The sequence below is a fragment of the Amblyomma maculatum genome, chromosome 7, assembly GCF_055883805.1.
Source record: "Amblyomma maculatum isolate TAMU_Amacu chromosome 7, ASM5588380v1, whole genome shotgun sequence".
Classification (NCBI taxonomy): Eukaryota; Metazoa; Arthropoda; class Arachnida; order Ixodida; family Ixodidae; genus Amblyomma; species Amblyomma maculatum.
Genome location: NC_139350.1, coordinates 47,183,089 through 47,254,746, shown reverse-complemented (window position 1 = coordinate 47,254,746; position 71,658 = coordinate 47,183,089). Strand labels below are relative to the sequence as shown.

The 71,658-nt window shown below is 45.0% G+C and overlaps 2 protein-coding genes and 2 long non-coding RNA genes across 12 annotated transcripts in view; 2 read left to right on the top strand and 2 right to left on the bottom strand.

Moving 5' to 3' along the window:
- The window catches only part of LOC146183142 (uncharacterized), a 7,067-nt gene extending 2,883 nt beyond the window's left edge, over window positions 1-4,184 (bottom strand). Inside the window, exons 1-3 of one of the 2 annotated variants that reach the window (XR_014708730.1) lie at window positions 4,052-4,184; window positions 2,532-2,657; window positions 1,882-2,048 (exon numbers count right to left, since the gene is read on the bottom strand). This is a non-coding gene — a long non-coding RNA (uncharacterized LOC146183142). The remainder of the gene's footprint in view (window positions 1-1,881; window positions 2,049-2,531; window positions 2,658-4,051) is intronic. The other variant, XR_014708731.1, reaches the window with a different exon arrangement.
- Window positions 4,185-15,490: 11,306 nt separating this feature from the next.
- Window positions 15,491-46,391, bottom strand: LOC146183140 (uncharacterized). 8 transcript variants are annotated; one of them, XM_084609045.1, is made up of 5 exons: window positions 46,240-46,391; window positions 44,380-44,666; window positions 30,468-30,543; window positions 27,860-27,992; window positions 15,491-15,972 (listed from the first exon to the last, which is right to left on the bottom strand). In XM_084609045.1, the coding sequence occupies exons 4-5, from the start codon at window positions 27,970-27,972 to the stop codon at window positions 15,777-15,779; spliced, it is 309 nt and encodes a 102-aa protein (XP_084465171.1). In that variant the 5' UTR covers window positions 27,973-27,992; window positions 30,468-30,543; window positions 44,380-44,666; window positions 46,240-46,391; the 3' UTR covers window positions 15,491-15,776. The 8 variants fall into 8 exon arrangements, with proteins under 8 accessions (XP_084465171.1, XP_084465172.1, XP_084465174.1 ...); XM_084609046.1 differs by lacking the exon at window positions 46,240-46,391 and adding an exon at window positions 46,042-46,198; XM_084609048.1 differs by lacking the exon at window positions 30,468-30,543.
- LOC146183141 (uncharacterized) lies at window positions 37,576-39,002 on the top strand. The gene has a single exon (XM_084609043.1). The coding sequence runs from the start codon at window positions 37,787-37,789 to the stop codon at window positions 38,984-38,986; it is 1,200 nt and encodes a 399-aa protein (XP_084465169.1). The 5' UTR covers window positions 37,576-37,786; the 3' UTR covers window positions 38,987-39,002.
- A 9,921-nt stretch (window positions 46,392-56,312) lies between the features above and the next one.
- LOC146183139 (uncharacterized) lies at window positions 56,313-65,666 on the top strand. Its single transcript, XR_014708728.1, has 3 exons — window positions 56,313-56,691; window positions 57,120-57,184; window positions 58,082-65,666. It is a non-coding gene; the product is annotated as an uncharacterized LOC146183139 (long non-coding RNA).
- The last annotated feature ends 5,992 nt before the right edge of the window (window positions 65,667-71,658 follow it).

The window sequence follows — 71,658 nt, the reverse complement described above, 5'->3', positions numbered from 1 at the left end:
ACAAATTCGTTTCACAACAAACGGAATTTAGAGAATGGACCTCGAAATGATTGGCTCACTAGGTCACATGCCAAACTCTCTCCCCTAGGAAAAAAAAAGAAAAAAAAAATTAGAACCCATCAAAACGGTGTCCCACGTGCGCAACCATTGTTGCCCACAGCTTGCATCCTTGGCGGCTCCTTTTACAGGGCAATTATTGCAATTATTGGCGTCCGAGTCAGCACCATTGCGGACCACATCAGAAGAGCCAACCCACATCCTCCCGCTCCGCATCATACCGTCACTTTTACACACTTGCCCTTTTTCAACGCCGCCATCTCCCACCATTGTTGACATCCAGGGTTGGAATCCTCAACGAGACCCCACTCGGCGCGCCTGCACTGAATAATTGTCACTTTTATGGGCTCCCCAACAAGGAAGAGGGCCTTACACACTTCAAGCTGACAGTGTTTTTTCTTTGAACGATAAGCAGTTCTTCCAAAAGGGGTGCTCGTTTCAAAGCTGTGCTGCCTCCGGGTGATGGGTCCAGTCAGCGTACTAAGGACCCGTTAGTTGTATACTGTTTGTAAAGCTCCTTAAATAAAAATGAGCCCCCTACATGACACAGCACCGAGAACAAACTGCCTGTCCCCGCGTCTTCGAGTGCGACAGCAAAGTCCTCGGAAGAGGGGACTTCTTTCCCTCTCTGCCTTTGTTTCCGTTAAGCTCTGTAGCTGCCTCTCTGTGCGCGTCTCTCCGCCTCCTGTTCGAGGGCAAGTGGGAGACGGCCGCAGCTGGGCATTGAACAGGTGACCCAAAAAGAGCAGACTAATAATGGTGCCTAGCATACCCACCGATCCCTTACAGAAATCATTAAAGAAATGAAAGCAACACATCAGATAACGCTACAATGTTTCTAAGTGCAAAGTCGACAACTCCAAGTCATATAAATATATGTACATCTCCGCACATTAACTAGACAGAAACAGTGCAGAGTAAACTAATAATTCAGTGTCTAGCAACACTATTAAAAGGGGATAAAGGCCACGGGGGGCTGCGATTATTAGTACCGTTTTGCCTTTAAACTACAATAACATACTTGTTGCAAGCTTAAAATCAAAGATTCACACCTGTCCCACCCACAACAATGGAACACACATCTGACTCAAGTCTGCAGAGAAAGAGCGAGCTAGACTATTGCAGACGCACCCTTGGTTATTTTTCTGGCATTTCTGAGGGTGAAGAATCTGACTTGTCAGTAGCATGCATATGAATAAGAATCCTATGACAGTAAATGCATCAGATTTTCTGGAGTGGCTTTTCTTTCCTGACCACATGAGGTGAGCTATAATTTATCCAACTTGGCCTAGGTGTATTCTATGAATAACAAAGCTATAGCAGGTACACAGTCGTCCACTCAGGCTGAACATGCGAGTGCGTGGCATGCACTTTTTGAGATGCCACTGCATCCATCGCAGCTGCACACCGTAGCGAAGAGGCAGACAGCGTGAAGTACCAGCCTCTAGTCCCTCTACCACCACTGGGGTCCCAAACTAGGGCCCCCTTGTTTTTGTCAGGACAGGCCCCCTCAGGGTCAGCTAGTGAGTAACCTCCTGTATTTGTATCTGATGGCAATGTTTTCCACCACCACCCACAATACGCAGCTGCGCATCATAGCAGATGTGCAACAACAGCTCCTGGTCCTTCTATGCATAAGCCACTTTGCCTTGATGCATGCCTGCGCACCATAGTAAAGAGGCAGACGACATGACGCAGCAGCTCATGGTACCTTTACACAAGCCCCCCATTGTACTTCGATATGCACCATAGCAAATATACAGACTATGCCACACAGCAGCTCCTGGTCCCTCTATGCATAAGCCATTTTGCCTCAATACGTACCTGTGTACCTGAGCGAAGAGGCAGACGTGAAGCTGCAGCTCCTGGGCCCTCCATGCCCAAGCCACTTAGCATCAATGCACGGCTGTGCACTGTAGTAAAGAGTAGAAGGACGTTAAGCAGCAGCTCCTGGTCCCTCTACACATCAGCCATTTTGCCTCGATGAGCATCTGCACACCGTAACAAACAGCCCGATGTGACAAAGAAGCTCCTGGTTTCTCTACACATAAGCCACTTTGCCTCAATGCACGTCTGCACACCGAAGCAACGAGGCAGATGACGTGAAGCTGGAGTGGCTGGTCCCTCTACGCACAAGCCACTTAGCCTTGATGCATGGCTGTGACGGATGAATTGCTATTTTGCAAACTGCATGCCACGCATTCCCATTCAAGCTAAGAGTGGACGACTGTGTAAACGTAAAATACTGGTTATTTACTTCAATGGACAATGACAAAAAGTAACATGGTGGACAATGTAAAAAGAATTTGCTGCATAAAGTTTGTTGAAACCAGCTCTACATCCTACATGTAAACAAGCTAAAACCTTAATGTCGAAGGGATGTCCTGCATGTTTAAAATCATCACGCTCAAACAACTTCAACACTGACAATCATGATTCAATATTAATAATATAGATAATGATACAATACTCACTTTTAGCCATACCAAAGAAATGAGAATGCAAAGTGATGTTGCAGTTTTTCCCCCGTGGATGACAGTTTTCCATGTTCAAAGTGCTGCTTCCTGTTGGCCTACGAAATCGGCTACAGCAAATGGCATCTGAAAAATTTTTGGAAGCCTCATGCTAGTCTTCAACGAGAAAAGCACTGCCATACAGAATCGGAACACAAATACTTTTACAACACACTAAAAGCACTAACTGCGGTGCTGTTTTTAGGATGACTAGGTAGAGGTTTTGCTGTAGCAAGCCAAATGTTAGCCTTCAATAAGGAAAGCATTCCCATACAGAAACAGAACACAAAAGCTTTTACAACACATTAAAAGCATCAATTGCACAAATGCTTGTAAGATGACCAGGTACAGGTTTCTGCTATAGCCCACATCATGTGACCAGCAGTTATCAGAAGCCTTGTATGTGAGCATGATGCCCTAGATTCAATTTATGGCTATCACTGTATTAACAAGCATGGGTTTAAAGCTACTTTAATATGATAATCTAAGAACATGGTAAGAGCTTTCAGTGCGAGACATAAGCTCAGTATCATGCACTATAAGGTGCTGCATGGCTCTAGTGTAGCTTTAGCATTATCTCGCTGTCAATAATGCAGTGAAGTTCTGAGGAGCCTTTGAATATCTGTAAGGACAAAGCAACAACAATTTTGTTTTCATCTCACTTTTGCTCAACTCGTGCTCTTTTTTCTTTTTTTCTTTTTTTTTTTTTTGAGCCCGCGGCTTGCATGGCCTCCCAGTATGCCTGTTTTGCATAAAAGAAGGCGTTGCAGGCACTAGAGCTTACAGCCCAACTGTATCGCGGCGGCGGTATGTCAAATTCGTGCCAGAACAGCGCAGAACAACGGGTCAAGAAAAAGACAAGTGCTGACTTTTCTTGTCCGGTTGTTCTGCGCGGTTCGGTCCCACATGCATAACCAACATGCGCAAGGTGCTGTCCTGGTTTGTCAAAGCTGAAGGAGAGTACTAAACCTTTAGTTATTTAGTAGCTACAGCCGTTCCTTCTAGAAACTGTAGTTGCCGTAAAGCTCGAGAGAGAAAGATCAGCGGCTGTTCATTAAAAAAAAAAAAAAAAAAAAAAAAAAAAAAAAAAAAAAAAAAAAAAAAGTAGCGACGTTTCACAAGTGTAGGCATGTCGCACGATAGGCTCGAGGAGTGCAAAAGTTTTCTCGTATAGTTTTTACAACTCAGTACGTTGCGCATGGTTAACAAATTAACTCCTTTAAAGCTCGGGCAGGCACTCCTTTATCAGAGACAGAGAAGTTGCGCGGCTTACTGGCGCAGCGTCCAGTAATGCCGAGAAAGATGGCCCTCAGACTTGAGGCTGCACTTTAGTTAGTCGGCGCGGAGCCATCCTGTCAGTCTCGCCTAAAACACTCGACCGTTCGGCTGCTGTACAGAGCTGTTTCCTTACCCAAAAGCTCACCACTATCGGTGCATCGAAAAGTTCCACTAAAGAAACCAAAGTTCGGTGAAATACTTACTTTGGAATCGGCGGGTGAACAAAGTGTGCCAGCCGCACCAAGCCACAGCAAAAACAATGCTAGCAGTGCATTACAGCCGTAGGTATTTGTAACTGCGCAGAAAATGCAGAACACGTAAACGTGAAGCCATCTTCCATGACTAAACTTCAACTTGTCAGGTGGATTGGATTGGCTCAGTTTAGATTTTTTTGACGATAGGTTCGGTTTCGTTCTTTTTGAGCTTGCTGCTTGCTGCGTCTATTCAGCTACTGATTAAAATTTTACCGAAGCATCATGATAGAAAAATGTTTAATGGTCATTTAACTTTTAATCAAAAATTTTTGATGGAAGAATTCAACGATGAAACATGCAGAAAATAAAAAAAAAACTGTTTAATGGAAACGCTTTCTATCGCATCGATTCGCTCTGGCATCATATAATGCAGACTTGACGGTATTACTGATTTATACGCAGTTCAGACGAGCACGACGACTACAAAATATATCATAGCTGTGTAAAAGCAAATCCAGTGGCGGACGTACGGCGGCTGTCCGCTGGGCGAACGGATTCGACCATCCGCTTTCGTACGTACGCCGGAATACCGGCGGACGTCCGAAATCGGCCGCCGAGTTGCGGCCGAGTTCGGTTGTCCGTCGGACGTCAGTGGCCGTCTGGGTGCGTTCGTGCAGCGATTGCTAACGTCGCAAGCCGCCTCCTCTCCATCAGCTGGCTCCACTACAGCACCTTCCGTGCCCATACCGACCATTCGATCGTGTTGGCATCGATTTGTATGGACCTCTGCCGTACACACCTGCAGGAAATCGTTGGATAATCGTGGCAGTCGATCACCTCACTCGCTATGCGGAGACAGCAGCACTTCAGGATGCCACCGGACCACTATCGTGTCTTTTCTTCTTCATAATTTCATTCTGCGGCACGGGGCCCCCCGTGAACTTCTAAGTGATCGAGGCAAATCTTTCCTATCCGAGGTTGTCAAAGCGCTCCTACGCGAATGTCAAACCATCCAACGGACAGCCAGCGCGTACCACCCTCAAACCAACGGACTGACAGAGCACCTCAATCACACACTAGGTGACATGATGTCCAAGTACATCGCCTCCGATCACTCCGATTGGTACAAGATTCTCCCATTTATAACCTACGCCTACAACACCGCCGTTCAAGCAACTACCGGATTCTCGCCATTTTTTCTGCTGTACGGGCGTGAACCTTCGTCTCCACTCGACACCATCCTTCCCTACCGTCCTGATATCTGAGTATACATCGCTTTCAGCAGCTGCCAGGCACGCTGAAGAATGTCGCAAACTGGCTCGCTCACTCACTTTGGATGAGCAAGCCCAAAAACAAGCGCACAGTAACAGCAGCCACTCTGTCCACCAATTTTCTCCCGGTGCTCACGTGTGGCTCTGGGTCCCATCGACACCACCCAGTCTGACCAGCAAGTTTATTTCCAAGTACCACGGACCCTACCTAGTGCTCCAACAGACTTCTTCCATCAATTTACCTAGTTGAGAACTGCTAGCCGCTTCCACCGACCTTCGCCGCCGTGGGCGTGAGACTGTTCACGTCGACCGTTTGAAGCCTTACTACGATCCCGCATTCCTTTCGTCTCCTTGAGTCGCCAGGATGGCTACTCTTTTCTGCGGGGGCGAGATTGTAAAGAAGTTCCGATTAGGTGGGAAGATTGCAGAGGAAGAGGAAGTGATTTTGCGGACCAGCTGACTGCAAGCTAGGCAACCCCCACTCCGGTCCTGCTAGCAGTGTTGCCAAATGTCGACGAGCAAAAGTAGCTAGATGGCAGCGTGAAAGTAGCTAAAAAATCAAGCAAGGAGCTAAAAGTAGCTAGATGTTTTCTTAAGAAATTTTATTTTATATTTTGCATATATAACGCATTTATAGGCAGCTCTATTATTGTAAAAATTAAACACAGCTATCAAGATATGGCAGGCGACTACGCCTGACAAGTGCTAACTAACGAATAACGAATGATGAATGTGCTCAGGTTTCGATTCCGATAATTTAGGCAGACGATTTCGCAAAGCGTTAAGGCTTGCGCGCTAAGAAAAGTCGAGGTGCGAATGCATCACTGCTCTGTAAACATGTAAAGAATGGTCGTTTATCTACTTTTTTGCACGTACACAGAAGCCTATGAACGGAGAGCTATGAAAGGTGTAATGACTGTCTAGGCGATATCTTCAGTCCGCGACTCGGCGTAACTCGGACCGGTGGGCCTCTTGGCCTCTTTTATCCGCTCGGTGCTGACCGCGCATGATCCGCAGAGAGAGTCGAATCAGACAGTCGATTCCAGGCGCCTTATGGTAGCCGTGCAAAGAACGTTAAGAGTTTAAATAATAGGAATGCGTACACACATGCACAATAGTGTACCGCGAGCACGACTTCGATGCTCATTGGAGCCCCAGCGCTGCGCATAGGCGACAACCGTCAGAAGCTGCGCCGCCGCATCAGCCGCATCGCCTCGCCTCTTTACTTTGTGAGCTATTTTTTTCTTTTTCCCATTGAGGCGGACATGAAGGAAGCTCATGGAGGCAGAGGCGGCGAGGCATACCAACACCCTTTAAGTGGCGCCTTGTATTGCATCCTCCTCTCTCTTTTCAAGTGTTTCCTTCTTTCTCGCAAGATATCTTTGTCTGGTTTGCGTCTTGTTTAAAAACTACCAGATGACGCTATGTGCCTGACGTCAGTTTCATCATGTGTAGCATGATGTGTACCGTCTGTGGGAAGATTTTTCACGCCAGAATAGTAATTTTCCGAAATGTAGCCAGCTTTAAGCTAGATTTCACCAAAATAGCTAGATTTGTAGCTAGATTTTGAAGAAAAGAGCTAGAACAGCTACTCGTAGCTAAACTACCTTTCTTGGTAGCTAGTTGAGTCCAAAAGTAGCTAAATCTAGCTACAAAGTAGCTAAATTGGCAACACTGCCTGCTAGCTACCAGTGCCTGGATCCCTACTTAACAGTACTTCTGGATTCCTAATCATTGCATAAGAAAAAAGGTACCAAATATGTGATATAGAATGACAATAGAAAAAAAAAAGAAGTTTGTTTTCAAAGTGCTCAGATTTTAACAAAAATGTCATAAAGAACCCGCATTTGGCCTTATCCTGCACAATAAACTACCTGGAAGTTATCTAAGTACAAACAATTAGTAAATCTTCAGAATTTTTGAAATGATAGTTTTCCTAAGCTTGCACACTTAATTACTCATAATGACAGCCATAACATTTTTTCTATTTGCAGGGATGCAATAGCTGAAGTAAGATTTGTAGCAATTTTTGGAGCAGAAACATCTTTGAGCATAGAACCGAGGAGGCTAAGTTTTCAAACTTCAGTGACTGCATACAAATGGAAAAAGCTAGAGAATATGCATTTCTTCGTTTTTTCATGTAGTGCGGTTTGACAATTTTGATCAGGGGATCTTATCTTGCTTGTGAGACTCATAAGACAATGTTTTACTGTCTGTGAAACTTGTGCCGTGCGTGGGAAGCTCCAGAGGAACCAGTCACTGCGATCAGCCTGTGCCCAAAAGCGAGTGCAGTACAGAAACAAAACAAGATGGTTATTTAGAAGCAAACACACACAAAAATAAGAAAAAAAGCTACCGAAAAGCAAATCCCGAAAGCAGATAAGAAAGCAAAGCAAAGAAAGAAAACTGACCAGCGAACGCATCTTCGTCCTGTGATTTATCCTTTCTGGGGGCTGGCAGTGACTTTGTGGTTTTGACTCGATATTTCGATTAAGGGAAGGAAAGCGATATGGGATATTACGATATATATTTCGAGCACAGAGCAGACTATCTTCCAGCATCCGTAAATGTTAGTTTTGGCACTCTTGGGCCCTACTGAAACGTATAATACATGGAATTCAAAATCTAAGGCTGCTGCGTTTCCTAACCTGCTTCACATGCAACACCTCAAGCTGCATCAGCACAAGCACAGCGACCATACCTGAAGCACCTCCTACACTATTTGATGACGGAAAAGGGAGTCTACCAGCAGGACAGCATAAAAACAATTTTGCCGTGCATGAATAGCCCAGCAAAATACCAAAACTTTCCCAGAGCGTCATAAAAGACTGCAGATACATCCATTAAAAGCATGCAGTGGTTAAAACACAGTGTTGAAGTATTGCCCCAAAATCACAAATACTACCACAGCCCTTTTCACAGTGCGATGCAGTAGCAGTGGTGCCTTGTTACAAACGGCCCCTTTGTAATTGTGGATACTTTATCGCACGGACTGTTACCCATGAGATGAAGCATCCTCGAACCACAACGGTTCAGCATACTCAGACAAGCGGAGGAAGCACGTGGATGCAAGAGAGAATATGAGTAGACGTTAAAAGCGGAGTGACGGCATCTCAAAATAAACCGAAAAGGCCAGTGACGCACGCTGCAGTGTCTGAAACGTTGTGACTGCCCATATCACGGCTGCAGAAAGTTGTCCCTGTGTAGAGGCAAATATTTGTGGCTAGTCGGGGCATTTTGACGCAGCGTAGTGCAAATTTAACAAGGTGAAGAAACAAAATATATTCCAATAAGAGAAAAAACAAGCCATCCCTGGAAATTTTGCCGACGTTGGTCCGACAGCTCAAAATTTAGGTGTCCCTTTTGCCCGCATCCCCCCTTAAATTGAGATTAACCGACTGTTACAGGTGGATGCGATACCATGAGCTGATATAGCCACAACTGCCCTTGCAGAGGGAGATGGAGAGCACTCAGCAAGCCTTGGCAAAACTAGCTTTCCCCTACATTCTCTTGTATGTCGAGTAGTGAGGTGCTGTCGATAGCCACTGCTCTGTAGTCGTAACTGGAGGCAGTGCAGATGTAGCTGTTTCAACAAATTTCATGCCATTCATTTCAGCACAACTTAGTGCTGTCCGGTGAGCAGATTTGTTCAAACTCCGTTTGCTGGATGTTCTCTTGAGACTGAGGATTGCATAAAATAAGAATGTGCCCGGCTTTCATAGAATCCTTCATGCTACCCTTGACACCCAGTTTTCTCCGATCCCTCACCCTGCTGAAGAGGTTGAATGCCGGTGTTAAGCCTTCTGTGGCACACATCTAAACCCCCTCCCTCCTGTAGCATTGCGATTCCATTAGATTTTTCTCGTTGAAAAAGGTTTCCTTGGGAGATGTTGCCACAGTCATTTCCTTGCTGTAGTGATAGTTATGTAGCCTATGTGGCAAACCAAAGATGTATAGGAAGGGGCGCCTAATATATTAGGGGCATGTGACGTGGTTGGGAGGCGACGCCAGACCAAATGTTTTTTGAGGAGCTCATTTTCTGCATCACATTGTGCTGCATGGCTAGCCTTGTACTGAAATGTTTCGCTAAACTTTTTATACCCACCCAAGCCGTTGTTATAATCTGTCAGTAGCATAAAATCGGCAGAAAGCTGGCTTTTCTTTTTTACCTCCCCATGCATATTTTCTTTTATTGCTTGAATGTTAGGTGCAGGGGACCATAAGTCCTTCCACACTACCTTTGTAAGGATAAGTTTGGTTGCTTTCGAGGCCGTTTCTGCTCTTTGTGCGAGTGGTGAGATGAATAAATTGAAAGAATGCAGAATGTTGCACATGTCTGGTGTAGTTATTTTTATTAAATGAATACAGCCAATGGCTGCCACAGGAAAAACCACATGTGACTAACTACAAGGATGAGGTGCCATTTGCACTGCTGTCACGCTTGTCTAGATTGGATGCTTCTTCACAGGTTTCCCCCTGCTCGTCAGTGGAGACCTTTGGCTTTGCCAGCAAGTCGGCAATGGGGTGGGCCTTGGACAGTAAGGAATCCCACTGTTGGCTCTGACTGGAGTTGGAAAACAGCCAACTGTGCTCTGGATATTTGCTGTTAAAGGTTTGGCTTCCATAGCTACCAACTGTGTGGTGTAACACTACACAGTTGGTGTTACACCAATGATATGTTAATTACTTAGGGCATGTTGGTCCTCAAAGTCCGAGCTGGACAGGGCAACCTCCCGAGCTGGCTTACCACCATAGTTAGGCTTTCAGTTGGCCATATCTCTGCCCGGCCAACCAAACAATTATAGCAAAGGTGTGGCCTCTGCCTGCATTGCATGCGTCTGCGATTATAACAAATGATCACATCTGGCTTTTGCATCCTACAAGCAGTATTTCTTATAGAACTTTTCTTTGCGTGTGATGCCACAATGTGGTTTAGTAGCTCAGACATTTGGCTACAGAGCCCTAGGGTCCAGAGATCTAATCCCAGCCACAGTGGTTCGTGGATGCCCGCATCAAATTAGACATACCAAAATACTATTACAGCACAGTTTTCAAAACATCTATGCAAAGTGCATGTAGTTTGCACTTACACACAATCACCACGGTAACTCAACCATGCAAGGTGATTTTTACACATATAATGTGCACTGCGATCAATGCAAGTTTCAGGAGGTCGAAATTTCTAGGGCCCTCCAATACGGGTACTCGTAGCTCGACTCGCTTTAGGAGGTTAAATCCTACAAAACCAACCAAGCGTTTTTAGCTGCTCAATAGTTAATTTGTTCAATACAGATTGTTTTGCAATTGTACGAAAAAAATCTTCTGAAAGTAATGTGCACTGGTGCACAACTGCTGCCAGCCACGAACCTGCAGGCTCTATTTTGGCTACTTGGGGAATAGCTGAAGAGGGCTTCTGAGGAGCCCTAATCTGCTTGGCAATGTTTTCCACATTAAATCACTGGACTAGGACCTTGGCACTTTTTGTGTGCTGGCAAAAATCTCATTTACACTGCCCCCTTTACCTCTACTGTAGTGTGTCATCAGTGTTTCGATACTTCCTCAAACTGAGCGTACCTAAATATCCTGATAGCAGAGAGGCCAGCTGAGCACTTTACAATTGTGCACTATAGAGGCAGTTTCTCATCAATTCTGGCTACGAAAAAAAGATTGGTTTTTAAAAATTAAATATACAGATGGGGCATCACTGTTTTGCACAGTGTGCTCAGGAACTGCCACTGGTGCTGCAACTTTTATTTTTTCCAACTTTGATAGGAGCCACTGCAGCCTTTCTTTTTTAAACAGGGCTGCAGTTTTGCGAGTGTGGAAGTGTGCAGTGCACGAGTCCATAAAGTTGAGCCATTCATTTTATTTTTATGAAATGATGGTCCCAGATAACCAAACATTTCTTTATTTCCTTCAAATGGAAATACTGAAATGCCTGAAAGGCATAAACTGAACAGATTCTTTCAATTTATGTGTCCAAGTCTGCTGACCTGCAAAATATCCCGATGTGGAAGGCTCCATTTGCAATTTTCGGTCGTGTGACCTACTGCAGTTAGCGGCTGCCTAGGATCACTTCCTCCACAACCCCTGTCGCTCTCTGAATAGTGAGCGGTGCATTGGTGGGTATGTTCTCCCTAACCCATATCTAATTTACAGATAACCTTTCACTTCTGTGAAGAAACAGCAAGATTCGGTGACATAACATGGGACTGTGGGGCCCATCTAACCCAGAACTCGTGCCTGATCCCTCAATTGATGTATGGAATAGAGTAAAGGCCAGTGACAAGATGGATACCAAAACCGGGCCATGGCATGAGCTTGTGTCACCCAGAATCTTCCAATGTCTCTGATGCACTGCTCCCTACCTTGCCTATCCCTATCTGTTCTTTTCCCAATAAAATTGCCCTTGACGATATGTGTAGCACCTCGATGCACCTTGTGAGCGTAACTCACAGGCCAAAGGGTGTACGACAAAGTTATAGTAAGCTCTACTATCAGGGTGCAACTTCGACATTAGCCTCGTTAGGTCCGACTGATCTTGACCTAATTAAGTGTAGGTGCCCACCGAAAAGTGACAGATAACTGCGCCTTCCTTCTCCAAAAAGGTGACAAAAAAAAAAGATAAACAGAGTGGAAGTCAGTGTTAAGGAAAAGCATTATCCCATCTGCTCAAAGCCAAAGCTTCAGCATCTACATAAACCTTGTACAACCGTACTAAACCATAGTGGTTGCAAACAGTGGTGAGACACTCTATGGGTGCACTTCAGACTGACCCTGCCACAACTGCAGTGACTTTTTTTTTTGGCCACACCTTTAGCTCTTTGGAGCTGAGCCAGCGACATGCTACTACAGGTCGGCCACCATCACCATGCTTAAGTGGGGGTGGCTATGTTGCTGTTTATCGACAACTGTAAAAATAGTGGGTGTTTAGCATGGCTTGAATACAGTTATATGAGCGAAAGCTTTTAAATAAAGCTATGCTTAAAACTCTACCATTTTTACTGCTGTCGACAATCGCAATGCAGCGATTCCCATGTAAATTAACCCAATATTCTTTTCAGCTGAATTTTCTTCGGTTACAGGCTCCTCCCCGATAAATTTGGCGTCAACCCAAAGATTTCTGACCTGTTCCTAATTTTTTTTTTCTACCATCAAGACTTTGCACTCATAGTCAAAGTCAATGGATTTTGACAGCTTTGCAGCCACTTTCGGCACTGTTAAAAATCAAACAAACGAGGGCAACCAAATAAAGCGGCATGCTAAGGACGCAACAACTCAATGCCCTTCTATGACGGCTGCTGAGCAGGCCTCACCAATGGCGACCTAGCATTCTAGCCCAGGGGTGCAACAGCTCAAAAAGGACTTGTAGAAATTTTTGGAGTTGCTCAGAAAAAGAAAAAAAAATTCTGCGCTTTGCAGCACGAATTCAAATTTTAGAGCTGTTAAACAGGGAAGAAACTTTACTTTCGGGACAAAAAAGGAAGAGATGTGAAACTGGACCGTACGAATGTGTTCCAAAGGAAATTAGCCATAGCTGCCCATCACCAACACTGTGTGTACTTATGCTTTTAAATAATTAAGCGTCTTAAACTGCAAGGCATGCTATCACAGCAAAAAAAAAAAAAGCCATAATACCGAGGAGGTTAATTTTTTAAACTTTAGGAACCGAGTAAAACTGGAAAAACCTAGAGGATAAGCATATTTCTTTTTGTTTGCATCCAGCACGATTTGCCAGTCTTCATCATGGGGTCTTATCTTGCTCCCAAGGCTCATAAAACAATGTTCTACTGTCTGCAAAATCAACAGCTTGTATTGTGCAAGGGTACCTCCAGAAAAGCAATTAAAAGCAGTGACTGCGATCAGCCTGTGCCCAAAGCAAGCGCAGTACAAGAAAAATATGGAGATTCAAAAGTGAACACAGAAGAGAGACTAAAAGAAAAACAGCGACCAAAACGCTAAAGGGAAAATGGCGAAAGCAGATAAGAAAGCAAGTCGTAAGCAAAGAAAAGAGCGAGTGCATCTTCGACCCGTGATTTAAGTTTCCTATGGGCTGTCGATGACATAGTTTTGACTCAATATTTCGACGTGGAAGTGGACGATGACTCGGAATATTAGATTATATATCTCGTGCACAGAAGAGATTTTATAGTATTTCGAGTTGTCAGCATCCATTTCACATAATAAATTTCACATGTGCGACCGCAAGTTATATTAGCGCAAACAGTAGTCATAACTGACTTACCTCCTACACTATCTGACCATGGGAAAGTGGTTTGGTTTGTAGGGTTTAACATCCCAAAGCGACTCGGGCTATATCTCTCTCAGTGCCTCTTTCCGATGCTGTTGTCGCACAGCTGGTAGCCTATGCCATACTTGTCTGTGTTGTTCACCCATTTGCTTATCCAGAAGAGCGGCCCTGATGCAGGGCTCTCGGCCTTGTCGGGGCGTTCGAAAGGAACACTCGGGCGGCCGTGCATTGAACAGCTTCTGCAGCAGACTCACAACCGCTCTCAGGTGCCTTTCCCGCCGTCCTCCTCGGAGGGGGGGGACTCGACATTGCAGCAGTTGCAGGCGGCGCTTGGGCTGCCTTCCGTCTTGTTGGCAGTTGTGGCTTCAGGCTCTGCGCTGGCTTTCCCTCCATGCCCTGAGGCTTCCTCACTGGAGTAACCATGGCCTCTAGCTAGAGGTCCTTGCCCCTTTCCCAAAGGGGCTGCACTAGCAGTGGTCGCAGGGGTTTCAAGTGCATCAAAACGCGGTGGTATCACCAGGCAACACGTTGGGAGTTGGGAAAGCAAGCGCTTGTCGGAGGGATGCTGTATCTATGTGCTTTGATGTGGTCATATATTCCCTCGTGGAAGCAGAGAACGGAGGTCGCCCCACAAGCAGCTTGTACATGATGCATCCTATCCACCAGATGTCGACCTCGAAGCTATGTCCTGCCTTTAAAGGGCCACTGTCCAGGGAAGGCCCTTTTAAGAAAAGGAGCTCAGTGTTTCGATCAGGTACCGGAGATAGTCTGTGCAAAATTCTACAGCGACACGCGCGCCGCAAAGCATCGAAAATACAATTCAAAGCTCCCTCATGCTCTGCTCTGAGAAGCCAGCTTCACCGTTTCCTGCGCTGGCCCGACGGGCCCTGATAATGACGTACATACCGCGAACGACGACCATTGGTCCATCTCGCTGACTGACGGGAGAAGGATGGGTGCCTACCGCTCGCAGCGCGCTTTTCCCTCGCCACGGCCAGACTGAATCTAGCGGCGCGCGCTCCCTCGACCGTTTTTTTTTTCGCGCTCGCGGAGAGCCACGCCCCACCTCCCGCCAAACGCGGAGGAGGAAGGGGAATTTGTATTGCGGAGGCTAGACGACCTCGGGCAGGAGAGTGAAAAACCTTTGCGAGGGAACGGAAGGAGAGAGGCAGGATAGAATCGGGCGATTGCGGTGGCTGTAACTGCGTTATCAGTTACTCTTTTCAAAAACATTTTGCGGCCTTGCGTTCCAGGGGCGAAGTCTCACAGTCACCAGGGGAAGAAAATATTATCGACCGGAGGGTGGACAGTGGGCCTTTAAAAGTGTTTCCGGGGTCATGAAGCTGGGCGTTTCGCACAGGGTCTTCTTGCGCTCGCCCGCTCAAAGCAACACAGCGCAAGACTGCAAACCTGGAGATGGTCATCGTGCTCACCAAGAACTCGAACTACGCTGAGATCAAGCAGGTGGCCGAGACCAAGATCGGGTTGCGCACCCAGTGCGTGATAGACAACGTTATCAAGAAGTGCGACGCTGAGCTCATCACCAACCTGTACCAGCCAATGCCAAGCTTGGCGGCACCAACAATGGCCTATTGACCAAGGAGAAGCCGGCTATCTTCCAGAAGCCGGTGATCATCATTGGCGCGGACGTGACTCACCCGGCGCCCAGGACAAGCTGAGGCCCTTGATCGCAGCTGCCAGCAGCCTCGGCTCCATCCCGTCAGTTTCATGCGTCCATTCACGTGCAGATGGAGGACCTCATAGATATCTTCCCAATGGGAAGCACGCAGTGCGTAGGCTGCTGGAAGCTGGGCAGCTACCGCAAGAGGCCTTGTCAGCCCTTAGCCTACAAGGCCGCCAAGGATGACATGCAATTCTATACAGCAGTCTAACAGCTTCAGAGCCCACGAAGACAGAACGGTGAAGTGTTTACAAATACGCTTCGATAGATATCGTTTATTGAAACTGTACCTGTGAATTAAGTAACTCTATAAAGTTCCGCGGCATGGTACACCACCGAATACAGACACTGCACACAGACCGCAAGCGGACAACCTCGCGAGGGACAGTACTTGCCGTAGTTCGCCCCGGCTGCCTGCGCTTGGGGCCAACGTCGCCACCGTTACTGCAGTAGGCCGTTCTACCATGGCCCGCAGAGCACACATGCTGTTGGTTGGCTGTAGCTCGATGAGCGACAAGAAGCTTCCATTGCTCAGCTCTGGCAATTTATAGCGGTCGTCGCCAAGAGCACATCGTTGTGGGCTGCAGAAGCAACAAGGGCCAAGCAACGCTGACATCTCGGAGGCTCTCTTTCGACAGTGCAGACCTGGTTCCTGGTCAAAGATCGGTACATATACGTTACTCCTTGCTGCCCCTTGACAATCCGAAACACTCCCGACTCCCTGCACCTGCAACAAATGAAGAAGAGGGTTTATTTGGTGACATTGAGGTCAGCAGGTCAATTCAGTCCAGACCAGAGATGCTCTGCACGATAACAATGAGACAAAGAGTCTTCTACGTCCACATCTAGCAAGGTGCCTGTGTTCTTCACAATGCATTTTTAAAATGCCGCAGCTCTATTTATTTTTTTTTTTGGTCCACCGCTTTACTCACATTTATATGCAAGAGCAAGCCCTAGGTTACAGCTTAATTGACGTGCTCGATAGGTTGCGATGCCAGAAATGACACCCAGCAGTTACCGTAGATACTGCTCTCCCTCTCTCCGCTAATGGCATTGCAAGTTGGTAGGATGTATAATAACACGTTTGCCCTGGCCATATATTTTCAGTCGCAGGCTCAAAACTGCTGTGGGCACCATGAATAAACCCAGGGCAGCATTCGCGGCGAACAGGCTGCACCACGAGTGGGTGCCAGATTTTTGTAGGGACAGGCGCGGCCGCCTGGGCAGGGCGTGCACTTGAAAGAGTTGGTCGTGGAATGTAATCGGGGCCTGCGCAGTGAAATGGTGGCAGTTTCGGCCAGCTGGAGAGATATAGCAAAGCATAATCAACACACGAGCCACACAACACAAATGGAGAGACACGGATAAGCCCTGGCTGCCTGCTAGGCACTTATTTCTAGGCTGGAAACACAAGAAACGGAAGACGGCAGAAGAAACGCGCAGCAGTTGGAAAAGGCCGAGCAAAAAGCAAAGGGGGGAAGGGGATACAAAAACAGATACAAAATGTAAAATAAAAAAATTGTGGCCACCACCCCTCTTCCCACGTGTGGTACAGCTTCATACAAAGGCAGCCTCGGACGATCCAAACGGGACTGGCTGAGAGGAAAAGGGAAAGCTGCGAGGAATTGCGCAGTGGAGAAGGATGGAACGAGTATGGGAGAAGAAGAATGAATAAAGCTGGAGCTGAAAAGGAGAAAAAATAAACAACACGAAAAGCGTGAAAACTCAAGAATGATCCCCAGGTCTTGACAATGCTGCAGGTACTCATATTACCTAGAAGATTTTTGAAAAGCTTTAGCTGTCTTTTTGGTGAGGAAGTTGCCATTTTTCTCTCTCGTTGAAAGAACGTCCTGCCTCAGATCCAAACTTGAATGCTAGTTTTTTTTCCTTTTTGTAACGATACTTATTACCTCTTTAACCATACTTGCAAGTTCTCTGCCACGAAACTAAGTTAGGACGGGGGAAGGTAACAGGTGGCAGCAGGCCGCTCAACCACTTGTTTGCAGCAGAATGATGTGTAACGAATGTAAGAATGTGTTCGGAGTGTCCACGAATAGGTAAAAAAAAAAGTAACATTTACCAATGTTAATAGTCTCTATTGAACAGTATGGCATAAGTTCATCATTCGAGGTGCAACAGCTCAGTAGATATCGAAATTTCATTAACACAACTAAATGAGTAAAGTGTATGGAATGGCAGACAAGGGAGAAGTAGCGGCAGAGCATGAAAGGAAAAAAGGAACGAGCTGAGAGGGAGGAAAAATGAAAGAAAGTAAAAAAGTTCAGACAAATTTGCGGAACTAAGCGCTAGACATAGTAAGTATACAATTAAACGCTCCATTCCCATCGATTACTCTCTGCATAGTACAGGTGCTCGTGAAAACTATCGTGGACAGGGAAATATAGATAACAGGACAGCAAATAAAAATTATGCAAAGAACTTCCTCTATGAGCGCGACTCACCGGGTACGCATGGTGGTCCCAATAGACACGCAATCCATTTGTCGGGCATGCCAATTGGCACCACGTAGACAGAGCAGATGCCTATGAGTTACAAATTTTTTTTTTTTTTTCACGAGTTGAGAAAGAGAGCGAATGGAGGTGAAGGTAGTGCATCCTACTTTGGGAAAAACGCTTCGTGGAAAATTTGGAGGCACCAAATCAGGGCATGATTGCCAGCTGACTACTGGTTGGATGGCAGCGATCCGAACTTAGTGTCGCTTCGCTTCGTTAAGCTTATTTAGGGACATGAAAAATATTTTATCAGGCCAGTGAAAATATGTGCAACCTAGCAATTCATTTGTGACCATAGAATGTCGTGAATAGAAAGAATGAATGGCAATGCCTGTCTCCGCGGCGAGGCCGAGCACAACGGTCCAGAAGCCAGTCCGCCACAAGAGTCTCCTTCCTGCTGCGAGGGGCGTGCGCATAGCGGCGCGAGTTACTCCTTCATGGTGCCTATAGTCTTCAGTACGCTCGGTATGCTACGCTCGAGATGTTTTAGCACTGTATTGCGTATTTACTCCACAGGTTTGCACAAGATAATGAATGACAAGAAATGAGATATTACTTCCTCACTGCCGTCGTGTATATAAAACGCTTCAAAAGGAAGCCTTCCTCAGCTTAACCATTGTCCTTAACTTATCTTGCGAAGAATGCAGAAAGCTGTGGAACAGAAAATGATAGGTATAGCGCTAAGAGATAAACATGCAGAGTGGGTCAGTGAAATACCTCTAGGAATTTAAGGATTCAGTGGGAATCAGGAGGGACAAATTATAACAGATGGGTGCTAAGAGTAACAAATTGGATTCCAAAGGATGGAATGCGTAGCAGGGGGTGGCAGGAAGTCAGAGGGAGTGAGGTTAAGTTTGAAGAGGTAAAGTGACCGCAGCTAGCAGATAACAGTGTTAATTCGAGAAACATTAGGGAGGACTCATTTTTATTGATTGCTCTTCAACCCGGGTATATCGAATTTTGGTTACATCGAACTCTCGAAATATCCCCTTGAAAATCCCATGTAAAAGTATAGGAAGGTCGCGTCATATATCGAACTCAATTTCACCGGTCGTTCGATATATCGAACTCCGCACCACGCACTGGAAAGTGTGCCTTCCCCAAAGATGATCGCATCACCCTTGGCCGTTTGCCGCGTGAAGTTTTCAAGCCACGCGTGGAAGGAATGAGAGGGGCCCTATAGGACGTCTGGGGCCGGATTACCGTATTTACTCGCGTAATGAACCCACCTTTTTTTCAGATAAGTTGACATAAATTTGGGGGGAGGGTTCATTACGCGGGGAAAAAAAATTTAGATATTTTTTAGGTCGAAATTTCATGTCACAATGAAGATAGGAAAATCGCAATCCCAACCTTACCTTTATAGTAAAAACACGTACGCGATGAATGTGAATTAAAAATTCATTTTTATTTTCATGCTGCTGGCTGCTTATGGTCTGTCTCACTCGGGCTCGCTATCTGAATCCACGCTTCAACTCATATCGCTTGCGACTTCGTCGGCGTCGTCGTCTTCCCACAGCGCGTCGTCTTCACTGCCGTCGAGGCTGTTGGAGATGCCAGTCTTTTTGAAGCTGCGGACGACCATCTCGCTGGGAATCACACTCCATGCTTCTAGAATCCATCGACAGAGCATGTCGATGGTGGGCCTTCTAATCTTACCTGCGGGAGTCAGGTCGTGGTTTCCCGCGGCCGTCCACACTGTATAGAGCCGGCGCACGTTGTCCTTAAAGGGCTTATTAATGGAAACATCAAGGGGCTGCAGCACTGATGTCAAGCCACCTGGGATGATAGCGAGGTCCGTGCGTAACTCGCTCATTCGGCAGCGGACATTTTTTTCCAGATGGCCGCGGAAGCTGTCCATAACAAGCAGCGGTGGCAGGAGAAGAGCCCCGGGCCGCCGTCCCCAGACTGTTTTTAGCCAGTCGGACACCAGCTCGGCCGACATCCACCCTTTCTCCTGGGCGCGAATGTGGATACCGGCAGGAAGAGTTCCCTTTGGCAGAGTCTTTCTTTTGAAGACGACGAACGGCGGCAGCTTCCTGCCGTCCGCTGTTACAGCTAACATCACGGTGCACCGCTGCTTCTCGGCGCCCGTCGTCTTAACCTGCACACTTTTCGCACCTTTCATATCGACAGTGCTGTTTCTTGGCATGTCAAAGTTTATAGGCGTCTGGTCCGCGTTCCCGATTTGCGACAGCAGGAACTTTTTGTCCTCACGGATCCGAATGACAAAGCGGTGGAAATCACGCACTTTGTCCCCACAGTCTGCCGGCAGCCGCTGGCATAACGTAGTACGCCTTCTGAGGCACAACCCGTTCCGGCGCATGAAACGAGTCGTCCAACCACTGGTCGCCTTAAATTCACTCGCGGCAATGCCGTGACTTCTTGCAGTGGCCCGCGCGTGATTCTGTATCAGCTCGTGGGATACGGCACATCCTTCGTTGCGGAGCCTCTTCACATAGCTCAGAACTTCTTCCTCGACGCGAGGAAACTTGCCCTGCTTCGGCCCGCGAAAGGCCCGGCGATCTTTCTTCGTCGCTCTGAGTTCCTCTTGTTGATTCCTCCAGTAGCGCACACGCACGGGGTCTACACTAAAATGCCGTCCAGCCGCGCGATTGTCATGCTCCAAAGCATGCTCCACGACTTTGAGCTTAAAACCGGCCGTGTAGCTAGCGTAACGCCCCATCGCACAACGCGCAGAAAATGCACAGCACGCACGAAATAATGCAAAGGTCGTAGCGAAGCACTTAAACAGCAACAAAATAGGACTGGCGAAATGGCGACCGACGCTGTCCAAGTGCGTTGTCTTTACTTCGTTCTGCCGCCGCCGCGCATGCATGGCGCTATAAGCAGAGGTTTGCTTTGCATTTACTAATAGATGGCACTCGGCAACCTGCATCATCATCATCATTGTAAAAAAAAATCTAGAGAAGTTTGACAAATTGGTTCGAGAAATACAAAGAAAATAGCCGAGCGTGGTGGAAACTGCCGTCACCCCATTTCAAAGAGGACGCCCCAGTAAAGCCCTTTGCGCATCCACCAACGAATCATGCAAGGTCAATGAACGATCAACGAAAGCGTGCAGTCGACGCCCGCGTCACTCGCGTTTGCGTCGCCGGTATTCAGCATCGTTGGCTTCAAATGATGTTTATTTTATCACTGCGCGATCAGACAATTTTATGATCGTCGACAGTCGACAGCGCCGACCAATTGAGCCGAGATAACGCGAACATGCTGAACACCGACCCTGCGGGCGGGTGCGCGTTATTTACGCAACGTAAAAAAAAAAAATTCAATTTTCGACGACAAAAGTGGGGGGTGGGTTCATTACGCGAGTGGGTTCATTACGCGAGTAAATACGGTACGCACCGCTCTCAAAATCGCTCTCAAGTTTGAGAGCGTGACGTCAAAATGACGAGGCTCAGACATGTGAAGTGTGACGACATCACGGCTTTAGCCAATTACAAGCAGGCTAGGGTGCTTAATAGCAAAGCCCCACCCCGGAAACTTTTATTTGCACGATAAAGGGGTCGTGTGCAAACATTTTTCCTGAAAACGCAGCGAATAAAAGTATAAATGTTCTATTTACCTAAGAAACATTGTTCGATGCTATAATACGGCAACTAAAAATAGAAGCAATATCAGTATTACAATTAAATGTGCGCCTAGGTAACGATTTTCACCGAGAGGGTCAGTTGACGACAGCGAGGCGTGAACATGGCGGCCTGCAAAGATAGTTGCCAGAAAAATCTGACTGAAAGCAGTAAAGGCTACGAACCTGCAGTGAACAGCTTGGTGAAAGTGTTTGTCACGAAAATAGCTTGCTGAAGAGTTTTTCATCAGTGCTTACCAGCGATGACAAGAGCGACGAGCGGTAGCCATGTGATCTAGTGTTGTTTCTTTGGAAAATACAAGAGAAAAATGAAGGCTACACTATTACTTCTACCGATAGATGGAAGCTGACAGTATCAGTAAAGTAGGTGTCAGCCGCATGCAAGAGCTCGCGACTGCAGTGCGGGAAACGAGATCCCACGCACGACCCTTCACCACTGACTTGTCGTGCAAGCCACAGTGACTCGCTGCTGTGCTTCGCAACCAGTTGACTTCAGGCACATTGGGCTCGGTTCTTCATATTGAGATTGATGCTACTGCTGCTCCATTCCGTTCATGTTCAGTAGCTGATGTTCTGTGTGAGGTACAGAAACCGACGTTTACGCTCCGTTTTGGTTTGTGCAAGAAAGCACTCTTTTTTTTTTTTTTAATTGTCACCGAGGCGAGAACGAGTTTGTTCTACCAGACCTCAGTTTAGAGGCGATAAAGGTAGGCCTGAGCAGGGATGTCTAGTATGTTGCATTTCGCGCAGCGGTAAGAGTGATGGTGTTGGTCGCACATTGTTGCAAGGCCTCTCTGACGGTGTCATAGTTTCTGTTCGTGCTAGACGGTGTCCACTCTGTCGGCAGGAAAAGCAAGCGTATCATGCATGTGATGCCGCGAGCGAGCTCGAAATCGGCTCAATTTCTGCGATTGCACTATGACAACTAGCTTTCAAGTGCCTTTATATCCATCATAGAGTCTTTAGTGTTTCAAAATATGTTCATTTTACACACATTACGCATTCTCTTTCAATATTGTGTGAATTATGTACAAGCCTTTTCTATTAAAATATCAGTTTGAACAGAAGATGATTTTTTTTGGTTATTTGTTGAAAAGACTTAGAAAATAAATGCCAATGACAAAAGTAGCTGTGCAAAATGTGTATATCACACATTTATGGCGTATTCATTTATTGGATGCTTATAGTTTAGCTTCCTCTACTGTCTTCAAGCTGTTTAGCATTCTTCTAGACAGTGTTGCACGTTTCATTAGTGTAAAGTAACCTTTATTCACACATAGCCCCAGCAATGCATTTGTTATGATTGCAGTTATTTTATTGTCAGTAAGATTTTTGTCATTCAGCAGTCATTCTGGGCACTGAAGCCAAGTAAAATGCACTTGCCTCTTAGCAGCAGCTACAGCTTTCTTATATCTGATATATAAGCATTTTGTATACTGCACCATGCATACAGTACCTATTTGTATAGGTGGCTTCAATATGCAATGGAATGGCTTCTTTGGGCCTAGTAATTTATTCTCGAACCTACATGTCAATGTTGTATGGTCAATGTATATCAAGGTACATGTGCTTCTCTATATGCTGCCTCTTGTGCAGTAAAAACACTCAAGCGAAATGCTGCTGCCAAGAAATAAGTGTTTCTACTGAATATAAGTGGCAGTAAAAAAAAAAGATCTTTGTTGGTAGTATTTTCTGATTACAATCAGCATCATGAACATTTACTGCCTTGCTGTAATACTGCACTTTTCAGTTTAAGCATGTTTACACCACAGTGACCACAGCCAACTGTACCAGGCTGCAAGACGGTAGCAAAGAGACAGCGAGCTGGGACTGGGATGGCTTGGCACTGGTGTAATCAGCCATGACTTCAGTGGGTAGTTGCCGTCTCATGGGTAACCAAAATATGACATCCACTTAGGCCCATCTTTTGCTAATCTCAACATCTTTTGAGCATGCTTTAGCACTCAATTGAAGATCCATACTAAGTAGCCCACAGCCAGAATCGTAAACATTCGCAGGAATGCTTACAACGTGTGCCAATGCTGTTTAGGCAAGCATCATTGTAAGGACAGCCTTGTAACTTGGTAGTGACGATTACCTGCATAACAGAAGCACCCCGATTTCTTAGGCAGCAAATAAATTTAAACACTATAAATATTTGTCTCCTATTGTTTTTACCATGAACAAAATTTCACTGCAACATGCATTCTTTGGAATATAGCCCGTCTCAGCATATTCAGGAAATGTATATCCTGCCGAAGCCGAAATCTAAGTCAGTCTCTCCCTGCAAGGCTTGTTTTCAAAAAAAAAAAAAAAAGTCTTGTCCTCAGAAAGGCTTCCGGTCTTTGCAGAAATGAAAAGAAGCAGGCGTTTTTACGGCGCATTCACTTTCAAGCCGCGAATGTGTCGCAGGCAGGGAGCGTGACAAATGGCCCGAAACCAGTCATCGATGAGCAAGGCGCGCTGGACAATCAATAGTCCCTTCATCCTGTGCTTTACATATAAAGGGCAGGTATACAGAAGCCTTTCGACAGCTCTCGCTAGGTCATTTTGAAGACAACTGTTAAAAAACAATGCACGAGTGGGAATGAGACCTTTTGGTTGGAAAAAAAGCCTTGCAGAGAAGCCGACTTACAACAAGTGGTATTGCACACATCAATGCATATAATCAAGATCGTTCGATGACCAACACGGGTTTTTAGAGCTTAACCAGGAAAAAGACGCAGGTGTTCAGCAGACCTCCGATCACCTTTCGGTGCATAGGAGTACCGCTATCAAACATTATGGTGTCGCAGCGCTGGCAGACAAGGACAAGACTAGGGACACACACAACTAGACTGAACTTACAACTTTATTTTGGACGCTTTTGATCCGCGCATATATAATTGACAGAAGGATGAAATGAAAAGAAGCAGGCGTTTTTACAGCGCATTCGCAAACGCTAGACAAACGCGCCGTGGAGGAGGCGTTGGTCCGGCGGGGCAGCCAGGGTCACGAAATGCGCGTGTTCGCTTCGCAGATCTGAGATAAAGCAGGCACAATACATTTTTACTATGGTCTTCAGAACTCTTCGGCAAACACACGCAGTCAATATCAAAATCTACTCACGTTTGTGATGTTCACAACGTGCGTAGAACCCCTTGCCTAGCGACTTGTTTCCGTATCCTTGACGGCAATCATCGTTCCGCCCGATGGCTTCCGCTACCGACGCACCGCGTGATGCAAACGATCTTACATTCCCTACGTACGTTGGAAGCACGGTATAATCGTGGTTGGAAGCCTCCGGTAGCAAAAAAATGCGGTGCGTTTGCCGCCGCGGTGACGACGCACTCGCCCGCAAGCCGCCGTTCATCGATGTTCGTCGGCAATCGTCGCGCAGTCACTACACTTTCTGCTTGTTCCCGAGTTGAACAGAGCCGGAGCAACTTATCCGGCAAGTCAAACGCGTCCTCGTGCTTCATTCTTCGCTGTGGATCGCTGATACAATGCCTCAAAGCGGCGCATCACAATTTACGCGGCCGACATTTTCACTCTCAAACGTTTGAGACTGCTTCTGTCGCTCTCAAAAGAACGCTCACAATTGGCGGCCATATTTAGGTGCTCAACGTCATCGTTTCTTTTGTGTTCATGACGTCTCATGACGTCCACTGGTGACGCAGAACTGACCGGCCAGAACCTACCAATAGGACATGGGCCTTTGAGAGCGATTTTGAGAGCGATCCGTTTGAGAGCGGTGCGTAATCCGGCCCCTGGTCTGGGCAGCACCATGCCCATTCCCCCAAAGGCGCGCGCATCTGCAGTTGTTTCCAGCGCGCCGAGACATGACGTTTGCAAGTCATGTGCGTGGCTGTGCCCATTCTTTTGCTGAGCTATCTCTCTCCTTCAGCACGCGCAACGCATGCGCCAAGCCAGCTCAGCCCGTTTTCAGACAGACGTCGGACGCTTTCTCCAGCATGTGTTGCGAACCCTCTGCGTGCGGCGGCTGACGTGGCTATGGCGCCTGCTGATCTTAAGAAGCGGCAGGGTTTTTTTTTGTTGTTTTTTTTTCGGGGATGTTTATTTTGTTTACATTTTTATTGTTTATAATTGCACGTATGAATCAGCGAAAGCACGCGGTCAGCTGCTGCGATCATGACGCCCGCCCCCCGAAGTGCGGCGTGATAAATCGAACCAGGCTTGTGCAATCAAGCTATCACGGGCACTCTGCCAAGTTCGCTCCCCGCCACCGCAGGAGCTATCAAAAGACGTTATTGCTGCGGAGCATCTTGGCACGCTGCCAATGAGCTGTGGGTGAGACGACCGAAACGGACTGATGGGCGCCGCCATCGACATGCAAGCGAAAATGCTCGCGATTTCTGCTGCCGCGGCGACACAGAAACCTTGTTTTGAGCTGCCGCGGTGGCTCGAGTGGCAAGAGGGACGCAGTTCCAACAAGTTTCAAAATTTTCGCTCTGTCGCTGCCGCTCGTCGCTGAGATCGCTCAGTCGCTTGCATGTGAGCGAGCTGGCCGATTTCTGTATATCAAATTATCGATATATTGAACTATTTCGTGATCCCCTTCGAGTTCGATATATCCGGGTTCGATGTATCCGGGTTCGACAGTATATGTTTCAGTTGCTGCTCGCGCCATAAAGCATAGACTCTGCACTGAAACACCATATATTGAGTTCAACTTACTCATATTCTTGATAGGCTATGGGGGCCCATTGAGGCACTTTACAGCTACATTTAGATTGGGAACAGCTGTGACAGCAGTTTTCGCAGCTGACGATAATGCTGCCTCACGGATTGAGAGAATGTCAGCATTCTAAGGCATCAGGGGAGCTCTGTACAGGTACTCGCTTCTCAATTGGAGTAAGGAGGATGAACAAAACAAGAAAAGAGGATGAACAGCAATATTTAAAAAATAATTTTCAGAGCATTGCAGTGGAAGTGGATGCCTAAGCACCTTATCACAACAGCCTGCAAGTGGCCGAAGTTACGAAGTGACAAGGTTTTCTTCTGTTAGTCTAAGGTTAGCGTGTAATAACGGCTTCCTAGAAGCGTTAGAGGTAGTCCAAAGGACTTCCTCGTTTTTACTGCCTATGTTTAAGCCGTCGCTTGCGCTATAAGCTCAAATGCTGCACTGAAAAGCAATACATAGGGTTTGGCATACCTTTGGCAACAGTTTTGAGACTACTATTGGAGACATAACCTGGCTGGGCACATGATAACAGCAGTTCCCAATGTAAAGTGCGGTTTGCTGTTTTCGACGGTAATGCCGAGCTGTTGCTTGGCAACCAAGGAGGAAAAAACCAACCGCAGAGCTTGGCCGCTTTCAGTAAAGTTTCCTGTGCCTATCACAGTGCCCTAACATAAAGCTTAGCAAGATGAGCAAAGAGTTACTGAAGCATCTGCAATGCTTTCCCACGCTACCTGTTCGGTATGAACATTCCCACTCTGCCGAAGCTGCGAGCTCTGTGCAGTCAGCTAAGTGAACGCAGAGAAAAGCTATTCGAGATGCATTGTTAACGACATGCAGTTGTTTTTTTTGCAGCATTTAACGTCTCAAAGCGACTCAGGCTATGAGAGGCACCGTAGTGGACTCCGGCAATTTCAATCACCTGGGGTTCTTTAGCATGCACTAACATTACACAGCACACGAGCACCTGGCTTTTCACCTCCATCGAAAAGCGGCCGCCGAGGCCGGGATTCGATCCCGTATCCTAGGGCACAGTAGTCGAGCGCCTTAACCACTGCACCACCCCAGAGGGGAGAGACATGCATGGTTGTGATGGTTCAGAAAGCGGCTGTGCATTTGTAGTAACCCAGCGTGCGAGATGGGCAGTTTGGAGGAGGCTTTCAGTAGCAAATTTATACGGTGCCGGTGCACTATGCTTTTGGGCATAATTTGCACCATAGCCATTTTTGCGCTGCACGCTAGCTTTAACACCCACTGCGAAATATGTGTTGGGAATGGTGAGGAACAATAAAGATATCGGGTACAGAGCAAATACAAAATTTGAAAAATTACAGTTCTGCATATTATGAGCGAACAGCGAGAGAGAGGTGAAGCGTGTCGTGAACAGCCTAAAATTGGCCAAATAATTAAACTATCAAGGCGTTTTTTATCTAAGCCATTTTTATATTAGAAGGAGTGAGGAGCCAGTACGATCCTATCGCTATGTTTATAATGACAATCCTCCAAAATGGGCTTTACCGCATATTGGGCTTAGTTCCATCACTACACAAAAAAGTAGCGTGTAACGTTGCTTCGGATTAGTGTTGTTATGAGAATGGGTACGCCTACCTAAAATTACCAAAACTCTTGCATGGAATCTGCTACAAGAAATAAAATGTAGGATGCTGATAATGAAATTTGGAACAGCTCGCAACAAGCATAAAGTGAATGTGCAGTGCTGAGTTTCAGAATTTTCTTTAGGCATTACTCAGCATGGTAAAGCAAGTCACGGCTTTTTCCTAGTTGTAAAAAACAGCACCGCGCTTACCTAAAATTGTCGTCGGCATCCTCCATGTCGACGTTTGTGGTGTCCAGGAAGCGGAAGGTGGCCGAGATGGAAGCGCCTGTGCCCAGTGGTGTATTTTCTGCCACATTGGCCATCTTCCTTGATACACAATAACCTGCATGTTCGACAGCAGACCTTGATTAACACCATCGAAAACTGTAGCCCTTGTCCGAATCAAGCCTTCCTTGCCACAGAGTGCACACCATCTAGGGCATTCACCTGGAACATTGCAGAACGACGACTGCATCTTCTGCCATCGCCATTTTGATCCTGACAATCCCAACTGGCCTGCCTAGCTCTGTAATATGGGCCACATTCCTTTTTTCTTATACTGTACACACCTGCCATGCTCTGGAAGAAGCAATGTCTTAGTTCGATCTAAAGTACTCTCTCAATCTCAAAGGGACCTTTTGCTTTGGCTAGAGTGACTCCCAGACATAGTTCACAGCGCTAGGTCAGGTCAGGTTGTATGAGTCAGCGAACGAGCTCGGGGTACATTACCAAGCCGCATTAATGCCTCACTTCCGTGTACAGTACATCTAAAGAGCCGCATGAGGTACAAAGGTTATCGCGGACCATGAGTGCAAGTACTACTCTTATTTGTACGCAAGCTACATTGGCACCAAGCTCGGTGAACAAGGGGTGTTGATGTCACTTCTGTTTCACTACTAGGAGGATAATAAGTGCTCGTCGCGAGGCTCCGAGTTAGGTTTGGTTGTACCACAATGCGTTCAGTGCAATTGACACTAATCCCTGTGCCATGGTGCAAATGAGGATAATTATGGTGATTCTTCATTTGGTTCAAAAATCTGTGGCGACATCTGGGCCTGTGCAGCTCAGACCTTGCGTCTTTGACAAATGCACACATGCAATGTCCCCCTCCCTGGGCTACACAAACAAATTTGTTCCACTTATCAGAACAAGCCTTACGAATGAAAACCGCAGACCTTAATTTGTGCCTCTTTTCTACCTCTGCAATAGCATAACCTGCATCTGTTTTTCAAAAAATTTCCTTCTTGTCACTTCTTAATTAGGTTCCCCCTTGAATCTTTTTTTTTTCTTCAGATAATGGTCTCGGCATGCGTGGTTATTATCATTCCTTCGTCCTTCTCCCTTCCTTGCAGAAAGCTTTTCAGAACTGTTCCCCTGCAAATGTATTTTTTATCAGGACCCTTTGGAATGCCTATACCCTTTCAGGAAATGCATATCAGCATTAAACCTGCTTTAGGTGTTGACTCATTATCCACCAGAATTGTATTTTATTGCTGCTGTCACTTCTTTTCTTTTTCAGGCCATGGGATCACCGGTTGCAGGCTCCGAAATTCATACCCAAAAAACATTCTTTCACTCGACAAAGCAAGTTGTTGGGCGAGTTGGTGATGATCTTCCATAATTACAGCGCGAAAGACACTACAGAGAGAGGTCCTATCGGACAGAGAGGGAGATCCTATCGATCAATCGTGTGACGGCACTTTTTTTTTTCCTTTTTTCAAGTGATGGCCAAGTACACAGTAATATCCTCAAACACATCCTTTCATTGCTTGCACTGCTCCTTCTAGAGTCACATTTTTTATTTTCACTTGTAAAACTTCTATATCTTATCTTGAAATCCTTACACAGTTGCCATGTCTGTGAGTGCGAAGTTCAGTGAGCTGCTAAATCTCTATTATTAGTTCAATTATAAAACTACTTCCAACATTGCATTCCTTACACTTTATAGTACCTACCCGTACATTAAAAATTAATTTCTGATGAGCATTTTTTTCCTTATTGTTTGAGCAGACAGTAGCAATAATTCTCTGATACCTTTAGAACTAATTGCCTTAGAAAAGAAATTTTTGCATATTTAAAATCGTAGAAAACACTGAACAATTCTGCGAGGTTTCATAAAATTTGTGCAATAAATAACAAAACCAATTTTAAGATCTATGTCCCCCCTTAAGGAAAAAAAAAACATGTCATGGCGTTACAGTGGAAATCATGCAAAATCTTGGCCGAAGGACGCTAAAAATAAACGAGCGCTCAGGGCTCGCAAGCTTCCCAACAAGGGCTATCACATCTGCCTATGGTCGAAGCTATTGACCGAGCCCGAAAATGTAAGGTGCATATCACCCCAAGATGCCGACGCGTGACCTCAAAACCATCCTCGAAAGACTGCAAGTATATTAAGTACAAGTGTAAAATGCATTCATTAAATACGCTAATACCCTCAAGTTGCAGTTGCGCACACGCAAATACAATTCAATTTAGTGGGCCCGGCCGCCAGTGCGGGCGCGGTGACTGGAGCCAATTGGTAGGCATGCGTGCCGCCGAGAAGCATGCAATTCGCTCAAAGCGATCACCGTATGCACAGTGCTGCCCCACAGAAGCAGATTACGGAAAGCTCCAAGCACAATACCTGTGCTGTAACCTAAAGTCATGTCCAAGCCACTTACGCAGGTCGTGCTCATGCTGTGAACAAATGCATGCACCGCGTGCAGCAATACCATGCAGTTTCCGTTTCCATGGTTAACGAAGGCACCAGGTTAAGACAGTGATGTAATTCACGGGGAGAAACCAAGGGCCTAGGTGAATGCCCTGCCATTCTTACCTTATACTGAAGGCAGCGCAGCCAGCTGAATGCACAGTCAGGTTCCAGAGAGGCCAAATTTGACAACAAGCAGAGTCTGCAGATGTAAAATGTATCACATCAGCACCTGCACATGCCTCCTGTCGCCAGTGCTATTCACGCGCAATGTGTGACAGACCTTGTCTCTGGATAAAACTATTCGAATATCACACGGCACTAAAATGCACGCATAACAATACACCAGCTTAAACCAGCTGTGTGGCCTCATATCGTGCCGCTTTTTGCACCGGCCATAAGCGTATTCTACAGTGAAGGGACGTTAGGGTGCAGGTAATCTTTTTATCAGCCTTAAGCTACTTTTGACAATCTTCACAAGAAGACCACATATAATTTGGCCATTTTTTTAAAAACATGGAGACATTTCACTGCGCGTGATTTTGAGCATATGAAATCGGAAGTCATATGAACAGAGAACATAATGAGGTTCTACTGTGTATAAGGAAAAGTAAAGGGCCTAAAATAGATCCTTGAGGAACTCCCATGGTTACTACTTACTTGAACAATTTGGTATCGGTTGGATAAATAGCTCCGAAGTCTTAAAGGCAGACCACGAATTCCAAAGTACAATAATTTATGCAGAAGAATGTACTGGATAATTGTATCAAAAGCTTTGGTTAGATCTCTAAATAATGCTCCAATGATAGCACTATCCTCAATGGCATCCTCCATTTAGTCAGTAAAAGACAACAGAGAATGTTCAGTGGAAAATCCTCGACTCAAAGTGATTAGATGGAAGTACTGATAGGTATGCCATGAGTCGTGCAGAGATTAGTTTTTCGATAATTTTGCAAACTGGTTGGTTGTTTGTGATAAATATGCGGTGACCTTTTTTCAAAAACAAATAGTTTTGATAACTTTACACTGTCAGGAAACATGATAGAACAAAACATTTTGTTTAATATAGCTACTAACACAGGTGACAGCTCTTCTGCCAAAAGTTTAATGTCAAAAGGGTGATTGAAATCTAACTCTGGCCCCATTCTTATCAACGAAAAAATTACTCTTTACTTAATCTGCAGATGTGGGACGCAAGGAAAAAGAACATTCACAACGAGGCAGGTTTGGCAATGATGGCTGCTACTGGAGTTTTACAGTCGAAGCAAAATGATCACTGAAGTCTGAAACATCATCAGGGTCAGTCTATGTAAAATCATCAGTTTTAATTCTAATCGGATGGAGATCAAGCCAGTTATTAAGGAATTCATTAACAAGCTACGAATGGCAGTAGGTGTCATTACGTTTTTCACTATTTGGCTTTGATAGTAGTCATGTTAAGTAAGTTTCGGTTAAAATACTTGTCGAACTTATGAATGTCAGCATTAAATGGCTATGATGACTTTTTGTGAAGACTATTTTCATTTTTTATGACTCGTAAAAAGCCTTAGGTAATCCAAGGATTTTGGAGGAAATTGAAAGGACGTTGAATGGTGATGTGACATATGCAGCAGCTAGAGTAGTCAGTAACCTTTGTGTCAAGACAGGTTTCAGCAGCAAAAAAAGACCAGAGAACAGCATGAAATCATTTTTAGTAAAAGTGAGCATGCAGATTAAATTTCATATATTTACCAAGAACTACATCAAGAAAAGTGGCTGTGTCCGAAGGCAATAGAGCGTGCTTGTCAAGAGGCACCGATGCCAATTTGGAAAGCACACTCTCGGGTGAATGGAAAATAATGAACTTGTTTGTTTCCAAGTCCATTCCTTGGAAAGTGCTCACAATGAAGCTGTCGGGATTGATTCCAGACTAAAGCTGGACGCGGTGGTGCTGACCTTGTTTCATTGGTGGTGTTACGCAGGTGGGGGGCCCAGAATGGAAGGCGCAGGGCACTATTAATATGTAGAAGGCTAATTTTGCTCCAAAGGCAAACCGTAAAACCTTGTTGATATTCTTTTTTTAATCCTATTATCCGGGAAAGCATTTGATCTGAACTGCCTAATATTGAAAATTGGAAAACTGTTGAGCGAGCTACAAAGGTATTTAGATTTGACATTTTCACTATAGAAAAGTGTAGATTAGCATTTATTGATATCAGGTATGAATGACTCATTTTTTTAGCCTGGCAAAATTGGGTTTGTGTTTGCATTGTCCTAAGCTTGGAGGAGATTTAGTAACAAATACAGTTCGGAGACAGCAAGCCAGGATCCTCCCTTCCTTTGCTTCCGGATGCTTCGCCGCTTTGCACCACTGCCATATGGAGAAGCCATAGCTTACAGTCACCGCGTTTTTACTCATGCTGCGTGCCACCAGATCCAGCCTGCTCGCATGCAAGAGCATAGTTGTAGTTATCAAATGGTTCACCACTACTCCCCTGAAGCCCCACAAAGAAGCCACCACATTTCTCCCCATGGAAGAGTGTTTTTCCACAGGAACACTATTGTGTTGGCTGCTTGGCTTTTTTTTTTTTTTTTATGCTTCGCTCTGTTGCAACCAAGCTCTACTGAAAAGGGCAATGGTGGCAGGTGAGCACCATTTTTCAGTTTATGTCGTGAGCGCACAATAGCACATGTCCGGTCATTCACAATACATATTTTATGACCACAGTTTGTCGAAATTTCGAATATAGTAATCGGGGAATCGTGTTATTCGAGAACATACAAACCGGGACAAAAATACTGTAACTCTCTAGGCAATATTTTACTGCTTGTGATTTTGAGCGCGTGGAATGGGAAATCGTGTGAGCCAGGAACGTACCGGCAAGGTTCTGCTGCAAATGCAACTGAACTGAAACAGAGCAGGACATGCTTTCACCTGAGTGCTCGTTCACCCAGGGCATGTTTGGCTGAAACCAAAGGACAGCTCGCTTAGGAACCACGCTCCAAAACAGCAAACCTATTCATGCTGAAGTCCCAACACCTTCCTTCCTTTACTGATACTTTTGGGAAAATAGCGGTAGTTTGAAAATTGGAATGCCCAATCTTTCGGGCATGCTTGAACATTTGCAGACTTTCATTGCATCATCGCAAGCCCCATACAGCAAAAAATATATATATATGAGAACACTTCAAATTTTGGATTAATGGCAACTATAGATTTCAAATAAATTGGCATTTTAAGTGCCTATCAAAAACAATGCCACGGCTACATGTGACGACACTTTTCCAAACTAATCCCGCACTCTTGATTTGGCAAACTCGAGCAATCAAAGGACTGAATGACTCTGCAGCGGCGTTAAGCATACAAAGCAACGTGCACTCAATTACATCGAAAGTCCCATTCGACCCCGCGCTCAATATAATGAAGAGACCTCTCGAGATAAGGCATGAGAAATCAGCGACAAGTACCTGAACACTGCACAATTTCGGCCAGTGAAATGCGCTACGGAATGCTTCAGCCTTCGCTGACTTATCCTTATTCGCCACGTGATGACATGGCGATTGATCTGCTCCCTTCCTTCAGCCTGAGGGAAAAATTGCTTAACTATTTCGCCTTCAGAACAATAGTTTGCGAATAATACATGCGAACTCGAGCTCATTGAATGCCGCGCCGCGCACCGTGCCAGTCTTGCCCTGCGCGCCGCCATATTGCCATTGCTGCCAATGTTATGGTGGCTAGAAGATACCAATTTATAAGTGGAATCTGAACCCACCGCTTAGCATGCCGGGTAATTCTGACTTCCGGGTCGTTCGGCGAGATGCGCGTCTGCTGTGCTGTGCTTGAAACTCTGCATCGACAAGCTTAACTTCGACTCTTCAAGTGTTTAATAAGCGCGAATAAAGTCGTAGAAAAAGTCATAGTGATCTGCACACATGTTATGAGCCTATTAATGTTTCGTATTTGAAGGAAACGGGTGAAAAATCATTACAAGTGCAACCACTACAACGTGTGTCGTCTGTTCGCGCTGAAGTTTAGCATGCATCATTCATTTGGCGAAAGTTCATTTTTCGTTGATGTTATCATGCAGTCGCTACATATACCTCTAAAATATACTAGAGTAAGCATTCTTTAGAGGTATTTCGTTAGCAGAAACTAGATAATTAGACTGACGGCAGCCGCAGTTTAGCGATACGGAGCAGTGGACTGTCGCGCAAGTTCTAGCTGCAACGGCAGAGAGCTGAAAGCATGCAAATACCAGGAGGATATAGTGCACTATTTTTGCAGCCTTTACAGAGCTTTATCGGATTATGCTGCACTGCCCGAGAGTCAGAGCAGCTAGGGTTTCTTTTCTTGCTGTGTACTGCAGGTGTGTGCAAGCACGGCCGGTACACTGCGTTTTAGTTTCTCAGCTAAAATTGTGACATGCGATTCTAACAGCTGTTGTGCTTTTCTTTCAGAAGATCTAGATTTACTTACCAGTGCTTTGAAACCTTAGAAGTAAGCACAATATTCGCTATTTTAAGTTAAATGCTCTTGACAGCTAGCTTAAGAGGGCTCACCAGCTGCAAGGCAACTCAGATTTGAACTTTTTTTGTCGATAGATGGCAGCACTTAAGCACCACAAAAGGGAGGAAAGTTCTATTCCCCGTCCAGGTGTGTAAATTACACCGTGACACGAAAGTGTTACTTCTTCCGCGTACAAAAAGTAGAGCAACTTTCAGTTGATATGCGGCCAAACCTGGGGGACCGGAGTGGGGGCCAGAGAATGGTCCTTTTCTCCAGTAGCCCACCATTGTAGCGTTTTCCAGTTTGGGTCGCCTATGCCCCCTCCCATCTTTTGTGCGAAGGAAGAGAAGGAAGATGAGGAGGAAAGGCAGGGAGGTTAACTCGTAAAAGAAACCGGTTTACTACTCTCTACAGTGGTAGGGTGAGGATTCTTTGCAGGCAGTACTAAGCAGGGCTGGTTTCGACTAGGGAGAGAGAAAGGTGTGAATCATCTTTTGACAGAGTTGAAAACGCGTGAAGGGAACCTTCCCCCATATTAGCCTTTGGTTACTGGAAAACAATCCATTGTGTTGGGGACCCTAGTATTCAGCCCCCAGATAAAAGGAAAGAAAGGAACTCCTAGTGCACAAAATCTTGTCTGCTTCCCTTTCCAGCATTGCCTCGGTTACATAGCCACAGAGAGGTGTCCGCGAGTGTATGACCGTTTACTTTGCCTAGTTGCCTGCCAGCGTTCACGTCGCCGAACACATATATCTTCCGCTCCTTCGTACCAACAAGACATGTGTGTTTCGTTCAATCCTTGATCGTAATCTTATGACAGTTTTTCGCGCAACGCTGCGCCCGACTTGTGATTTCAGTCTAGTGAACAATGAATTAGTATCAAGTGACTTCAATACCAGAAGGCAACGAGGCAGCAGAAAATGCCAGCAAAGAATTTCAGGTACGGGAAGCGTAAGCGGGCTGGTGCACTGATTGCGAACACCAGAAAGAGGCAAGCTCTGGATAATGACCCACCTACGAGCAAAACGCACTATTCTCGCTGTGGCAGCTACCTTTCCCACCCTGCTGAAGAGCCTTCGTCACCAGAAGCCATCAAGCACAGCCCCAGGCCGGCAGACGTTGAAGCTTTCATCAAAGATGTAGAGGTGTCAGGAATTACCCGGTCATCTTCAGTAATGAGCGCAACAGGGTCGTCCGACGAAGATGTTGCTAATGGAGGTTCCGCACCCACTGCAGAAGAGGACGTCAGTGCGAATGCTGGTATACAAGGGCGACGCATTGTTAACCTTCAGCACCTGTTGACCAGCTTGCAAAAGACCGCCGTTCATGTTCCCTTCAACTGCACTTTGGCGGATATGGACTGTGTGTCTGAAAGGAAGCAAGGTCTTCGAAGTAAGCTGATTCTTGTATGCAGGATGTGCCGAAGAAAGGATGTCATCCACACCGACCCGGCACCTGACGCGCAAGCTTCCAGCGGCTGCGGCGACATAAACACGGCAGCAGTGTGTGGAATAGTGTCAATCGGCTGCGGTTTCTCAAACCTCAACGAACTGCTGGCGTCCATGAACATCCCACGAATGTCATCGGACACTTACACAAAAATAGAAGACGACGTTGGACAAATTATCAATGAAGCCGCCTGGGAGGAAATGAAAAAAGCGGGCGCGGAAGAGGCAAGGCTGGCAAGAGAATGTGGAGACATTGACAGTGATGGTATACCCACGATAGCAGTCATCGCAGATGGAGCGTGGTCAAAAAGATCCTACAAGAACAAATATGACGCTTCGTCAGGAGTGGTGAGTGCACAAATTTATTGAATTACGATAATAACAAAAAGCGCTCCATTTTATACATGGAAATATTTTATACTTAGTGCAAAAAGATGCTTGACCTTTTTTCACTGCCCCATTGTCTTGATCGCTGCCCACACCTCCATAACCTAGCACTAAAACTGGTTTCGCTTGCATCGTCTAGCGTCAACGAAGAGGGCAAGTGTGCGATGGTTAGAATTGTGAATACAAAAGTGCTGCCAGCGATGTTATGTGTGCTTGAGTATACATGTGTATACGTGCAAACACACGGACCTGAATGATTATATTACTTTCCTTTTTTTTTACAAATAACCACATTACAATTAAGAAAAAAGAATGTTGAACATCTATGACAACAGGGATAGGTACCACTTGGATCGAAAAAGGTCATTAAAAAGTAACACTTGAGTCGCAACTTGCATGATAAGCTGAAATACCTATCTGTTCTAGATATAAGCACTGCAATCAGCAGGGCAGCTTTGTGACTAATATTGGTGTTACTCTTTCAGGCTGCTATCGTTGGTCACAGAACTGGAAAAGTCCTGTACCTTGGCGTGAAAAACAAGGTGTGCGCAATGTGTGCTCGTACTCCACAAGATGCCACCCCGAAACAGCATCAGTGCCACAAGAACTGGCACGGAAGCTCAACCAGCATGGAGCAAGCTATTGTGGTTGAAGGCTTCAAGAAAAGCGTTGAACTGCATGGCATCACGTATACAAAACTTATTGCTGATGGTGATTCGAGCACTTACCGCTCTATCATAGCAGCAGCACCATATGGAAACCAGCGGGTTGAAAAAATTGAGTGCAGGAACCACATACTTCGCAACTATGCCTCAAAGATAAGAGAGATTGCACAGAAGAAACGGCTGGAAAAGCTTCCCCCGAAGGTAAAAAACTCTGTTCTCCAAGCAGCTGTGCGCCTGTGGCATGGTGTTGCAACAGCAATAAAAGTTAGAGGCTCTGAAGATGCATCGTTTTCTGAAAAAGTAGAGCGCCTTGTTAAGGACATAAAGAACGGCCCAAATCATGTTTTTGGAGACCACGCCAACTGCGCTGGTTACTTCTGTTCCGGGGGCAAAGCGGGAGAAGAAAATATATTTCCTGAAATACTTCAAAAAGGCATATTTGAAGAAATTTGTGTGGCCATGAGCAGAGTGGTTGCAAACGCTGCGAGCCTGATAATGGACGTCGACAATAATGCTGCCGAGCATTATAACTCCGTTGTGGCAAAATTTGCAGGCGGAAAGCGGATTAATTATTCCATGAAAGGATCGTACAAGACAAGGTGTCTTGCTGCGTCTTTATCGGTGAACTGCCGAGGAACATACCACGAAAAAATAGCGCGCAGGATTTCCGGAGGGCAGCTTGGAAGATGTACAGCATCATTTGTGAAGGCATCAGTTTCCAAGAGGAATTCAAGGCGAAAGCTACCGAAAAAGAAGCTGTCAACCACGCCACGCTGCCAGCGCAGCGATAAAGAGCTACATCTTGGTGCCGATGCTAACTACGGCCTACCAGACATGGAGCCCGATGCTTTTGCAACTGCTTCGGACAACTTCCTGAAATCGCTTTCGCTCTCGGCAAACAACATTGAAGACCTGCAGCGAGCAACGTCAAAGCAAAGTGGATCCACTCTATGGAAGCAGGAAAGGCGAAAGAGATTGACAGCATCACTGTTTGGCGCTGTGTGTAAAATGAAAGCAACGACGGGATGTGGGCGGACAGTTGGCGATATCCTGTACAAAGAAATCACATCTGAAGCCATAAGGTACGGAAAGGACCACGAGTGCTTAGCACTAAAGCAAATCGAGAAGGAATGCAACGTTGTGGTAAAAGAGTGCGGCCTGTTTGTTGACCAGGAAAACCCCTTTCTTGGCGCTTCCCCTGACGGACTCATTGGGGAGGACACCCTCGTCGAAGTCAAGTGTCCGTACTCAGCGAGGGACATTACTCCACTAGAAGGAGTTCGCGCCAAAAAAATAACCTGCTGTGTCGAAAACAAGGACGGAAGATTGCAGCTGAAGACTAACAGCAATTATTGGTACCAAGTACAAGGCCAGCTCAATATTGCTCGCCGTCAGAAGTGCTTGTTTGTAATCTGGACCAAAAATGGCATGAGTATTGAGGTGATTTCCAGGCATGAATCGTTTTGGGAGGACGAGATGTTGCCACGTCTTAAAAAATTTTATATGCACTGTTTGCTGCCAGAACTCGTGGACCCAAGAAGAAGCCGTGGCCTTCCAATTCGCGAACCTCATTACATTGTCGAAGCACAGATGACACGCTCACTCAAGCGACCTTTGAATGCAAAAACTAAAAATGAAGAACGCCGAGAAATCGTCTAGGACACCCTTCCTGACTACAGAGCATCTTTTCCCTTTCCTTTTGTCACTGTCACGATCATGTATTGGAACAGGTTTCTTGCTACTGGTTTATTTTGTTCAAATAAAAAAAATGCAATGTAAACAGAAGGAAAGAGGGGTGGTGGCCACGCCACCCGCGTATGATCTTTTGTACGCAAAAACGGGGCAGCAACCCTAAAAGGAAATCTTCCAACCAATTCCGACTGGTTTGCAAGCTGAAATTCCTTACCTCATATGATTTCCAAGGAAGGCTTAGTAGGCGCCCTACTTCGAGTTGCATTTTTTTTGTCGCTGTGTATTTTGCAGCGTGGTGCAGGAGGTCCTGCTAGCTGCGGCGCATACCGAGCCGGCTCTAAATGGGAGAATAAAGGCAGTGGTCGAATGCTTGACTTAGCGAAACCGGTTCAGAAGTGGAACTAAATGATTTTGCCTGCCAGGCTACTCGCCTTTGAGGTCATGTTATTTACACGATGGACCGGTTCGACCAGTTCTCATGAGGTCGGAGCTACAGTACAGCAGAGGCTAGACAAGAAAAGGAACGAAATGGTTATTTCACCCCTTGCCTTGGGGAGATGTCAGCGTGTATAGACCTTTCCAACCTGATCGAAGCAGCCATTTTTCAGCTGGTGGACAATGCAGCAGAGGCTGGCAGAGGCTAGGCAGGAAAAGGAAGGAGACAGGATTCTGTCCCCTTGCTGTGGGGAGTGGATGTTCCATGCGGAGGTGTGAAGGGGGAGGTTGGAGAAAGGGTGCCAGGTGATTAGAGCTCAAGAGCCCACTTCCCACATCATGGGCACAAAAGCCAACAAAGGCTCATCTCCTTTGCTTTCCTGTCTTCTACATGCACAATGGATAGGTGCCAAGGATGTTTGCTCCTGCCTTGACTTGTATCCCACTATAGGTGGCCTGAACCACTGCACACCTTTGTTGGGGTGGGAACAATGCTGTTCTCCCACATAAATGGCCCTGTGAGTCACTTATGCTTTGGTGCGAAAAATGTTATATCCTCGAAAAATGTTATATCCTCGGGCAGCGGGGGAGGGGTTCTTCTGCCTGGCATCTCACTTCACAGCCCAAGCAAGAAAAAAGGACAGAAAGAAGTCAAGTTGGTCAAAATTTTGAGAAAAACATGCGCGCACTAACACTGACAAGCAAAAGGTTGGTGGTAGAGTGTAGTATTGTCTAAACAGTTTGACACCAGATGGAGCCACGACGCAAATAGTTAAATTTGGCGCGAACTTCAATTCTCGCAGAAAATACATTCACAACTTTCAGAACCTGTAAAACGCTAACAATAGGTTCGATATGGGTAAAAATTGCAGGTTAACAATCAGGAAAGAAAAAGGGAGGAAATGTTGCGGAGGAAATTTTGATGTTTAGCCTAGTTTTTTTATGAGATGACAAGGAAGACCGACATATCTAAAAACGCAATTTTTAGGAATATTTGTCTCTGATTTGAAATAAAATGAAGTCTTAAAAATGAAATCTGCCCGCAACATTTCCTCTATTCTCTAAAGACGAAAACGCTGCCACAAACCCCATGAAAATTTAACCGCATTTGGACACGCTAGAGCTTCTGAAAGTTACCATGTATTTTCTATGGACGTTGGCACTGGTGAGCCCTCTTAACTGATTTTGTTTACATGTGTCCTAGTATTTTTTTCTTCTGATAACTGTAGGAGGTATACAATGCCAAAGAACTGTATCATGGTTGACATTATGCTGTCAATTAATGAAAACATTAAGAGGATGACAACAAAAAAAATAAAAATCTCTCTCACGCATATTTATTTTTATTTGACTTGTATTACGAAAATGCAACTGCATGATGTATATGAGTTGCATTTTTAGCACTGCTGTATTCATGTGGTCTTGGCTACATGTATGTAGCCAAGACCACATGGCCAAGACTATATGGTCAAAAACCTTTACTAGTGCTTGTTGAAGGCCTGGGTCGGCTAGTAACGTAGCTTTTCCTGTAGTCAGGGAGACATATTCAATTGCTGAGGCTGCAGTGCATATGCGAGGAAACGCTACTCATAAACAAAATTAACTATCATAGTGTGTGGGACATTTTATGGTATTCATATACAACTGTGGAAGCTCTCCATGTTTGAAATTTCCATGCTCAACTCCCAAATACCTGATTGCTGCAATATGTCAGTCAAAAAAAGGGAAGTACTAAAACAAAAGCTTTATTTTAATGGCGTCTCATGAAATCACTAGAAACTCCAGGATGCGAAACCATTATTTTTTCCAATCAAAGCTGGGAAGAGCCTGTAACTATTTTGCTGTTATGTACTCTGTGCTTGGGGTCTGGTTGGACAGAAAAACTTGTGTATACGTTCAGATGTTTCCAGTAAGCACATAAACTGTTAATGCACACATACTGAAATGCTGGAATGTATAACTCCTGCACTATATGCAATGTGTTCAAGGTAAAGGAGTCAAATGCTAAAGCCAGGCATAAAGTCAACTTGTCTTGTGGTTCTTCATAATGAAAACATCAAGTGAAATTTGACATATCAACGCTTAGCACAGCTTTGCTACTGGCACCAAGAGAAACAGTCAGGCACATGAAAATAGGCAAAGGTAAAAGTGACTAGTCTATTATACATCCATGAAAAAGAAAAGGTTCTTGGAAATGGGAAACTGTTCTCATATTGTAATTACACCTCATATTACTTTGTCCAGCAGAACTTTTGCAGCACATTTTTTACAGCATGTGATTAATGACTTCCAAGCAAGACTGGGAATGAGGAATAGTAAATTGTGACAAAATGCCTAGTACAGGCTGTAGAAATGATCTTCAATAGACCTGTGGGCGAGTAATTGCAAGCTTTAAGAAAATGCATAGTGCAGAGCACAGAAGCCTTGCCTCTGCAAGATTCATACTTCTTACGCTAGCTTAGACATACAAACTGCTAGCTAGGCCTGACTACCTTGCAGAATTTTGCACTTCTTGAGATAGCCAATGGCCACCAGCGCCTTGTTTTCCATCTGAAGGTCACGCAGCGAATGAAAATAACACAAACCTATTGTATGCAGCACCTTGTATGCATCACAAGTAGCTATGTAGATGCATTTAATTTTCTCATGCACACGTTTAGCAGCACCTAGGCCATTATAAAACTGCTTTACTGAACAGCAAAATTTGGTTTTATACCATGCATCTCAGCTGCCAGTTTTTCTACGCTAAGATGAAAAATAGCAGGTCAGTGCTGTCTTTAAATGATTTCATGACTCTTACCCAGAGCATAGAAAAATGCTATTAATTTTTATCCCTGCAACAGTCTTTAATGGTCTCTCTTTCTACACAAGACAAGAATAAACACCACAGCACAAGCAGGAAGCTTTATCAATCTTGCTTTTATTTCTCTGCAATATTTCTGCGTGCTCACGCTGATTGCTTCGCTGGTGAAAGCATATGTTTCATTATATGGAGTGAAATCAGCAAATAATTGCTTACACAACAATGTATAAGTCTTACAACTGTTAACGGTGACATGCAGCACCTACGCCGGCCTAGTCAGGCAATGAGACTAACCATCGACAGCTGATTGGTAAGCACTCACCGTAGAAACTTTCATTTAGCAGAAATGGTTGGGGATAAAAGTGACCAGAATATATCACGCTGTACTGATGGAGGCAAAAAAACAAAATTTGCTAACTTTTTGAAGTCGTGGAACGACCACTCGCTGCTACAGTCATTGTGCGAACACAGCTCGTAGCCAAAGTCGCCCGAGAGAGAACTTGGTGCTTTTGAACGAGAGCAAATAACCTACTTCGCAAAATTTTCTAGCTTTCACAGCGCTATCCAACACTTGCCATTGACAAAATATTCGAAATAAAGCCTTGTGTCCCATGTGCAGCTCGCCGTTGACGCTCAGGCAGCGGATCACAACGGCCAACTAATTTTCGCCGTTCACAACTCGACGGCACTCGGAACATCTTGTATTGGGTTCTAGTTGAGTTGCCGTAGTTAGAAGCCGAGCACAACACCACATTCCCAGCACATTGAGTGCAAATATCAAGAGAATGAAGGTCGAAACCGCACGCCTGCAAGCAATGCCAGCAGAAAACCACAAAAAACGACCCGGAAGTCAAAATTCACGAGACTGCAATCTGCGATCCTTTTTCGTCACAGTATGCTGCTTACGGCAGCATAAAAAATAATTTTGCCTACTATTTTATTGCTAATATTGCAGAGTGCGTAGTTTGTATCAAGACAGACTGAAATAGACACACAGAAAACAGGGTGCTATACATGGTGCTATGATACTACGTGCGCCAACTTTCGTTACCTTTCTCGCCGTTGAGGACGCTCAATAACCTGTTCGCCATTATCATCATCCATAAATAAAATTTTATGGAACAAACTATAATTAAATAAAAAACAAATTTTTGTTTGAGTTATATATTTAAATTTTTGCCTTTTTTATTTTACGTAGAGTTTGTTTATTGAGAGTATGTTTTTCTCTCGCCAGAGGACATACGACATACCGCGATTGCCGCTGCGCATGCACAAAACAGGTGCTTATGCTAAAGTGAGCTATAGAGCGTGGCAAGACAATAGACCTTTTTACAGTAGCGCCAGGCTACCAGTCGTGTTCTTTCCCTAGCGGCGAAGGCTATGAACTAGAAAGTTCACGCTGCAGCAGTGCTATCTGCACAGGTCTTTATTTCAGTCGGGCCTTGGTCTGCACTATTGGTAAAATACGGCACTCGAAGCAAGCCATGGAGGAAGGAAAAATTGAGCAGACGATGGCGTGCGTGCTGTGGTAAACGACTGGTCGGCGAGAACGGTGCCCGAGTTCGGCAAAGAAAAGGCAACGCTAACTTCACATCACGTCTAAAATGTAAGCATGCACATGCATTCGCTATGATGTGCATCCATACTGGCTTTAGTCATGATCAGTAAGAGATGTGCACGTTTCGATCCAGATGCCGCAAGGTGCACAAGCAGATCGCGGCTTATTCATGTCAACACTTCATTGCGATGTGCTATTTAAAATTACTTTATTTGCGGACAGAATAATGCGGTCAGCTTATAATTGCTTGTCCACCCCACGCATGAAAGAATGAATGCTGTCAGCTGACTGTATGCAGCTCATATAAACTGGCGCCAAAATCGCTAATAACGTGATTTTTCCATTAATTTCGTTTGTGTATGTATATATCTCGTTAGCCACAGCTCCTTTTGGCTGTACAGTCGTCCAGTGTGGCGTTACTGCATTGACATTATTTTCGAATAGCACCCATGCATATCGCATATTCGTGTTGCCGTTATCCAGCCTCGAGGACTACTGTACACCATCGGCAGCTCATTACTCATGATAACGACTGAAGTGCAAACACGCATATCGCATGCTCACCTTTTAGGTGTGTTGTACCGTCTTTGCCAAAAGTAACCAGGCTGCTTCGAAGGCTGCCGGAGCAAGCGCGCGGCCGTGTGGCGGCGTTGCGCTCGCTGTGGCTTATCGGTGCTCGTCAGCTCCGAGGGTACAACAGCTGACGTAACTTCGCACCCTCACTTTCGCCCGTTGGATGATAAACACTAGGCGCGTATGATGTGTGGGCTGTGGTTTCACACGTGTGAAGCCTGGTTGTGCCCAGCGAGGGCGCTCAGTACAGCGACGGGGCTATTATCTCTTCTCGGCAGCTGCGGAAAACAGAAAAGCAGGTGATAGTAGACACAGTGAGCTCTTGTTCGTTTCTAGGACGAATATGTGCTAGATTTGCCAGACAATGCTGCTCTGAAATAAGGGTTCCGCGAACGAGAAAGCAGTCATGTGCATATAATGGCTAAGCGTGAGGAAGCTTTCATTATCGTTTGTTCCTGTACCAAAACTTACCTACAAGCAAATGCAAGAATTTGTTAGAATCAAGCATTGATCTTATTTATACACAGCCTCCCCAAGGGACTAGCACAATTTTGCAAGCCTAAAAGAGAGATAAGGTGGCTTGGAAGGGTTCACAAGCTTTCCCATAACTTTGTACCGGAGTTATGGTCCGTAAAATTGCAGTACGCAAGGCACTTCGGAGAAAGCATGCTGAAATTTCAAGGTGCGTTATCAATCTTTATGTACAGGCGCCTTAAACACGCAGGAAAGCGCAGTTCTGCTGGTGTGTTTCAGTAGCGGATTGCAGAACAGAAGCATGTATAATTATATAGCGAGAAACGCGACATCTGCTTCAGGGAAGTTGCCGAGAAGAGCGAATTGCCCCGTCGCTATACTGAGCGCCCTCGCTGGGCCTAACCAAGCTTCGCACACGTGAAACCGCAGCCCGCACATCATATACGCGCCTAGTTTTTATCATCCAACGAGCGAGAGTGAGGGTGCGAAGTTACGTCAGCTGTTGTACCCTCGGAGCTGACGAGCACCGATAAGCCACAGGGAGCGCAACGCCGCCACACGGCCGCGCACCTGCTCCGTCAGCCTTCGTAGCAGCCTGGTTACTTTTGGCAAAGACGGTACGTGAATGATGCGCAGCCGTTTCCTCGTCGCACTCGGGCACCGTTCTCGTTGGCCAGTCAAATAACTGCGCAAGTCATCGCGCGTTCAAGCCGCGTGTATCGAAGCTGGCTCAATCTTCCGTTGTCATGGGCTATTTGAAAATTCGTCAAGTTATTCGGGGTTGGCGCCGGTTGATAAGAGGGGCACACAGCCAACCTCACCATGCCGGTTTAGCCCAGCCTTCGAAGCCAATGCAGCCACGATCCTACAGGCAAAACGAGGGTGGCAGAATTTATTGGGGCAGTCTGAATTGCTGCTTCAAGATATTGAAGTCTATCTAATGCACACTATGAAAATTCGAAAGCCCGAATTCATATTCCGCCGAGGTTTATATTGTGCTCAGTTACCCGGGAGGCCCACTAAGCCTCGGCAGCCATGTTGAGGCTGGGCGGGTACGGCAAATATGGCACTTTACAATTAAGCGCCCGATCCCCTTCCGTTCGAAATACCGCAGATGTGAAATTGAGCGTCTTATTAAAGTTCATTTCTGCAATAAAGAAACGGCAATCGTAAACTTACTCTGGCGATGCAGTTGGATTGCTTAAGATGAAATCGGAAGAGCAAAACCAGTACCCCATTCAATTCAACTTTTATAATAAGGTTCGCTTCTGCAATTAGGAAATTGCAATCTTAGAGTAACTTTAGCAATGGATTTGCATTGATCTAAGGTAAAATCAGAAGATCGAAGCGGTAATTAAAAATGGAAGTTCAACTTACATTCCTCTCCCACCTAGATGATTAATTTTAACGCTGTTAACCGTGTTCAGTGCGCATCGCTATTTATACAGTTTGGTCATGTGACCATATTTGGTCATGTGCTATTAAATTGGCTGAATGGATAGAATCGATAGAATCATTGCCTCCTGTAGAAAGATAGTGTGCAACTACAGCCTAACAGTAAAAATGCTCAAAAAAGAACACAAGACGTGCGTTTTTACTGTTAGGCTGTAGTTACACACTATCATGAACCAACTAGCTATAGAGTTTCTTACTCTTACCTAGAGGGAAAGCTGTGCTGCCGTCTATGGGCGTTTACATGGAGTTTCCAGACGGCCAGTTCAGCCACCATGGGCGCTCAAAGCATCATGGGTAAAGTGAGCTAGAATGGGGTAGTGGGCTCACTGGGGCTCCTTCCTTGACGCAGTCTGTTACGTGCACTAGGTGGCGCCACCGAAGACTTCAATGTAGCGCTGTGCTGGTTGAGGGGTTGCGTTCGCGCGACCGCGGCCTTCTCGCTTTAGAAAAACGCACCGTCTTCGTCCACACTTTTTAGATTTGCAAGTGGCAGCTATGCAGAGGTTGGATATATTAGCAAGTTGTGCTACTACTGGTGCTATACAATGAACTAAGAAGTTTCTAACTGCAAACGCGTGTCCGATTTCTCTCCGGAGTCCTTGGCGATAAGTGAATTAAGGCGCTTGTATGAAAATGACTGCGGCGCTCGATTGCCCAATTTTCTGAGGTTTGTGATTCACGGCCGCGATGATAAATAGTACAGAGACGCGTAGGCTTACGTGTGTAACGTGTAAAGCTGTATCCGTATTCCTAATTAAACCGCAGCTGTCAGCACCTTTTTGTCGCGCCTGCCTTCTGGATCGTGAATTTTAATTTACTGTCGACGCTGTTTATGGAAGAAAGGTGCATAAAAATTGCCACAAGTCGTTATTGAACACATCTTAAAAGCTGCAGTTGCGCATCCCCTATCCATTATCAGCAGTTTAATCTGAAAATTTTCAGATAACTGCACAATTGTGAATTAGCTATATTCGTGTAGACAGTGTTCTGATCGATAGGGAAGGACCTGACAGGAGCTCTAGGAGTGTGAAAACAAGCATTTAGTAGGCATCTCGGGTTGATGAACGGCGGCTCCACTGCTAGCTTCCTTGACAAAAAGTACACCCGTGTTAATCATAACTGATGAGAAAGGCGAGGCGTATATGTTGTAAGCATCCGATTTCTCGCGGGAGCGTGTCTTTTACTACTCCGAGTGCATCAATTAATTTGCTGCCCGAATGCAGTTTATGGCACGAAAAAAAAAAAAAAAAAACTCCGTGAGCATATAATTTCGAGAACCACTGCATGTATACGGCGCAAATTTAAGAAGACAACACAAGAAAGAAAAGGACAGCACATGCTCACATGGCATTCTTTTATTTCTTGTGTTGCCGTCTTTGCACCGTGTACAGTGGTTTTCAAGTCATGAATGATCGCCCCACAGGCCGTCATTTTTTAGCTTGCTCAAGAAGCAAAAGCTAAACTGACAATAGCTGAGTTCCCATTGTCGCGGAAGTTTGCGCCGAGTAAGCGGTTAGCAGGCTTTTACAAGTTTCGCAATTCAGTTTCATTGGACTCTATTTAGCAACATATATACCCAGTAGTGTGAAATATTAGCCTATAATCACGCACTTCAGCTATAATATGCTGACTGTGGTCAACAATATACCAGCGTATTCTTGACGCTTAGTAATGCGTTGAATAAAGTTGTTTCCTAACTACTGGTCCTCCTTTTTGTTCACATTCGTGTCTGGCTTTGTGCTTCCTTGATGCAGCATGTCGACAATCCGGCTAGTTGGCCCTGCTTGCCCTTCCCCTGGGCCATAGAATGAAATACAACTGAAAAACTAGGCTGGTGTACGTGTCATTGATGTGATCAGGTCATCGTGCATTTATATCCTTTAGGGAGTATTTATATTCGCCCAGATTATTTTCCGAGAGCCACATATATATTTCGATTCGTGGCGCCTTTCCCGTAAGCATGTCCGGCAGCCTAGCACAATGGTTTTGTCATCGGGGTGGCTTCTTCGTATCAGAAGTCACATTGCCCACCGCAAAACAAAACCTCCGCAATGGCAAGAATACAGCAGCGAAGGGGAAGGCAGGCAAAGGCAAACGGCGCGCAGTGCGCGGTGCCGCGCGCTGCTACATTGAAGGCGGCGGGGGCGGCCCCCTGCGGAGGCGCGCAGAACTAGAATCTGCTGACATAGGCGGCGTCATCGCAATGTATGGCGCCGGCTGAGGAGTGAGCCCACTACCCAATTCTAGCTCACTTTATCATGGGCCGGTCGGGCCGGTGAGCTACCGAGTGCAGGGGCCCGATCCTCGATATTCGCCTTTTCGGCCATGTAGTGACGTCCCGTGACGTGAAAATTGAGGCGGTGCTAAAGCGCGTGAACACAGGAATTGATGACGAAATTTAAAAAACAAGGAAAAAAGTTACAAAAAATAACGCCGTCGTCTGCTACTTGGCGCCGATTACAAAAAAGCCAACGCTGCGATGCCGAGAAGCTGAAGGGTCGGCGAGAACCGTGTTTACGCTGCATATACGCGTCCCGCGGCAGGGCAAGGCTGAGGAGATAGTGAGATACTTACATATACGTTGCGGCTGTACTATACTATTAGTTACGGTCGTTGCGACCACAGTGCATCATAGTACACGTACGCTGTCGGACGTCCAGCAGCAGTATAGGCTGAGCGAACGGCGGTACTCGGACGCAAACCCTACAAACAGCCGGTCGTCAAGTGTGAGCGAGGCCTTACTTGAGATGAGTGCATGTGGCTAGCTGTGCGTAAGTTTCATTTATGGACTTAGTCGCGCAGAGAAATCGGCGAGTATCAGGATCGAGCTTTGAACATTCACTTCTCAGCTAGTGGGTATAAAGAATTTGTTTACGAATACTGAGAATTGGAAATGCCCAGCAGATTTTCGGGCTGCAGTTGCCGCTAGAGAAGAGACACACCTGTTCGACGGCAATGCTGACCTTCTCAAGGTATCACTGCCGTTGGAAACTGCCTGCGGCAGCCCACCGCTTCCATCATATGTTAGCAAGTCTGCTACGGCTACGTGTCGGCTTCAGTGACGTAGCGTGCGGATGTCGGCCCGGTGGAGCGGCGTAGCGAAAACACGCATAGTGGAGAGCTCGATTAGGCCATATATCTGGCGATCTTAGCCTGCGCTTACGTCGGACCACATTTAGCGCGTTAATTACATCGAAATGCGATCGTCATGGCTGGGCAACGCACATACTGCGGATCAGAGAGCCGAGCGTCTATAATCATTATTGAGCCATCGCGGCTGGGACGTTTTCACGCTGCCGCACAGGAAACGTTACCGCGAATTTCGTCACAAAAATAAGCAGAGAAGATTTTCTGGCAGCAATCAAAATGAAATAAAAAGTGTAGCCAGATGCCCACTGGCAACAACAGGTTAGCTTTCACGCTGATGGCATTTAATGTGCCCTGAATTAGACATAGCACGCTGTATGCACATTTCACCGCATGCAGAGTGTGCCACTCTGTTGTGGCAGATGTATTACCTCGTTAAAATAAAAAAAAATATTCTCCTTGGTTTCTGAGCATGTTGCATAAAAACATTTTATAAAAGTAGCAACACTGTTCGTCTGATGCAGGTACACATCACACCACAATGTCACAAGTGAAACAAAATTTGTCAGGTACAGCCTAGTTCCTTTGCTACTGTTTACCAGTTTTGCACTTGCAATAGCATCTGGCACTTTCTTTCAGTGCAGCAAGATTCTTCAGAGGAGAGAAAAGGGTGAAGAGGTCGGCTAGAGAAATGCCTTCACATATACTATTTGACGCTCAGGAAGTGAAGGAACAGACATGAATAGTGAATATGATATGATGCCTAATTACAATGAGCTAGATGCAGTATGAAAACCATTTTCTTGAAGCAATTGTCATTGAATGTAGCATTCATGCACACATTAACCAGTGCACATGCTACACAAAGCCCGAACCTGTCTCTGAGTGAAGCAAGGGAGCCAAAGGGGAAAACAAGCGTGACTTTAAGGACACCGTAAGTAAAAAGTAACAGCAACAAAAAAAAAAAACAGAAGCATGCACGGGGACAATATTAGACAAAAAGAGGCATGAATTGCAAGGCTGATGTGGCCTGCAGCACATTAGTGTGGTGTTCTGGATTTTTTGGCAAAGGTTCATTAATGCCAGGTGATAATACTGTATGATTTGTATTGGCTTTGCCATCCCCTGTGTGCTCTTCCAGCAATGCATAATGTCCAACGTGCAACTATCTAACATCCACTCTCTACACTCGGACTCAAAAACATGCTCAAATGAACCTCACCTGAATACGGGCATAAATATGGGAATAAAGCATGGAATTTACTTTTTCGATATTCTGATTGCATATCATTGGAAAACTAAATGTGATGGCTTGTTTAAATGAGCGTATGATTTGCAGCTAGTGTGTCTTGTATGCACGGTTTTTCCAACAGGTTGCAGTATAGCTTCTGTCCTTTATTTTGGCAAAACATGCACACTTTAAGAGACCTGCTACTCACGTAACACATTCCCTGTAGCTTTAAACAGCTCGTCGTTGACTAACAATTGGTGTATCATTTGCTTTCGGTACTTTTTGGCATTTTTTTTTACATGCACCTGACATGAAGCCTTGCTTATAAGAAAACTGAAAATTACAATATACAAAACAATACAAAATTTATTTACAGCACTGCACACTCTACAATACACAGCCTAAAATGAAAGGCTGCCACACATTCAAGTAATTAGAGTATTGTTGTACTTGTACAGCTCATCGCCATATCTGAAAGGTGGCACGGCCTTGGAGACCAAAGAAGAGAAATTAGTTATACAAAGCAAGGGAACACAAGATAGGGTCAAAAACCCATTCTCCAAGTGTTTGGCCCAAGATAACCCCAGCACCAGCAAAGCAAGCACCCGCTGTTTTACCAATGAGTACCCAACACCACTGAGGATTGGTCCCCAAATGCTCAAACCACTAGGCTGCAACTACAGTCAAGGGATGCTATGCGTTCCGCAGTATTACCAGTATCAAAGATTATGGAACTCAACGTCATTTAAATGGTAGTCGGCACCTGGGACAGAGCAAGTATTCCCTGATTCTGTTATGGACAGGGCAAAGGTAGTTATAGTGTGTGTAAAAATGATTTTATCTGTGCATAAATGCCTGCCACACCTAGAATGTTCCCTTTATGCAGTCTACCAAAAAGCAGAAATGTTTGTCTCAGGAAGACAAGCCTTAAGCATTATTTCAGCAAGTTACTCAATGTGACGGCTATCAGGCAAACCAGCACAGCACTTGAAAACTTCATGCTCTAAAAACAATTGTGGGGACACGCAAGCTCAGCATTTACCGCTATGACACAACAGCTTTTATGGCTCCTGTCTGCAGACTCTCATTCGTGTGAATCGACTTTGCTACTGCTAACACCTAGTATTTATTCTATGATACATATCAGTAGCGTATACCTGTAAGTTATCCAATTATGTGGAAGACCACTTGTCTAGATACCTATAAAGCCCACTGTAACCAAGCTGTACGGATGCGGTTCCATGGCCTAAGGGTTGCCTGTCTTATTACCCAAAGATCCTGCAAGGTTTATCACCTCACACATTCATTTCAAAGGTAAAGCCAGAGACATCACATTGAGTACTCGGCCATGTCACCTGTCTGAAACGTGCCCAAGATTTTCCACTCACAACGTCGCGTTTTGTGCAGAAAAGAGGCTTTAACGTTGCTGCATCAAAAAAAAAAAAAAAGCAAGAAGCCAATAGCTGAACATCTACGCTACATTAGGCTCTGCTAGCTCGCAAGACATTTGACCACAGTGCCAACAGCCAAGTTATAGATGCAGCTGTGGCAGAGGCTGTACCACAGAAACAACAGATGAATGTGGTCAAGATAAAATGAAATCGCTTTGTTCACAAATTCTTCAATACATCATGAAAAAGAATGGCTCACTTATGGATAGTATGACGTCTACTGTGTTCAATAGGATTGTACCTTCAGGAAGTTATCTTTTGAATGCAATCTTAAGAGTATATTGTGGTGTTCAATTTAGGCTGTACACATAGCAGACGTGCAAAATATGGAACACATTCTGAGGGTTAAATGCAGAGAGGATTGCTGAAGCTGATATAATAGGAAAGCATAGGGATACTAGATAACGTAGAAAACACATGTGACAATAGGATAGGTGTAAGTGAAACTAGTGCAGCTGTCACTTATGAGAGCAAAAAGTTATACAACTCAGTACTAGCACAATGGTACAAAATGTTGAAAAGTGATGATGAAACAAAAGTGTCCTTGAAAGTGCTTCCACACAAATGAGATGAAAGTGATTGGCATAAAATGTATGCCCCTTCCTTAAAATTCTCAATTTAAAGCTCACAAAGAACAATGAAGATAAGGCTACAAAAGCAACTAACAGAAAAAAAATAATGAAGCAGTTATACACAGCTGCAATCATTCGATAAACATCTCGAGTGATGAAGCCATGCTTCAGTGGCTTAGAGCATGAATATGTGAGCTTTACCAACCCTCTTTTAACATATGTGAGTGCCGGAGGGCATGTGGCAGCAGCAAGAATGTGTCAAGAAGCAACTGGCCCAGATAGCAGCCTCATAATAGGGGTATGGAAGGTCTACACACAACGCTATCATGGAGGGAGATATTTTATGGAACAAGATATGTAGCAATGCACAAAAGGTGCAAAGCATTTTGTAGAGCTGCAGTCAAAAATTTATGAAGGACAATCTTATCAAAAAGTTTTCATTTCATTCCTACGCTTGTGCATCATTATTGTGACTATGGGTTATATAGTGAAATATGAAATGTCAAGCAATTTATCTCGTACACAAATGAATGCATTCTTTCCCCTGCGAAGCCACCTTTAAGAACTTTTGCCAGTGGGTGCACATGCACATCAATATCACCTAGTTACAAAACAGAGAAGTCAATAGTTGCCTTTGTGAAAAAACTGAAGAATACAAAAATGTTCATTGATAGCCGAGCCACACAAATGATGCAGAGGTTAAACAGGTTATCTGGGATCTTGATTAACATTACTACAAAGCATCAGTAATTGCAGTGCAAAATGAAACTGGCAAATTTTGCAAAAGTGGAATCTAAAATTGCCAAATTGGGTTGACAAGTTGGCGGGGGCCTCATTTTCCGTGCATACAACAATGAAAGACAATTACCACCAAATAGATGCACAAATTATCCTTGGGAAAACTAGTTGATTGCTGTTCATCTACATTCAGCATATGAAGAAAGCAATAGAAAGCAAGCATAAAGGCAACCAAATACAAAGAAGCACAGCTCGCTTCACTCTGCAGTTTGTGTAAAAACACAGTGGGCACCTCACGTTTCACCCTAGTAGCACACAAGATAGGTGTAACGAAATGGACTCTGCTATGGTAAACGACTGCAGACACATCCACCAGGGTGCACATATGTTAAATATTCTCACTGAAGTAGTACATCGCAGACTGCCTGCTTGCCACAAACACCAAAGTGAATTGTGAACTATTGGTGCACGCACGTCCTACTCAGAATGGCACTTCTGGAGGTAGAAGGAGAACGTTTTTGTACCTTCCTGTGTTTCATTGACATGAAGCACTTAATAAAATACACACTGAGTTTAAGCAGAACACAAAAAAGCAAAGCATACAACAAAGAATGACAGCTCTCAGCAAGGGCCACAGCACTTGTACAAGAATACACTCAGTATGTCTACAGATGGTAGACAAAAAATTATAGCACCAAGGAAAGGTTTGGTTTGGTTTGTGGGGTTTAACGTCCCAAAGCGACTCAGACTATGAGAGACGCCGTAGTGGAGGGCTCCGGAAATTTCGACCACCTGGGGTTCTAACATCGCACTAATGTGCACTAACATCGCACAGCACACGGGCGCCTTGCTTTTCGCCTCCATCGAAAAGCGGCCGCCGAGGCCGGGATTCGATCCCGCGTCTTTGGGAACAATAGTCGAGCGCCGTAACCACTGCGCCACCCCAAAGCTGAACTTGGTTCTTGCACATGCTATCAACAAAATGTACACCAAAGAGATGGTTATATCTCAAAACCACAGAAAAAATTAAGACTTGGACGGCTTTTCAGCAGTATGCTATCGAACATGAAGCAGTAAGAATGTGCACATTGATCACTTGTGGTATATATCAAAATCATGACAGCGAGTGAAAATCTCAAGTGCAGGTGATCAAGTTGTTCCTGTCCGAGCTATTATAAATGTTGCATGTCCTCTTCCTTGTACTTGTTGATGTTCCTGCTGCGATTACCATTTGCAGGTGGCGTCAATGTCATGTGATCTGCACACACTACAAGCTGTAACGATCTTCAAAAAGAGCTGTTCATCTGCATACACTTCACATCTGATGTGGCCGTCCAGGGACAAGGCGTGGCCTCCCAGATTATACAAGCCTAGCAGAGAGGTTAATGATGTTGAATATAGCCCCAGGACTTCTCACCACATGATGACTCAGATCGGAAGTGCTGCAACGGCTGCACAAGGTCCACACGATCACCTGCAAATGTTTAGTGCCTAAATTATATGCAAATAAAATATCAAACACGCATGGCACAGGAACATTCAAAATCATCAATGCTGCAAGCTAAGCTGCGGTAAAGTGTAATCTATGAATGCAAGAAACGGTCAGTGCAAAACCTAAACCTAAGTGAACCATTTCCGTAACAGGTAAAGTGGTGGCGGAAATTGTATTGTGACGGCTAACTTTTTCTTTCTTTTTTTTTTTTTTTGCAATTGGAACGACTTATATCAGGCGATTTCACTTGTTTTTCCTTTTTCGGTCGTCGAAACTATTAACCAAGAAATCTTGACAACTACGAGCACACTCAGTGTTTTTTTTTTTTTTTTTTTTTAAGTTCGTGCAGTGCAGAGAAGTTGAAGAAAATTATAATGCGTCGCAGAAATAGGCAGCTAAAAGCAACGCAAAATGCTGATTAAAAATATCGGATTCGCCGCATGCGTCCTGTGAGTATTCCTTTAATCTTCAGTCATTTCCCGCCTGCGTACAACTTGAATGCGAATGACGCTGTATGAACAGTCACCTTTACAGGTTTTCCTATTGCACTTACCTCTGTGATGCTCGACGTGCTGCACCATTTCCAGCAGATTGACTGCGTTGCCTTGCTGGTCGACACCCATCGAGAAGCCCGACACATTCCGGGAGCTTGTCGCTCGGCATTTCGTGCCATCCAACGTCAGAGGCGTTCACCACTGGCGATCACACCCGAAACGCCAGTAGCTCAACAGTTGAACATTCCGAGCGCAGGGCAATTCTCGCCTCGGAGCTTGCAAAGCCGCCACACTACACTCCTCATCAGATGACTGATCTGACTGTACTGACGAGCTATCTTTCAAGACAATTTGACAGCATTGCTGTGCTGCAGCAAATCCTCGATCACTACTTGCAGACGACGGACGGCACGAAGACCACTCATAAGCGTACAAGTTCTTTCTTTCCTCCATGTAAGCTATAGTGAACTAGAATATATATTCTAGTTCACTATAAAGGCACTGTAACTATAATGTAAGCGTACCTACCTTCATGCCTTCCTCCATGGCCAAGCCATGGCCGCTGCCATTGCTGGGTTATCATAACCGCGCAGACCAATGATTTCTTAACATGGGAAGAAAGGGTTTGAAATAAGAAAGCAGTTAGCGCTATCACGCGGCCGCACGCTTCTGCCCCCATTAGAGATTGTCTCAAGCGTCCTTTATTTCATACGCGCTCATAATTTGCCTTTCTATTGCGTTTAAAAAGCCATGCAAGGTGTATATAAAGTTATCCTTTTACTTTTAACAACAAGCTAAGAAACTACGGTAGGCTAACGGCTGCATAAATCAGCTTGCCTGTCGCCTGGGTGCGTTCCAATACCCCCCAAGGTATATGTACCCCCTCGTAGACGTCTACTTAGACGGCTACGCGAGACCTGAACACCTGAACTTGCAGAGAGCCGGCTCCGTGAACTGCGCATGCGCGCCCAGGACCAAAGTGGAAAGGAGAATATGTTGCTCTTCTGGACGGATGTGACGTCAAATAGCTTTTAGTGCTTGTTTTTTTCTAGAAGTAAGCCTCAAACCCAGATGTTCACTGAGCCGCCCAAAGTATGGCCTAAAGAAGGAAGGCTGGCGCGCTTTTCAGACAACGAGCATTTGCGCTTTGCGAGCCCTCGGCACCCTAGGTTGTCTTTCATGCGTCGGTCTGCTGCAGTTTGCGGGGCATCATCCCGGTAGATGCAAACTCGGTGAAATGCGGATTCAGTTCGTGGATTATAGCCTTAAATTCAAGGGCGCAGCCCTCGGTGCAGTCCTACTGACTGCGGTGAGTCGTACATACATGCCCGCGAACTCTAAGTAAAGTATTTGTCGTCTTTCTGCCATCGCCTTCCTTGCAGCTTCTTTAACGAGTTTTTGCACGGCAGCGCAAGCATGCGTTATCCTCAATTATTGACGTGGCGTAATCGCGCGACAGTCTCCGGGCGAAGGCGTGAGGGGACTGCGTAATGGCGTCCACGATCTCGTTTCATTGCGCTTGGAACAACTTCCATTCCTGCTGCTGTGCACCGATCGGTCGCCGGTTGCTGTTGTCTTCCGGATGCACTGGAGTATTGGGACATATGAGGCGACTGAAAGATAACGTAAAACTATTTCTGAGTTCGCTTATATTTTTTTCGGCAGTATAAGGCATTTTTGCGTGCGCCAGCGTGAACGCGCTGGTTTATAATCGGGGTTTTATTGCCTTCCTCGCAGCTTCAACCGATGGAGCGGCTCGGCCCATAGAAAATGTCGGGCTTCTTTCGGAAAACTGTTGGAAGGTAAGTGGCACTCATCTGTACAGACCATACGTGGTAGTGCTGCAATACATGAGTAATATCTGCGGACTGCTAAAAGGGGGGTTGCTGGCCAGCTGAGAGATAGTTTAAACGTAAGTAGGCTCTGTGCGGACTGAGCCTCGAAGTGCAACAAGCCTACTGCACAGCGTGAAATGGCTACAAAAGTATGGTTATATACATGACCGAATTCATGTGCTTATTTGCTCAGACCTTCCACTGTCAAGTACACTTATTTCGGTGTATGCAGCAATGAGGGTGACTTCATTACTCCTCAGCTAGCATAGGTTCATGCCTGTGACAATATCTGTCCTTTTACTGCCGAAATAACCGCATTGGTGGAACTTACTGAGCTTGTTTATATAGATTTAACACTTTGGATGTATGTTGCTACCGCAGAGTTCCCTAATATATATACCTTTTGCCTGCTCCAACATAAATAGTTGGCAGTGCTTGGCTTCAAGCTGCTGCCAAGGCCATTGACAGCTTATTTGAAAAGAGAGCAATAATTAATCTGAGCTGGCATGTTTTGTGGGAGAGTGAGGCACCATTGAGAGTACCTCGTAATCCTGTCAAAGAGCTTGGCAGTTGCTGCTATAAGCACTCTCCATTGCAGTTACATGCAAGCCGCAGCATATTGGGCACTTACTGCACAAGTGATTTAACTTAGATTCTCTTTGTTGCTATTTCAGTGTTTTGTAAGTGTGCTAAATATTTGTATTTGTGCTAGCATTGACTGCCAGTCTCGTTGCTACCTTTTTCCTTCTGCAGCAGGCACTCTCACTTGCTTTACTCGAACCAAATTCTATTGTGAGTGAGTTTGCTGAATTTATGCAAACTAAATGTAATTCCAGTATTACTCTCATTTATTTACATCTGCAGAGGCAACGAATTCTTGGTGGCGACGAACGAGTTCCCTCTGCCAGTTCGATTACACCGCCACCTCAGTAGTGCAGTGAGCTGCGACTGGAATGACCAAATGGATACTCTCACTGCTTCCACAGGTTTAGAGCGTGCTCCCAGTTAAGTTTAAAACACCTTGCTTGCAATGTATTTAATCTTGTTGTATATTGTCACCCTTGCATTTGCTGATATGGTATTATTTGAAAATCATTCTGGGTGGTTTGGAACACATGATTTGCAGTGGGGGGAGGTGGGAAGCACAAATGTGTGACTGCAATTTTTTGCCAGTCTAACTTCTAGCCTTGCGAATTAAAGTAACAGATTAATACCTGAACAGGCCTGACGTTTATTGGAGAGTTTGTCATATAGAAGAAAACTTGATCCCTTGTGGAGGTAACACAGCTGTGGTTCTCCGAGAAAAAGTTATCCGTGTGTGATGGTGTCTAAAACATGGCATTGTCTTAGGTAACTTGGCATGGAATCGGCCACTTCTTGTACTCTCTTGACAGCATCTATTGTACTACGTGCTAGGTGACATGCCTTCAGGGATAAGGGTAGATGGAGAATACCTCAGTAATCTGCAATTTGCTGATGACATTATCCTGAAGCAGTCAGGATGACGGTAGTAATGTGAGCAGGTTGTACGTCATGCTGGTCATGGAGGAAGTAAAAAAGCCTTAGAAGCAATGCAAAGGGGGAAATCGGCTGGTATGGGTAGGCAACTGCAGATCTTTGAAGAGTGGTAGGGAGATTGTGCTAGAAAAACTGCTTGCTTTGTGTGTGTAGTGCCTCACGACCTCAAGCGTATTAAAATCTTGGAAGGATCCTAACAGTACCATAATCTATAAAAAAGGGGCTGTCAAGCACTTGCAAACTTAAACTGATCGGGTTACTGTCCATTGCCTACATGATAATAGAATTGGGAAAATCTTGGACTTTCTATCAGCTGAAAGAGCAGCTGGCTTTCGTAAGGGCTGCCATGTTTTTTAATGTGTCTGCTCTGCCGCTGTTGTGTGCTGGATTGTAGCCTACATCCACATCGGATAGGAGGCTGTGCAAACAAACTGCTCTTTACAGAAGGGACATAATTTGAACTGCCCATATCATACAATGCAGCAGCAGTAGTGAAAAGTGCTCCACAAGAAGTGACTTATTGTAGAATGGTTGCTTTATTGCGGTAGCGTAAAAGGCGTCACCCTTGAGAAAAATCGCAACCATGCCTTTGGCAGGTGACATGGCCACGCACTGATTGGTTGTCTGGTTCTGCGATGTCATGAGCCCACATGATATGGCCGAACTGGCTGGAGCTCATATTGTGGAAAAGCGCAAAAGAGACAAAGAATCGAGAAAAGAGAGGACGACGCTATCTGGAGCTGCTAACTCAGGCAGCTCCTTTGAGGTGAGAGGGTGAGGTGGAATAGAACCCTCAGAGACCCTTGGATCTAGTATCAGACATGCTACTCCACATTCATACAGCTTGGCTAAAACAGAGCTTTATACCCATGTTGGGTGGTCTTAAGCACAATGTGGTAGATTATGGTTGTATGCTGATGATTATGTGTGAGATAATACCGGCACAAATTAAGGGATTAGGGCTTATACCTTTCAGGACCGCTTTAAGCCAATCGTTCATATCTGAATGATGGTTCTCGCACACTGGCAGACGTAAATTTTCGTGTTTGGAACATGTAGCCCCATTTAGGCAGATAGTATGACAAAAGTAGTTATAGTAACTAGTTCACAGGGATGGAAAGGCACAGAATCTGTCACTTGATTCTGTGGGCACCTGAACTGTGTCGTAAGGGAAGGGAGGAGGGAGTCAAAGTGGAAAGACAGAAATGGGTGCCGTAGTGGAGGTCTATGGAGTAATTTTGACCACCCAGGGATCTTTAACGTGCGCTGACATCACATAGCACACGGGTGCCACTTCGTTTGCATCGAAAGCAGCCGCCAGCGATTGGGTTCGGACATGGGTACTTCGGCACAGTAATCTCGCATCTTAACCACTGCACTACCGCAGTGGGGCTATTGTGACAACCATAGTTTGTTTGTGTGCAGCTTGTTTATTTTTTTTTTATTTTATTTTTTGTTCTTTCTGGCACAGTGTGACATTAAAAAAATTATTCGAAATAAAGAGGTCTTTGGCGCCATTCACACAATTTTGCTGCTTCTACTATAGCTTTCTTTTTATGAGAGCAGTAGCGAAGTCTCTTGAAGACAATTTTACTAGCTCTCAGTTCAGCTCAGATGATGAATCAGTCAAATGCCATCCTCGAACTTCAGCTAGTGGCCAAGAAAAGCTTAGTTTCGATCTCTGATCACTCTTGGTCAGTTACACATGCTCATTTTGTGTTCCCACTGTCCTGTTTCCATTCGCTGGGTTTCAGCAGCAATGAAAGCTTGGTACTACTTGATATGGCTTCTCCAGAACTTCAAGTGTGGAACTTCTTCAAGCAAATCGAGTGAAGTTTGAACACCGAGCTCCTATTACAGATTTTCAAATTTGATGGCAAACTCTCCCACCTTCTGGAAAACATAACCAAATAATCCAGTCATAAATCCTGAAAGGTTTGAAAATGCCACTGCTATAAACTGTAAAAATTAGTAGAGAAAGGCCCTGCTTAAAAATGGATGTTTTCAGCAACTTAGCTATATTTCTGAGAGAACAGCACACCTTCAAAATGAACTTCAGAACATAAATTATTACTTCTTTGGCAGTTGGGCTTCGCTGCATTTTGTTAGTGTGATTTGGAGAATAGGTACATGAGACTCTCAACAACTGCTGCAGGAAGTCAAGAATGACCACTGCTTCCGAACAGCACTACGAAAAAAAGAAATCTGCCGATAGGTGCACCATATCTTTACTAGTAATAAAAGAGGCAGTGTAGCATATTTTTAGTATTCTGAATTATTTTTCTTGCTGTCTTATTTTGATATTCATGCCCCCTTTTCTTTCACTTTTTGGATGTTTTCTGCAAATTGCGGAGAAAAAGGTTTTTATGTTATGTATAAAGCCAAACACATAACATAAAACTTAGGACATAACTTAGGACAGGTAGTAACCGCAGATCCGGACCACAAAAAGGAAATAACAAGAAGAATAAGATTGTGATGGAGCGCATTTGGCAAGCACTCGCAGATTATGACTAGCAGCTTACCGGTATCGCTCAAGAGGAAAGTATACAACAGTTGCATCTTGCCTGTACTCGCCTATGGGGCTGAAACGTGGAGGCTAACCAAGAGAGTTCTACTTAAGTTGAGGACAACCCAGAGGGCTATGGAACGAAAAATGGTTGGGGTAACATTAAGAGATAGAAAGCGTGCAGAGTGGGTCAGAGAAATAACTCAAGTTACCGACATTCTAGTGGAAATTAAGAAGAAGAAATGGACATGGGCAGGACATGTAGTGCGAAGAGAGGATAACCGATGGTCGCTGAGGGTAACAAACTGGATTCCAAGGGAAGGAAAGCGTAGCAGGGGGCGGCAGAAAGTTAGGTGGGCGGATGAGATTAAGAAGTTCGCAGGGGTCAAGTGGATGCAGCTAGCACAGAACCGGGTTAAGTGGAGAAATATGGGAGAGGCCTTCGCCCTGCAGTGGGTATAATCAGGCTGCTGCTGATGATGATGATGATAAAGCCAAAACAAAAACATGGGCATTTATTTAATTGAGGATCTAAATACCTGCATTTTAGTATTATCTAATAGCAAGATTGTGTAAATAATAAACAAATTACATGGTGCTGAAGGAGTTGAGGCAAAAAAAAAAACTTCTTCATTTTCAAGCTGTAGTTTAAGAAATGAGCATTTTTCTGCCTTTTGTATATCCTCAAGATTTTATTACAATTTCTTGTTTTTATATTCATGTTTGACAATACTTTGTGAATATTTTACCCAGTGCTGAGAATTTATCTTATGTATTATGCTTATATTCACAATATTCACTTGTTTATAGGGCATTTAAATAGCTGTATTTTAATTGGCTCATGTGCATCATGTACAGAAAGTGTGATCAGAAATTGTCATCAAAAAACGTCCTTCATACTGGAACTTGCGTGTGAAGAGCTCTGGCAGGTGCGTGCTCTGTTGCCGTGTTGCAGAGAGGAGGAAAGGAGGCATCCTGGCTGTGCAAACCGCCGCAGAGAGGTGACAAAGAGGCTAATGGCAACCCCATGCATACTCGGGCCACTTATGCGCTTATACACAGGACCGCGGAGGATGGGCGTGTGGTATTCGATCTGTCATTTGACGTGTGTAACTAGAAGGCTGCATTCCCTGCACCGTACCTATTAGTCACATATTCTAATTCTGGTGCCGGGTTGTGTTCGCCTTAGCGATCTTAGAGCTCTTACGCACTTCCTACAATTTTTTTTTTTTTTTGTAGGTTGCAGCAAAGTTCTTTAAAGACTTCATTTATAAAATAGCAAGGTGCATGTATGCGATCAAGGATCTTTGAGGGAAGCTGCAGACGGGAGCTGTTGACGCTACCATGCTATACTCTTAAAGAAAGATCTCAAGTGTCTCCTAAATTTTTATAACAAAACGAACATCCGCACAGTGTTTGCTGGAGATGCTTACAACCCTGCTATCCTGTCCGAAGACAGGGGTACATGCATTACTGCCCGCCATATGCAAGGCCAGCCACAATTAAACATTCGTTACCAGAGTAACATGATTGCCTGGCTTTTTTGTGTGTTCACTTCCTTAGCATACTGTAGCATAGTCATAGTAGTGTGCACCTTTCCAATAAGTGGTCACGGGGTGTCACCATATTACCTGCTGGACTGCTTTGTGCATTTGGTGCTAGCACAGTGGAAGCAGAGCCGGTTTGCAGCAGTCCAGAGAGGAGGAGCAAACAATATGGTGGCATCGAGTAACTTATTGGAAAGGTGTATATAGACTGCTTGTTCCTGTAAGATGCGAGTTAAACCGCTCTCATACGAACAGTTTCGATCCTCATTGAACTGGATCTACATTCAACTGATTGTAGATCGAGGTTGTCACACGGCAACTGTCAAGTGCAGTCGAGCTCGAGTCTGCTTGACTCAAGGTTGCTTCCTCAATCGCTCTCGAGATTTCAAGCACACTCAAAAGCGGTCATTGACACCCTCGTCATCAACGAGCTCTAAAACTTGAAAACGAATAAATGCAATAGAACTGCACATAATAACACATAAATGTATTAAAAGGCATGATAGAACATTCGTAGAACGGCTAATTTTATAATATTGACACCGTAGTCCACCGCCAGTGGAAGCTAAGGTGGCGTTCTCTTCGACTACGTCAGCGTGGAAACTGTGGAGCGGAAGAGAAACTGCACTGTAGCACTAGACCGCTGGGAAGATAGGTTAGATGACCTGAGGCGCCAAAAGCAGAATGCTGCTGTGCACACTTAAGTCGTGCTATCATTACCCCAATCTTAAATTTCTTTTTGAGACTCATTGCGACTGACAGCAGACGACGAACCACGTAGGAAATTTCTCAATGCTCACTGAAAACGCCCGTGTAGCACCGGATGCTTCAATCCTTCTTGAAAGCCTGAATGCAGATTGAGTTCAATGAGGATCGGAAGTGTTTGTGTGACAGAGGGATTAGTGTAGTGCAGCTAAAGCTTTGTGTTAGCTGGTGTGCACAAGTTGGGTGGCCAAGCTGTGTTAAATGGTATTACAATGCATATTTAGAAAACAAAACAGGGCACCCCAAACGGTTTATTCAACTTCTCAGATTATTTGGCATTACACACATTGTCTTGAAAGCAGTCCACAATATGGCCAGCACAACTTATGTCCATGCTTATTTCAGATTGTTCATTTAAGAGAGCTAACATATTCAAAGGCTACTGACCAGGCTGACATTTTAACCAAGCCCGATAAGGCGTTGGACATGGTCTCTGCGAAATACTGCAGCGATGCACACACTGGAAAGCAACAAAATACAAACCAAAGCTCTCGTGGTCCTTTTCAGACAGCCAAACCTTCTCATCCTTTGCGCTGGCCATCGAACTTTGTCGATGAGGTACCAACAGATACTGCATCCATTGGTTTCTCTCTAACTGATGGGCGAGGGGTGTCACTTGGTCTGCTGATGTCACGCACTTTTTTGTCTTGCATTTCGTTTTCACTCATGCATACTCTCACACAAGAAAGAAGGCTTTTAGTTTCTTGCCCTTGTCTATGCATGCTTCAGAGTGTTCTGTGCACTGTGCTATTCATACACCAACGGCTGGACTCAAGTGGCAGCGGCGCGCACTTTCATACAGCCTGCGCATTCGCCGCAGATATAGTGGCAGCTCTTCTAGGCAAGCAGTGCTCTCTTCCCCGTGAAGTGTGTGCAGGATTTACCCAACCCTGGTCACTCGCTTTTGTGGCGGCGCCCGGTGCGCCCCTGCGTTCGCGCCTTCAAGCGTTCAAGTGTTCAGTTTACGGAGTGAGCGAAATACTTAGAGAAATTATGTAGTCTCAATTTTGTGTGCGCAAAAGCGGTGCAGTGTAGGCTCAGGCAACAGTACTATTTAGCACATTTTGATCGTAGTAATACTTACTTTGTCTTATTTCTTACAGTGCACAACATGTGCTAATTGCCATCTGAATACAACAGTGATTTGGGTTATCAGTCTGCAGTAAGGCAAGTAGCAGCATACTATTGTAAGGTCAGTCCCATTATGCTGCACAAAAGCTGATCTTTTTTTTCCTGCTGTAACTTTGTTTCCTTCATGATATGAGGGGAACTGTCAAAAATGCATTGACATGGCTACAGAAGCACAGAATTTATCACATGCGCATTTTTGGCCTCTCGGGCCTGTTCTGCCATGTCTGTTACAATTAGTGGCTGAGCACGGAGGATTACCTGTTTTGCCTACATGCATTATTTCAAATGATATGCCAGTGTGACGGCATCTTTTCGCTTTTGGGCACATTTCTGTCTGCTTCTGCACATGTACCAAAATTTCGGGCGCCTTCACGTGTCTGCAAGTCAGGCTGGTCGTTGACCTGTTTTAAGTTGTTAGTGCAAATTAAAAAAAAGGGTAACCTGCTCTTATTGCACTTTTTGTGCACTTTGAACAGCGCATTCACTGTAACTGCTTTTCCTGTTCTGAGGCGTGCGCAACATCACCTCGAAATAACAGGAGACATTCATCACCATCCTCATATAAGGATAGTAGGAAAGCCTTCCGACCCTTGTCTTTGCCTGCCACCTATGTTGCTAAACTCTGCGGCTAGTTTGTAACGAAGCTAACTTCATGACAATAGTTGAGCTTCTCGGCCGCAGTGTACTTTTGGTATTTCCTTCGGTCCGGACCCATACGTATGTTTTCCGCCACACATTTGAACTTTATTTCCTCTGAACGACGTGCCCACGCCTGCAAGTTTGAAAAACTTGCGGTGTTTCCTTTCATCAATTTCCGAGTGATAGAGAACTCTGTTCCAATAATTTAGCTATTATTTTATGCGAGTTTTTCCCCGGTTTTGGCTCTTCGGCAAGATGCTGATACACAGCCAGAGCCTGTAAGGATGGCTCACGGCCGGCACACCTATCATCTATAACTCTCAGTACAGCGGCAAAAATCACTGCAGGTCGCTCTGAATGCTCTTTGCCGTTATTTGAGCGCCAGTGGACTTGATTCACGTTTGTAAAGCAAGCTGCTGTGTCTGTATATATATTTCATATGCCTTCTCCCACATCGTCACCCATCATGACCTTCTTTCTTCTCTCCTTCCCCTTCCCCAGTGCAGAGTAGCAGGCCAGATTTGAATTATTCGGGCCAACCTCTCTGCCTTTTCCTATCAATAAATCCATCTATCTATCTATCTATCAAGTTTATGACATCTCATTGGCAAGAATCACAACCGGGTGAAAGTGCAGGCTTGCAGCCGCAGGCTTGGCCAGCCTCCGCTTTTTTTTTTTTCCAGCTTGTTGCACACCAAATGACGGCATCACTGAGTAGACGCGTCAATGCCACACAGTGCCATGATTTCGCAGCTGTAGCAGACAGGAAGCACCCTCCATGCGTAGGTCGTAAAGAGCGCACCGTCGCCACTCGAATCCAGCCATGGTACACCATGCATAACCATGAATACAGAAAACACAGAACATCCATACATGCGCAGGCTTGGTTTCCGAAGAAAGGCCAGAGGCCTCGCACCTATGCTTCGGCCACCCATTGAGCTCAGCCTCTCCCCCTCCTCCTCCTTATTGGCATTGTAGCTGGATGAGCCAAAGCTCACTTCTCAACCTTCAAACAAAGGTCACTGGTGGTGCTTGGGTAGCAGAAAGCAAGAAAGAAAAAAAAAGCTGCGGCGGTAGCTTTTTGATGGAAGGCAAAAAGCAAGGCACCAGTGTTTGTGCAATGTCAGTGCACCTTAAAGAAAGAACTCCAGGTGGTCGGAATTGTCGGGGACCTTCACTATGGCGTCTCTCATACCTGAGTCATTTTTGGACGTTAAACCCCACAAACCAACCAGCAAGACAAAAAAAATGCCTGTAGAAGTCGGGGCCATAATGACTGCATTTGATGCGTTCTCGTAGCTGTTTTTACCCAGCACAGGGCTGCGTTTTCATTTTGTTGACCGAACCAACATGGCGGGCATAGTTTCTCAAAGCACTAAGAGATGGCGCTCCGCATTTCGCGTATTTAGGGAGCCTACATGTACCAGCCCTACGCGTATTGTCTCTTGTGGAGGCTAGTCAACCAGGGAGGAGGGAGAGACTCTTTGGTGATGGAAGGGAAGCAGAGAAACATACCGGTTTTGATGGTTGTAGCTCTGTTATTAACGAGTCTGCTGCAAAAGTATTTTTGGCCATCGCGCATTCTGAAGGCGCTGCCTCATAGACAGCAGGTTTGAACACATTTTCGAATTTAGGGTGGTTCATAAACAAGTTCAGTTTATGGAATGGCACCTGAAAACGAAAGGAATGACTGAAGCAGGAGAAATGATAGCACCTTAAAATAGAAACAAAAGGTGGATGGGTTTTAAGATGCTTTGCAGCTGTTTTCCACTTGCCCAAAGGCAGTGCAGAGTTTTGGCCGGTGTGCAATGAGCAGTTCGGCGCATGGTTTTGCTGATGGCATGGCAGCTGCGTGCTGGTTGGTGACATTTTATACACAAGGTCTTGTAGACTTTGCGTCTAGTTGGAAAAAAAGAGGATTGTAGCAAATGAGCATTTATGCTGAAATAATTTTGTGAGCAGCTTCAAAGAGCAGCCTTTTTTGAAAAATGGCTGCTTTCCATGAAAACATGGCATTAGATTTTTGCTTTTCTAGATGGGCTTTTAAATTTTGTTTTGATGGTTTCTTGCAATCTTTTGCTTGTTCTTCACGACAAATGTATTTACTTCATAGCTTGCAATAAAATGCTTCCATTGCGAATAAGCATTCCTTGTGTGTTGTGCTCTTTGGTCTCATTATTTTGAACTGTAGTAGCCATGACAATCGGAAAACATTTGGTAGAACAGCATTGCATCATGTCTACATTATATTCCTGTAGAAAAAGAGAACGGGCATTGCAGTTGATGTCGATGAGACTGAAATCAACATTTGTTTCAGCTAAACTGTTTCCTCGATTTCGAATCTGGTTTGGGCTATTGCATGTCTAAGGCCCCAGCCAAATATTGCCCACTGCCTCAATAACAGCACGTGCTCAAGGACCTAAAGAAACTACAAGATGAAAGTTTATTTTTCAACCCTTTGTGATGAGAGCAACACTTTACAACAGGTAGAGGTATTGACATGGCACACAGGGATCGGGAATGCCAAAACCTAATGCGGTCTATGAAAGACGGCAAGCATGGGAAAGAGCTAATTAATTTTGACTGCTTGGTGTCCTTTAATATGCACTGACATTGTATAGCCCACAGGTGTCTTTACATCATGCCTCTGCCGAAATGTAGCCATGTATTTAATCTTAAAACCTTAGGATTAGTCACTGCTGCACATAGGTAGGAAGGTTTCGGACGTAGGAAGGGAGTAATGTTTTTAAGCCAGGTAGTCACTCTGAATCTGAACCATGAGAAACATTTCCCCAAGAGCAAAAAGAGGTGAATGTAAATTTGGAAGGTGCTGTACATATAATGTAATAAAAGGCAGCTTGCTATCATGTGATCATTTGAAAGGCTGAAAAGTGGATATTAAAGCATTAGTTTAAAATACCTAAGCAAAGGACAGTGCAGCAGGTTATAGAAAGTAAAATAATTTGGAAAACCTTCACAAACACAGATGTGGATTAAAGTACAGTTTCAAGGTAATCATAACAAGGAACTAGTAATCAGCTATTATTGAAATGAGCAGGCCCTATTTGCCCTGGGCAGGTGGCGTCCTTGGTCCAAAAAGGTGAGGGCATAAGCAGGTCCTCATCTGATGGTTTGTGTGGGTGGTACTTCTATGCTGCCGCAACACCATACCATATGACACACAGTGCTGGGCATCTTGCAGTAGAGTACCTGCAGTTGAGATTGCAGCACATGGTGCACATCTTTGAGTATGAAGATGCAGAAAACTGAAAAGAAGCATTAGAGTGGGACATGTAATCCAGGAAATAGGGCTTTTCAGCTAATCGATTAGGTTTCGAGGGAGTGAAACAAGCAAGGGATACCAGACACTGGGATGAAGAGATAATGTCGGCAAATGAGCCAAGGTTGGCGGCTGCAGCTAACGCATCAAGCAGCGATGATTGCAGACCATTAATTCCCTTCAGCATACCTAATGCAGGCAGTGATGATGAATCAAAACTCTGTTGCCAATTTATGAAATAACTATAGATATGTAACTGCACTGTGGGAAGCCCACTTAGCCACTTGATTTTTCTTCCAAGTTTTTGTTATGAATGGACAGAGTGAAAATGCGCAAAGGAAATAAATGCCAGACTAGGAGTAAGTGTAGTCCTTCATTGAATGGCTCTAGTGTCTCATTGCTGAACTGTGGTTTAAAAGTTACTTGTGGCGAGATAAATGAGTCATATAGCCTCTGGGAAACTTGCAGAGAGAGCTGAACTGAGAAGAGAGAACTCGAGAGAACTGCAGAGACTTGTGCGAGCACCGTACAACCAGCCGGTTCAAATGGCGCGCCGTTGCAACGGTTGAGTGACAGCGCTGCAGGTGGCGAAAACGTCCAATACCAACAAAAATTAATTCAGTAAAAGGAAACCTTTAGATAATTAAAATTCGCACTTGTAGTTTATGCGTCACCACTTCCGTTGTTTAACTGAAACTGTATAGTTTCATTTGCAACAATTTCAGATACGATGGTGCGTGCGCCATTATCATCATCATCGCCCCCTCCGCTAAATTATTTGAGTTGCGGCGCGTTACATGAAACGTTTTAAAAAAATGTTTGACGCGTTATTGACTCTGGTTATTCTCCTTCCAGTGCTTTACGGAGCCTGTGTTGCGCTTTATCTATTTGTTGCTAATGCTAACGAACCATAAAATGGCTCTCAGGCGACGCACTTCGCACGGTGAGCATCACTTTGGTAAGTCGAATAGAAAGCCAGCTGATTGCTTTTTGGAAGGAAATGAGTTAATATATTGATTTGTGGAACATTAACGTACTCGAGTGCCATGTTGGTAAGCATGGTGCCTGCGTTAGAGCCGCGATTCTTCCGCGAATCGCTGTGTGAAATTAGCTGGGAACGATTTGTTTCGGGACGTTTAACTGTGTATAACTTGCCCAACATTGCAGCAAGGTTACTTTCTTGCTGCACTTGAGGTTGTCTGAGCGAAGTTCTGAGCTTGCCTGCGCAGAACTAAATAAAGCGCTCCGCTGAAAGTGTTTAGGCATTGTGACTACAGAGACATCGAAGGCTTACGTTTGTGTCAGAAGTGCTTTGAATTAATTTTTAGTGTGAATGTGAGGCATGTAGCTTTCCCCTAGCAGTCGTAAGATCACCGAGGCCAACGTCAGTTTTGCACTTGCATCGGACGCGCCTTTTCAGCACATGCTGCATGTATGCGCCTGTTGCTGCTTTTATGCATGAAGACTGTGGTAATAGTTTGCAGACTAGCTGTGTTTCAAGTGTGTTGACCGCTTCTTAATAGTGTGTAATGTTGATTTACTAGCTTCGCTTTTTTTTTTTTTTTTTTTTTTTGACAAATGATAAGGGCCTGACACGCTGTCCGTCAGTCCCGAGACGAGTGGTACGCTGTACAGCAAAGTAAATGTACTTCATTACCGAACGGGGTCACGTACTCGTTAGCTATGATTTTTATTTTTATAACTGTAGTGCACAACGTAGATGTAATGTGGGATCGCTTGGTTCTTTCCTAGTGTATTCTTGTAAAACAAATAAACTGGCCAGAACAGCATAGAGATGTGGCTTTAGGGAATGCATCGAAACAGGCTTGCCAAATGGCTTGCCTCTGTTCTCATTCTTGCTCAGATCCAAAGGCAGTACATTTCATTTATCAACTTAATTTTTTTGTAAGTTCAGTGTTTGACTTTACAGTAGTTGTCTGCATGTTAGGTAATCTGCCCAAGTATAGATGACTTGCAGCACTGTCACATTGTTGGTGGACCAGAGCCATGAACGAACCCTGTTTGCCTGCCTAGCCTGCTACTAGCTACCTGCCCCATGGAAGATACCTATACCTGATTTACTATCATGGAGTATGTGCAACAGCCACCTGATAGCTCGCAGCTGCAGCCATGTTGTTTTTATGTTCTACACCTGTGCACTGCAGCGTAACGCTCTATCACGCATTTTAAAAAGGACAGTATTTAATGGCTACATTTTCATCTACAATAATCTGTCACGGTTCCATCCACCAAGGCTGCACGACATTCATAGGTGCCCTAGTGAGGCTCAGAGGAGTTTTGAAAATTCTTGTGCAGTATTGTTGAATTATTACTTACAAAATATTGTCCAGTGAACCAGTTATAACTGTGAATGTATTTATTTTTTTCTAAATTACTATCCACGCAATGTTATTATGGCATTGCGAATGCACAAGATTGTTAGTCTGCTAGAGTTTCCAGTTTGTACAACCCATAGCCATTTAAACAAGAATTGCAATGGTGGCGCTGAATGGCAGCACTTATCTGCGAGAATGGCTGATGCATTGTGAGGGCACCAGACATTCCCCTCATCATCTGCGGAGACTGTCATCGATACTACGAAATCACAGTGGTTGCCAGTGTTCACGTGCGAACTGCTCGGGGTCGCAGTCGTCAACAATTTCAAGCCACTACAAAAAGTGTGAATTGCATTGATTACATCTTTGCATGACAGCCGATGTAACCAGCATGAACTATGTCTTATTACAGGTACCATATGCCGTTACTTGCTGTACTGTACGACAGCACAGAGCACATGTGTGATTAATGGGGTAAATAAAATAAATAAATCCTGTCTCCTCTGGGAATCAAACCTCCAATCCTTGTATTCCTCACATACTGTACTTTGTTTATGGCAACAGAACATGAGTCAGCACATATGCATTCTTGCAGTGGAATTATCTAGGCATAGCACTGCTAATTTTTGTTCTAATGTGGCACCTTTTATGGAGTTCACCGATTTTTTTTTTTGCATTGTTCATATAATAAACACATAAAAACCCTGCAGCACTAT

What these genes read in the sequence shown, in the direction of transcription:
- LOC146183141 (XM_084609043.1), top strand. Translation starts at nt 37,787, where the DNA reads ATGAGCAGAGTGGTTGCAAACGCTGCGAGCCTGATAATGGACGTCGAC.
- LOC146183140 (XM_084609044.1), bottom strand. Translation starts at nt 46,100, where the DNA reads ATGGGGTACTGGTTTTGCTCTTCCGATTTCATCTTAAGCAATCCAACT. An exon ending in TGCGCTGCCTTCAGTATAAG is followed by an intron (nt 27,993 to 30,467) that starts GTAAGAATGGCA and finishes TCGAACATGCAG; the next exon opens with GTTATTGTGTATCAAGGAAG. An exon ending in GATGCCGACGACAATTTTAG is followed by an intron (nt 15,973 to 27,859) that starts GTAAGCGCGGTG and finishes CATTTGTTGCAG; the next exon opens with GTGCAGGGAGTCGGGAGTGT.